At 43.7% G+C, this 71,574-nt stretch overlaps 4 protein-coding genes, 1 long non-coding RNA gene and 1 other non-coding gene across 20 annotated transcripts in view; all 6 read right to left on the bottom strand.

Annotated features, from left to right (window-relative positions):
• Nucleotides 1-29,646: 29,646 nt before the first annotated feature.
• Nucleotides 29,647-33,064, bottom strand: LOC125548937 (uncharacterized). The gene is made up of 3 exons (XR_015599844.1): nt 32,879-33,064; nt 32,499-32,663; nt 29,647-29,864 (listed from the first exon to the last, which is right to left on the bottom strand). It is a non-coding gene; the product is annotated as an uncharacterized LOC125548937 (long non-coding RNA).
• A 3,448-nt stretch (nt 33,065-36,512) lies between these two features.
• LOC125545580 (NAC domain-containing protein 48) lies at nt 36,513-38,872 on the bottom strand. The gene is made up of 3 exons (XM_048709592.2): nt 38,594-38,872; nt 38,237-38,511; nt 36,513-37,522 (listed from the first exon to the last, which is right to left on the bottom strand). Exons 1-3 carry the CDS (start codon nt 38,757-38,759, stop codon nt 37,064-37,066), a joined length of 900 nt encoding a protein of 299 aa, XP_048565549.1. The 5' UTR covers nt 38,760-38,872; the 3' UTR covers nt 36,513-37,063.
• Nucleotides 38,873-44,761: 5,889 nt separating this feature from the next.
• On the bottom strand, nt 44,762-48,082 carry LOC125545581 (uncharacterized). Of its 3 annotated transcripts, XM_087513690.1 has the most exons (6): nt 47,517-48,082; nt 47,154-47,426; nt 46,908-47,054; nt 46,063-46,185; nt 45,105-45,285; nt 44,762-44,988 (listed from the first exon to the last, which is right to left on the bottom strand). In XM_087513690.1, exons 2-5 carry the CDS (start codon nt 47,217-47,219, stop codon nt 45,259-45,261), a joined length of 363 nt encoding a protein of 120 aa, XP_087369816.1. In that variant the 5' UTR covers nt 47,220-47,426; nt 47,517-48,082; the 3' UTR covers nt 44,762-44,988; nt 45,105-45,258. The 3 variants fall into 3 exon arrangements, 1 of the variants encoding a protein (XP_087369816.1); XR_007300098.2 differs by having other exon boundaries at nt 46,063-47,153; nt 47,269-47,426; XR_015598764.1 differs by having other exon boundaries at nt 46,063-47,054; nt 47,269-47,426.
• Nucleotides 48,083-50,475: 2,393 nt separating this feature from the next.
• Nucleotides 50,476-64,382, bottom strand: LOC125545578 (uncharacterized protein At5g08430). 12 transcript variants are annotated; one of them, XM_087513681.1, is made up of 19 exons: nt 63,883-64,382; nt 63,664-63,743; nt 62,834-63,027; nt 61,630-62,515; nt 61,405-61,526; nt 61,227-61,286; nt 60,289-60,339; nt 59,003-59,073; nt 58,674-58,831; nt 58,379-58,495; nt 54,790-54,846; nt 54,634-54,678; nt 53,813-53,878; nt 53,391-53,456; nt 52,978-53,043; nt 52,556-52,621; nt 52,143-52,208; nt 51,721-51,786; nt 50,476-51,372 (listed from the first exon to the last, which is right to left on the bottom strand). In XM_087513681.1, exons 1-19 carry the CDS (start codon nt 64,365-64,367, stop codon nt 50,861-50,863), a joined length of 3,234 nt encoding a protein of 1,077 aa, XP_087369807.1. In that variant the 5' UTR covers nt 64,368-64,382; the 3' UTR covers nt 50,476-50,860. The 12 variants fall into 12 exon arrangements, with proteins under 12 accessions (XP_087369807.1, XP_087369808.1, XP_087369810.1 ...); XM_087513682.1 differs by having other exon boundaries at nt 58,379-58,492; XM_087513688.1 differs by having other exon boundaries at nt 50,915-51,372; nt 51,710-51,786.
• Nucleotides 64,383-70,618: 6,236 nt separating this feature from the next.
• TRNAS-AGA (transfer RNA serine (anticodon AGA)) lies at nt 70,619-70,700 on the bottom strand. The gene has a single exon. It is a non-coding gene; the product is annotated as a tRNA-Ser (tRNA).
• A 325-nt stretch (nt 70,701-71,025) lies between these two features.
• Nucleotides 71,026-71,574, bottom strand: part of LOC125545577 (uncharacterized) — a 1,808-nt gene continuing 1,259 nt past the window's right edge. Inside the window, exon 2 of one of the 2 annotated variants that reach the window (XM_048709579.2) lies at nt 71,026-71,442. In XM_048709579.2, the coding sequence (XP_048565536.1) occupies nt 71,338-71,442 (105 nt within the window). In that variant the 3' untranslated portion in view covers nt 71,026-71,337. Of the gene's footprint in view, nt 71,446-71,574 lie in introns of both variants that reach the window. The other variant, XM_048709578.2, reaches the window with a different exon arrangement.

The following is a 71,574-nucleotide window of genomic DNA, read 5'->3' as shown; positions in this document are numbered from 1 at the left end:
CCGTATGAACTATGGTTTAGAGAAACCTAAGCTGTCATTTCTTAAAAGTTTGGGGCTGCGACGCTTATGTGAAAAAGTTTCAGGCTGATAAGCTCGAACCTAAAGCGGATAAATGCATCTTCATAGGACACCCAAAACAGTTGGGTATACCTCCTGTCTCAGATTCGAAAGCAATAAGGGATTGTTTCTAGGATCGGGTCCTTTCTCGAGGAAAAGTTTCTCTCGAAAGAATTGAGTGGGAGGATGGTGGAGACTTGATGAGGTTATTGAACCATCTCTTCAACTAGTGTGTGACAGGGCACAGGGAGTTGTTCCTGTGGCACCTACACCAATTGAAGTGGAAGCTTATGATAGTGATCATGAAACTTCAGATCAAGTCACTACCAAACCTCGTGGGATGACAAGGATGCGTACTACTTCAGAGTGGTGTGTAATCCTGTCTTGGAAGTCATGTTGCTAGACAACAATGAACCTACGAGCTATGGAGAAGCGGTGGTGGGCCCGGATTCCGACAAATGGCTCGAGGCCATAAAATCCGAGATAGGATCCATGTATGAAAACAAAGTGTAGACTTTGGCAGAACAGCTCGATGGTCGTAAGGCTGTTGAGTACAGATGGATTTTAAAAGGAAGACGGACAATGATGGTAAATGTCACCATTAAGAAAGCTCGACTTGTCATTAAGAAGTTTCCCGACAAGTTCAAGGAGTTGACTACGGTGAGACTTTCTCACTCGTAGCGATGCTAAGAGTCTGTTGGAATTATATTAGCGATTACTACATTATTTATGAAATCTTGCAGATAGGATGTCAAAACATTGTTTCCTCGATGATTTTCTTGAGGAAAGGTTGTATGTGATACAATCGGAAGGTTTTTTCAATCCTGAAAGATGCTAATAAGTATGCAAAGCTCCAGCAATCCTTCTGAGGACTGGAGTAAGCATCTCGGAGTTGGAATGTATGCTTTGATAAGATGATCAAAGATTTTGGGTGTATACAAAGTTTATGAGAAACTTGTATTTCCAAAGAAGTGAGTGGGAGCACTATAGAATTTTTGATGAATATATGTTGTTGACATATTGTTGATCAGAAATGACGTGGAATTTCTGGAAAGCATATAGGGTTATTTGGAAAGTGTTTTTCAATGGAAAGCCTGGATTAAGCTACTTGAACATTGAGCATCAAGATCTATAAGGATAGATCAAAACGCTTAATGGTACTTTCAAATGAGCACATACCTTGACATGATCTTGAAGGTGTTCAAGATGGATCAGTCAAAGAAGGAGTTCTTGCCTGAGTTGTAAGGTATGAAGTTAAGACTTAAAGCTCGACCACGGCAGAATAGAGAGAAAGGACGAAGGTCGTCCCCTATGCTTAAGACATAGGCCCTACAGTATGCTATGCTGTGTGCCGCACCTGAAATGTGCCTTGCCATGAGTTAGTCAAGGGGTACAAGAGTGATCCAAGAATGGATCACAAGACAGCGGTCAAAGTTATCCTTAGTAACTAGTGGACTAAGGAATTTTCTCGATTATGGAGGTGGTAAAAGAGTTCATCGTAAAGGGTTATGCCGATGCAAACTTTGACACTAATCCAGATTATTCTGAGTAGTAAACTGGATTCGTATAGTAGAACAGTTATTTGGAATAGCTCCAAATGTAGCGTAGTAGTTGCATCTACAAGATGACATAGAAATTTGCGAAGTACATACGGATCTGAAAGATTCAGACCCGTTGACTATAACATCTCTCACAAGCATAACATGATCAAACCCAGAACTCATCGAGTGTTAATCACATGGTAATGTGAACTAGATTATTGACTCTAGTAAACTCTTTGGGTGTTAGTCACATGGGGATGTGACCTTGAGTGTTAATCACATATTGATGTGAACTGGATTATTGACTCTAGTGCAAGTGGGAGACTGTTGGAAATATGCCCTAGAGGCAATAATAAATTAGTTATTATTATATTTCCTTGTTCATGATAATCGTGTATTATCCATGCTAGAATTGTATTGATAGGAAACTCAGATACATGTGTGGATACATAGACAACACCATGTCCCTAGTAAGCCTCTAGTTGACTAGCTCGTTGATCAATAGATGGTTACGGTTTCCTGACCATGGACATTGGATGTCGTTGATAACGGGATCACATCATTAGGAGAATGATGTGATGGACAAGACCCAATCCTAAGCCTAGCACAAGATCATGTAGTTCGTATGCTAAAGCTTTTCTAATGTCAAGTATCATTTCCTTAGACCATGAGATTGTGCAACTCCCGGATACCGTAGGAATACTTTGGGTGTGCCAAACGTCACAACGTAACTGGGTGACTATAAAGGTGCACTACGGGTATCTCCGAAAGTGTCTGTTGGGTTGGCACGAATCGAGACTGGGATTTGTCACTCCGTGTGACAGAGAGGTATCTCTGGGCCCACTCGGTAGGACATCATCATAATGTGCACAATGTGATCAAGGAGTTGATCACGGGATGATGTGTTACGGAACGAGTAAAGAGACTTGCCAGTAACGAGATTGAGCAAGGTATCGGGATACCGACGATCGAATCTCGGGCAAGTATCGTACCGCTAGACAAAGGGAATTGTATACGGGATTGATTGAATCCTCGACATCGTGGTTCATCCGATGAGATCATCGTGGAACATGTGGGAGCCAACATGGGTATCCAGATCCCGCTGTTGGTTATTGACCGGAGGACGTCTCGGTCATGTCTGCATGGTTCCCGAACCCGTAGGGTCTACACACTTAAGGTTCGGTGACGCTAGGGTTATAGAGATATTAGTATGCGGTAACCCAAAAGTTGTTCAGAGTCCCGGATGAGATCCCGGACTTCACGAGGAGTTCCGGAATGGTCCGGAGGTAAAGATTTATATATGGGAAGTCTTGTTTTGGTTGCCGGAAAAGTTTCGCGCATTATCGGTATTGTACCGGGAGTGCCGAAAGGGGTCCGGGGGTCCACCAAGGGGGTCCACCTGCCCCGGGGGGCCACATGGGCTGTAGGGGTATGCGCCTTGGCCTATATGGTCCAAGGGAACCAGCCCCAAGAGGCCCATGCGCCAAGAGATAAGGGAAAGGAAGAGTCCTAAAGGGGGAAGGCACCTCCTAGGTGCCTTGGGGAGGATGGACTCCTCCCTGGCCACACCCTTCCTTGGAGGAAGGGCCAAGGCTGCCCCCCCCCCTCTCTCTTGGCCCTATATATAGTGGGGGGAAGGGAGGGCAGCAACACCTAAGCCCTAGCGCCTCCCTCTCCCTCCCATGACACATCTCCCTCCTCCCGCAGCGCTTGGCGAAGCCCTGTTGGAATCCCGCTACTTCCACCACCACGCCGTCGTGCTGCTGGATCTTCATCAACCTCTCCTCCCCCTTGCTGGATCAAGAAGGAGGAGACGTCGCTGCTCCGTACGTGTGTTGAACGCGGAGGTGCCGTCCGTTCGGCGCTAGGATCATCGGTGATTTGGATCACGACGAGTACGACTCCATCAACCCCGTTCTCTTGAACGCTTCCGCGCGCGATCTACAAGGGTATGTAGATCCACTCCTCCCTTGTTGCTAGATGACTCCATAGATTGATCTTGGTGACACGTAGGAAAATTTTGAATTATTGCTACGTTCCCCAACATCGTCATCAATTTGTTGCTAGAAGAAAGTACATATATGTTCATTCTAGTTTTTTTTAGAGAGCCAAAAGCCATGACACAAGCCACTAGATGCAAATAAATTGGAACACCCTCAACACACTTTCACCAACCACCTCTCGTCGTTGCTTCTCTCCAGATGTAAGGTGGAGTTGGCGAATTTCCATGGTGTAGATCTCACAATAGAGATGGATCACGGTGTTCTACCGGATCGCCCCAAAATCCTGAGAGGAAGACAATTCATACGGTACCTTCTTATAAAACCCTATGAAGATCAACAAAATTATGCATTAAAATATATCTCCACATAGTTCTAACACTCAGGCGACTGCATTGTAGGCTAGCCGATATATATACCATAGCACCCTCGTCACTCATTGGTACCCACTTTATAACATCCCAAATTTTCAATTTGGAATGTTATACATAGATCATTCATGAATATCATATTTTATTGCATTTTCGTTCGCAATCCTCGAAATCCTAAGCAACTCAAGGACCCTCGGACAGAGTTGGGGATTTCCCGGTTTTCATATTTGATTCTTATCAAATATGGAAACGAGGATTTTGGTTTTAATTATTTTTCCCTCCGAAAATATTTCATATTAAAGTATATGAGAGGAGATAATATGACTTCTCCAAAATAATTGAAATATTGGAGGAAAAATATTAAAATCAAATAATTGACTTTATTTGAATTTTATTGCAATTTTGTTTTCATTAGAAAAATTTGCACGTTTTCAAAATTGCATTTTAGGGCCCAGAAAATGTTCATCTCGTTCTAAATATTTTATTTAGATGGTGAAAATTTGTTTTGCCATTTTTAGATATTTACTTTATTTTTCTAGGATTTATTTTCTGTTCGGCGGAATAATTTTTCTAAAAAAAAACTTCCAGCGCCTGACTGGGCCAAGGCCCAGCCGAGCCGGCCCGTCTTCCCCGCGCCGCCGTCTCCTGCCAGGACGCCGCGCGCCGCCGTCGCCGACTCGGACCGGAGTCCGAGCCGGACTCCTCCTCCCCGCCGCCTTGCCCCCTCCTCCAAGCCGCCCCCTCCCCCTCCTTAAATACCGCCGCCGCCGCCCCCGCCACCACCACCAAACCCCGCCGCCCCGCAGCCCCGCCTCCCGAGCCAAGCCGCGCCGCCGCCTCCCGCGCCTCGCCGCCGCTGCACCACCGCCGCCGCCGCCCCTCGTCGTGCCGCGCCGCCTCGCCCCGCCGCCTCCCGCGCCTCACCGCCGCTGCACCACCGCCGCCGCCGCCCCTCGTCGTGCCGCGCTGCCTCGCCCCGCTGCCCGAGCCCCGCCTCGCCGGAGCCTCGCCAGAGAGGTAACGCGCCGTTCGCCGCCGCCGTTTAAAAACCGATTCAGTTTCTTTAAGAAAAACCCTAGTTCGTTTTTTTAGATCGGTTCGCCGGTTTTCCCGGTTCTTCTTTTTAGCGAACGTTCGTCCGTACGTTCGTTTTAACAAACGGTTTTTGCTCGATAGTTACAGACAACAAACGCTCGTTTGTTAGCCTGTTCGTCAGTTTTCTTTTATCGGATTTTTCTGCGATTATTTCCAATCGCGATTTCCGATCCAATTTTCGTTTCAGTTTATCTTTTCGCTCGTTTGACGGAATCGGGCGATTCAAGCGCCTAGATCTTTGTCTCAAGACCCTCTTTCTGTTTAATCAACTTAAACATGATTTTGGTACTTTAAAGTTTGGCTTTAGTTCAGATTAGTAAATGGATCTTGTTTCTTTTGCCGTTTGAGTTTCGTTGCTCCGTTCGATTTGATTCTTTTTGCAAACTGGAGTTCTTAAGTTGAACTTTCTGGTCAATTCTTCTTATTTGAGTTTTCCCCGTCCATCTTCGCTTGGTTGCTTATGTATGCTATTGTTTGTTTGTGATAGAACACTAGGAGTGCGAAGCATGCTACTACGAATCCCTAGGTTTTGCGGATCATCAGCAAGGCAAGTAACACATTGATCGTACTCTTTTCATACCCAGTTTTTATGCATTAGTTCCAATCCTCAAACATTGCATGATTAGGATGTCATTAACATGTGGGTTGGGAAGTAGTTGATGAGGTAGAACCTATTGCCCTGTTATATTCAAACCCTTGGGAGTTACTTCTACGTGTTGCTTATATGCTATGCTATGCTCGTAGACGTGGTTTGGGTGAGTGAAATCCATGAAAGATGTGAGATTTTTAATTAATGGTTCAACTTAAGGTGGCAACTTAAATACACATCTAGGTGGATTGAGGCACCTGGGGAATCTAGTGTTGTCTATATTTTTGTAAATCCTGGGGTTCCGTGTGATTTTCCTATGGACCGCCACCCAGGCTCAAAGGGAACTGAGATGATTCATGCTAGAAGCTTCCGTGTGCAGCCACAAGCTATTATGGGCTCTAGCATAGTTGAGTAAGTTACGTGAAGCTCGAGAAGAGGTGGATCAGCAGGTAGTGGGTTGTAGGTTTGGTATGGTCTGCCCGAAGTAGAGAGTTAATGTTTCTGAAAGACTGTGTCTCGGTCATCCGTTTCTTAAACACCATGTAGTGCGATAAATCCAACGGAGGAGATCGGGTCTTGTGGGGAAAAGTGCGCAACCTCTGTAGAGTGTGCAAACTAATCATGGTTAGCCGTGTCCCCGGTTATGGACATCTTGAGTATCTAGTACTTGGCGTATCTCAAGTATCTCATCACTCTTAAATTAATATTGTTGGATTGATAATTACTTTAATTGGGATTGAGTTGGAGGAACCTTCTCAATGATGTTTCAACTACCATTCTAGTTAAATTAAAATCTATTCCTTTGTTGTAGGGAAAAATTGGCTTTTCACAAAACTAGAACCATAGAGCCTTCCACCAGCCAAATATGCATGTAGTGGTAGCATTATTCTGTTCTTGCTCTACTGTGTTACTTTGCCAGCATATTCCATGTGTTGACCCGTTTTCGGGCGGCAATGTGTTATGTTGCAGACTTTTCAGACGAGGAGTAAGGTTTGTTAGGTCGTTGCCGTGCAGCTCAGCTATGCCGTTGGAGTTGATGGACTCACTTTATCTTCCAAGCCTTCCGTTGTTATCGTATTAGATGGCCCTAAGCCATATTTATTGTAATAAGTTCTCTTTTGAGACATTCGATGTAATAAGTGTGTGATTGCTACTCTGTTATAAATCCTCGAGTACTGTGTGTGTCAGCATTACCGATCCAGGGATGACACGGAAACACAAAGACTTGACCGTTTGAGGTTGCGTCGCTACACACTTTCTATGGTCGCGCAATCATCACTAATCGGAGCTCCGGAGGGCCTAAGTAAATCTTGTAGAATAATTCTAATGACGAAAATGATTCATCGTGCCCTACTGGATCGACTAACCACAAGATCAAGGATGAAAAACGAGGTACATAATAAATAAACTCCAAAGAATTTGCAAAATCATGCATTTAAATAATTTTCCCATGGTCTTAATGATGAGGCAATTACATGCCACCAAATATACATATGGAAACACCCTTGGTGCTTATCATTTTGTATATTTGAAATGAACATAGATCGTGATGCCTGACTAGATGGCCTAAAGCAACCCCGAGATAAGTCATGAAAGATCAGGTACCTAGCTACTTATTATATCCCAAAGGCATTTGCAAAATCATGCTTTGAAATATAAAGGACACAATACGGATCATTGGTATGATTAACTATAATGTTGGTTTCAAATCATTTGCAAGTCATGAGCACCTTCATCCGTTATATGGAACTGGAATTCCAAGTTCAGGCAAGTCTTGTATTAGCTTTTTTCACATGAACACCCTTCTGAAACATTTACTTAATGTGTCTGATTGATCAACATCAAGTAACTATCAATCACTCTCCTTAGTCTAGTGTTTACTCACATTTAGTTAACGAAAGGGCATTGTAATTTTTCAAATGATTTCCTGTGGGGATGACTTTAGTTGTGGGGAAATGATTAAGGTAGATTATGCCTAATTTGTATCCTACTAGAGTCTTCTGAAGTTAATCACTTTGGTCTCCTTCTTCACACAAAAAAGACCTTTTTAATTCATGGTAGAATGTTGTAAAAAAATAAGTTTATACATAAAGGAAATGATGAGTCGTTGATAATTTCAGTCGACAAATTAAAATGTACCAGAAATGTATTCCTAACACGTGTGTGTTTTACATGAGTGCTAATCTCTACGTAAGGAGAAACACACAAAGAGAAATATATTTAGGATAAGATGCATCTCGGTGGCGGTGATGAATGAGTTTTTTATGCTTTAGAAAGGAGGTGATAGGCAGTAAGTTCTTCACCATGCCTTGTTGGATTATCGTCAACCATTTTCTCATCTACTCAAGTATCTAGTAAAATGCATTGTTAGTTATATATCTATGTGCCGATCCAGAGACAATGTAATTCCTCTCATTTGGAACTATGTGTTGCCCAAAAATTTCTTCTCGGGTCACTCTCTTGGTGATTCTCATGGGGCAGTTGAACCAAAACTTTCTACTCTGGTTGGAAATTTGTCATGTCTTTATGTTTCGTTGGGAGGGGATAGTGATAGTACTGGAAAATTCTGTTGGAGTTATAGAGGAAGATGGTTGCGTAGCACAACAGGGGGAAGGGAAAGGTGCATTGTTGGACCCATTGTCTGATGATCCAGTACAATCCTCCTATAGGAAGCCCCGGATGCCGGTTTCAGAGACCATGCCCCGAGATGCGCCAGAGCAGCAGGTAAATCCTGATTAGTTTCATTTGGTAGGTAATATGTACTTGTTTTACCTCCTATGATGCAATTATGTATCAATGGATTCTAGGCTATTTTTCCTTGTGATGTGATTCTATATCTGTGGACCCACATAGGACTAGGCTATGTCTTTTTGATGCAATTATGAGGCAGTGTATTCGAGTTGGGCTGAGTCTCTTAGCATGATTGGGCATAGAGGTGTGGAGTGATGTCTACTACGCAACCTTCTTCTTGTAGACTCGTGTCGGGCCACCAAGTGCATAGTTTTGTAGGACAGTAGCAATTTTCCCTCAAGTGGATGACCTAAGGTTTATCAATCCATGGGAGGCATAGGATGAACATGGTCTCTCTCAAACAACCCTGCAACCAAATAACAAAGAGTATCTTGTGTCCTCACACACCTAATACAATGGTAATTGTATAGGTGCACTAGTTCGGCGAAGAGATGGTGATACAAGTGTAATATGGATGGTAGATATAGGTTTTTGTAATCTGAAAATATAAAAACAGCAAGGTAACTAGTAACAAAAGTGAGCAAAAACGATATTGCAATGCTTGAAAACAAGGCCTAGGGTTCATACTTTCACTAGTGCAAATTCTCTCAACAATGATAACATAATTAAATCATATGGCAATCCCTCAACGTGCGACATAGAGTCACTCCAAAGTTCCTATCATGGAGAACATAAGATGAAATTGCTTGTAGGGTACGAAACTGCCTCAAACTTATTCTTTCCGATCAATCCATTGAGCTATTCCTATAAGTGTCACAAACAGCCCTAGAGTTCGTAGTAAAATAACACCATGTGATACACATCAATCAACCCTAATGTCACCTCGGGAATCCGTGAGTTGAGTGCTAATGACCCAAAATTATAGGGGATCTATCATAGTCCTTTCGATTAGTAAGAGTGTCGAACCCAACGAGGAGCAGAAGGAAATGACAAGCGGTTTTCAGCAAGGTATTCTCTGCAAGCACTAAATTATTGGTAACAGATAGTTTTGTGATAAGATAAATCGTAACGGGTAACAAGTAATAAAAGTACACAAGGTGCAGCAAGGTGTCCCAATCCTTTTTGTAGAAAAGGACAAGCCTGGACGAAGTCTTATATAAAGCAAAGCGCTCCCGAGGACACATGGGAATTGTTGTCAAGTTAGTTTTCATCATGCTCTTATGATTCGCGTTCGTTACTTTGATAATTTGATATGTTGGTGGACCAGTGCTTGGGTGCTTCCCTTCCTTGGACAAGCCTCCAACTTATGATTAACCCCTCTCGCAAGCATCTGCAACTATGAAAGAAGAATTAAGGTAAACCTAACCATAGCATGAAACATATGGATACAAATCAGCCCCTTATGAAGCAACGCATAAACTAGGGTTTAAGCTTCTGTCACTCTAGCAACCCATCATCTACTTATTACTTCCCAATGCCTTTGATAACCCACGAGTATAGGGGATCACAACAGTTTTCGAGGGTAGAGTATTTAACCCAAATTTATTGATTCGACACAAGGGGAGCCAAAGAATATTCTCAAGTATTAGCAGTTGAGTTGTCAATTCAACCACACCTGGAAAACTTAATATTTTCAGCAAAGTATTTAGTAGCAAAGTAATATGATAGTAGCGGTAGCGGTAGCAAAAGTAACAGTAGCAGTTTTGTAGTAATTGTAACAGTGGCAACGGAAAAGTAACTAAGCAAAGATCAATATGTGAAAAGCTCGTAGGCAATGGATCGGTGATGGATAATTATGTCGGATGCGATTCCTCATGCAATAGTTATAACATAGGGTGACACAGAACTAGCTCCAGTTCATCAATGTAATGTAGGCATGTATTCCGAATATAGTCATATATGCTTATGGAAAAGAACTTGCATGACATATTTTGTCCTACCCTCCCGTGGCAGCGGGGTCCTATTGGAAACTAAGGGATATTAAGGCCTCCTTTTAATAGAGTACCGGACCAAAGCATTAACACCTTGTGAATACATGAACTCCTCAAACTACGGTCATCACCGGTAAGTATCCCGATTATTGTCACTTCGGGGTTAACGGATCATAACACATAATAGGTGACTATAGACTTGCAAGATAGGATCAAGAACTCACATATATTCATGAAAACATAATAGGTTCAGATCTGAAATCATGGCACTCGGGCCCTAGTGACAAGCATTAAGCATAGCAAAGTCATAGCAACATCAATCTCAGAACATAATGGATACTAGGGATCAAACCCTAACAAAACTAACTCAATTACATGATAAATCTCATCCAACCCATCACCGTCCAGCAAGCCTATGATGGAATTACTCATGCACGGCGGTGAGCATCATGAAATTGGTGATGGAGGAAGGTTGATTATGACGATGGCGACGGATTCCCCTCTCCGGAGCCCCGAACGGACTCCAGATCAGCCCTCCCAAGAGAGATTAGGGCTTGGCGGCTCCGTATCGTAAAACGCAATGAATCCTTCTCCCTGATTTTTTTATCCCCGAACGTGAATATATAGAGTTGGAGTTGAGGTCAGTGGAGCACCAGGGGGCCCACGAGGCAGGGGGCGCGCCCAGGGGGGTAGGCACGCCCCCACCCTCGTGGACAGGGTGTGGGCCCCCTGGCCTTGATTCTTTCGCCAGTATTTTTATATATTCCAAAAATATTCTCTGTTGATTTTCAGGTCATTCCGAGAACTTTTATTTCTGCAAAAAATAACACCATGGCAAGTCTGCTGAAAACAGCGACAGTCCAGGTTAGTTCCATTCAAATCATGCAAGTTAGAGTCCAAAACAAGGGCAGAAGTGTTTGGAAAAGTAGATACGTTGGAGACGTATCAGCCTTCCCCTAGGCTCAAATAATGGTGAAGTGTCATGTAGTCGATATTCACATAACACCACTAGAGGAGAGACAACATACATCTCATCAAAATATCGAACGAATAGCAAATTCACATGATTACTTATAACAAGACTTCTCCCATGTCCTCAGGAACAAACGTAACTACTCACAAAACATATTCATAATCAAGATCAAAGGATTATTAATTATCATTAAGGATCTGAAAATATAATCTTCCACCGGATAAACCAACTAGCATCAACTACAAGGAGTAATCAACACTACTAGCAACCCACAGGTACCACTCTGAGGTTCTGAGGCAGAGATCGGATACAAGAGATGAACTAGAGTTTGAGAGGAGATGGTGCTGGTGAAGATGTTGATGGACATTGACCCCCTCTCGATGAGAGGATCGTTGGTTATGACGATGGCTTCGATTTCCCCCTCTGGGAGGGATGTTTCCCCGACAGAACAGCTCCGCCGGAGCCCTAGATTGGTTCTACCCAGGTTCCGCCTCGAGACGGCGGCGCTTCGTCCCGAAAGCTTCCTTCTGATTTTTTGCAGGTCAAAACACACCATATAGCCAAAGATGGGCACTGGAGGCCTGCTAGGGGGCCCATAAGGTCAGGGGGCGCGCCCTCCACCCTTGTGGTTGACTGGTGGCCCCCTCTGGTTCTTTCTTCACCCAATATTTTTTACATATTCTAAAAACATGCTCCATGAAGTTTCATGACGTTTGGAGTTGCGCAGAATAGGTCTCTAATAGTTGCTCCTTTTCTAGTCCAGAATTCCAGCTGCCGGCATTCTCCCTCTTCATGTAAACCTTATAAAATAAGAGAGAAAAGGCATAAGTATTGTGATATAACGTGTAATAACAGCCCATAATGCAATAAATATTGATATAAAAGCATGATCCAACATGGATGTATCAACTCCCCCAAGCTTAGACCTCGCTTGTCCTCAAGCGAAAGCCGAAATCGAAAAATATGTCCACATGTTTAGAGATAGAGGTGTCGATAAAAATAAAATACGGATATGAGGGCATCATGATCATCTTTAGAACAGCAACATATATTAGTATATACTTTCTTATGCTAAAGTAACAATTCGTTCACAAGATAGAGTATGAATCGGAAACTTCATTGAAAACTAACAAACTATGATCTTAGTCATTGAAGCAATTGCAATTTATCATGACATCAGAAAGAGTCAATTAAAGAGCTTTTCATCAAGTCCACATACTCAACTATCATTTAGTCTTTTACAATTGCTAACACTCACGTGATACTTATGGGTTCAAAGCCTCAATCGGACACAGAGAAAGATAGGGGCTTATAGTTTTGCCTCCCAACCTTTTACCTCAAGGGTAATGTCAACAATAATACTTTATGAAAACCTATATCTGAGTGGATATATATATCCAGATCTCTCCAACATATAGTGATTGTCAAAGGAAAAAGTGTAAAAAGGAAAGGTGATGATCACCATGACTCTTGTATAAGGATGGAAGATAAAAGTAAAAGATAGGCCCTTCGTAGAGGGAACCAGAGGTTGTCATGCACTTTTATGGTTGGATGCACAAAATCTTAATGCAAAAGAACGTCACTTTATATTGCCGCTTGTGATAAGGACCTTTATTATGCAGTCCGTCGCCTTTATTTCTTCCATATCACAAGTTCGTATAAAGCTTATTTTCTCCACATTAATAGATCATACATATTTAGAGATCAATTTTTATTGCTTGCACCGATGGCAACTTACTTCAAGGATCTTACTCAATCCATAGGTAGGTATGGTGGACTCTCATGGCAAAATTGGGTTTAGGGTTGTTTGGAAGCACAAGTAGTATCTCTACTTGGTGCAAAGAATTTGGCTAGCATGAGAGGGAAAGGCAAGCTCAACATGTTGGATGATCCAAGACAATATAACTTCTATTCGGATATAAGAAAACATAACCTGTTATGTTGTCTTCCTTGTCCTAAAGGAAATATGCCCTAGAGGCAATAATAAAGTTGTTATTTATATTTCCTTATATCATGATAAATGTTTATTATTCATGCTAGAATTGTAGTAACCGAAAACTTAGTACATGTGTGAATACATAGACAAACAGAGTGTCCCTAGTATGCCTCTACTTGACTAGCTCGTTAATCAAAGATGGTTAAGTTTCCTAGCCATGGACATGTGTTGTCATTTTATGAACGGGATCACATCATTAGAGAATGATGTGATGGACAAGACCCATCTGTTAGCTTAGCACTATGATCGTTTAGTTTATTGTTATTGCTTTCTTCATGACTTATACATGTTCCTATGACTATGAGATTATGCAATTCCTGAATACCGGAGGAACACCTTGTGTGCTATCAAACGTCACAATGTAACTAGGTGATTATAAAGATGCTCTACAGGTGTCTCTGAAGGTGTTTGTTGGGTTGGCATAGATCGAGATTAGGATTTGTTACTCCAAGTATTGGAGAGGTATCTCTGGGCCCTCTCGGTAATGCACATCACTATAAGCCTTGCAAACAATGTGACTAATGAGTTAGTTGCGGTATGATGCATTACAGAACGAGTAAAGGGACTTTCCGGTAACAAGATTGAACTAGGTATGATGATACCGTCAATCGAATCTCGGGCAACTAACATACCAATGACAAAGGGCATGATGTATGTTGTTATGCGGTTTGACCGATAAAGATCTTAGTAGAATATGTAGGAACCAATATGAGCATCCAGGTTCCGCTATTGTTTATTGACCGGAGATGTGTCTCGGTCATGTCTACATAGTTCTCGAACCCGTAGGGTCCGCACGCTTAACGTTTGATGACGATTTGTATTATGAGTTGTGTGTTTTGGTGACCGAAGTTTGTTCGGAGTCCCGGATGAGATCACGGACATGATGAGGAGTCTAGAAATGGTCGAGAGGTAAAGATTGATACATTAGAAGGTTATATACGGACACCGGAATGGTTCCAAAGAGGTTCGGGGATTTTTCGGAGTACCGGGAGGTTACCGGAACCCCCCGGGAAAGTTAATGGGCCTCATGGGCAATGTGGAGAGAGGGAGGCAGGCCACAAGAGGTGGCGCGCACCTCCCCCCTGCCCAATCCGAATTGGACAAGGGGTGAAGGCCCCCCCCCTTTCCTTCTCCCTCTCCCCTCTTTCCCCTTTCCCCGTCTCCGTTGGAAGGAAGGGGGGCAAATCCTACTAGGAGTGGAGTCCTAGTAGGACTCCCCCCCTTGGCGTGCCTCCTCCTAGCCGGCCACCTCCTCCCCCTCTCCTTTATATATGGGGGCGGGGGCACCCCAAAGGCACATCAATTGTTCTCTTAGCCGTGTGCCATGCCCCCCTCCACAGTTTACTCCTCCGGTCATAGCGTTGTAGTGCATAGGCGAAGCCCTGCGTGGATCACATCGCCGTCTCCGTCACCACGCCGTAGTGCTGACGGAACTCTCCCTCGACCCTCTGCTGGATCAAGAGTTCGAGGGACGTCATTGAGCTGAACGTGTGCTGAACACGAAGGTGCCGTAAATTTGGTACTTGGATTGGATCATGAAGACGTTCGACTACATCAACCGCGTTAACCTAACGCTTCCGCTTTCGGTCTACGAGGGTACGTGGACACACTCTCCCCCTCTCGTTGCTATGCATCTCCTAGATAGATCTTGCGTGATCGTAGGAAATTTTTGAAATTTCATGCTACGTTCCCCAATAATTGCTCTAAATCTGCTGCAGAAACAACTCAAAACAAAACAGGAGATTTTGTCGTGGTACGGTGGTCAAAACCTTCGGGGGATTATATAATGAATTTTTACCGACCATAAGAAGTATCGTGCAAGAAAATAGAGTCTGGAAGGCACACGAGGTGGCCACAAGGACGGGGGGCGTGCCCAGGGGGGTATGGCGCGCCCTCCACCCTTGTGGATGCCTTGTGTCTCTTTTGGACTACTTTTAATTTTCCTAATTTTCTAAATATTCCAAAACGGAGAAAATTTATCATTGGAAATGTTTTGGAGTCGGTTTACTTATCGTACCACATACCTATTCCTTTTCGGAGTCTGAAACATTCTGGAAAGTATCCCTTATGTGAAGGAAATATGCCCTAGAGGCAATAATAAAGTTATTATTTATTTCCTTATATCATGATAAATGTTTATTATTCATGCTAGAATTGTATTAAACCGGAAACATAATACACGTGTGAATACATAAACAAACAGAGTGTCACTAGTATGCCTCTACTTGACTAGCTCGTTAATCAAAGATGGTTATGTTTCCTAACCATGGACAAAGAGTTGTTATTTGATTAACGGGATCACATCATTAGATGAATGATCTGATTGACATGACCCATTCCATTAGCTTAGCACCCGATCGTTTAGTATGTTGCTATTGCTTTCTTCATGACTTATACATGTTCCTATGACTATGAGATTATGCAACTCCCGTTTGCCGGAGGAACACTTTGTGTGCTACCAAACGTCACAACGTAACTGGGTGATTATAAAGGTGCTCTACAGGTGTCTCCAAAGGTACATGTTGGGTTGGCATATTTTGAGATTAGGATTTGTCACTCCGATTGTCGGGGAGGTATCTCTGGGCCCTCTCGGTAATGCACATCACATAAGCCTTGCAAGCATTGCAACTAATGAGTTAGTTGTGAGATGATGTATTATGGAACGAGTAAAGAGACTTGCCGGTAACGAGATTGAACTAGGTATTGAGATACCGACGATCGAATCTCGGGCAAGTAACATACCGATGACAAAGGGAAGAACGTATGTTATTATGCGGTCTGACCGATAAAAGATCTTCGTAGAATATGTAGGAGCCAATATGAGCATCCAGGTTCCGCTATTGGTTATTGACCGGAGACGTGTCTCGGTCATGTCTACATTGTTCTCGAACCCGTAGGGTCCGCACGCTTAAGGTTTCGATGACAGTTATATTATGAGTTTATGCATTTTGATGTACCGAAGTTTTGTTCGGAGTCTCGGATGTGATCACGGACATTACGAGGAGTCTCGAAATGGCCGAGACATAAAGATTGATATATTGGAAGCCTATATTTGGATATCGGAAGTGTTCCGGATGAAATCGGGATTTTACCGGAGTACCGGGAGGTTACCAGAACCCCCCGGGAGGTATATGGGCCTTAGTGGGCTTTAGTGGAAGAGAGGAGAGGTGGCCAGGGCTGGGCCGCGCGCCCCTCCCCCCCTAGTCCGAATAGGACAAGGAGAGGGGGGCGGCGCCCCCCCCCCCTTCCTTCTCTCTCTCCTCTTTCCCCCTCCCGAATCCTATTCCAACTAGGAAAGGGGGGAATCCTACTCCCGGTGGGAGTAGGACTCCTCCTGGCGCGCCCTCCTCCTGGCCGGCCGCACCCCCCCCCTTGATCCTTTATATACGGGGGCAAGGGGGCACCCCTAGACACACAAGTTGATCCACGTGATCATATTCTTAACCGTGTGCGGTGCCCCCTTCCACCATAGTCCTCGATAATATTGTAGCGGTGCTTAGGCGAAGCCCTGCGACGATAGTACATCAAGATCGTCACCACACCGTCGTGCTGACGGAACTCTTCCCCGACACTTTGCTAGATCGGAGTCCGGGGATCGTCATCGAGCTGAACGTGTGCTAGAACTCGGAGGTGCCGTAGTTTTGGTGCTTGATCGGTCGGGCCGTGAAGACGTACGACTACATCAACCGCGTTGTGCTAACGCTTCCGCTGTCGGTCTACAAGGGTACGTAGATCACACTCTCCCCTCTCGTTGCTATGCATCACCATGATCTTGCGTGTGCGTAGGAATTTTTTTGAAATTACTACGTTCCCCAACAGTGGCATCCGAGCCTAGGTTTTATGTGTTGATGTTATATGCACGAGTAGAACACAAGTGAGTTGTGGGCGATATAAGTCATACTACTTACCAGCATGTCATACTTTGGTTCGGCGGTATTGTTGGACGAAGCGGCCCAGACCGACATTACGCCTACGCTTATGCGAGACCGGTTCTCCCGACGTGCTTTGCACAAAGGTGGCTAGCGGGTGACAGTTTCTCCAACTTTAGTTGAACCGAGTGTGGCTACGCCCGGTCCTTGCGAAGGTTAAAACAGCACCAACTTGACAAACTATCGTTGTGGTTTTGATGCGTAGGTAAGATTGGTTCTTGCTTAAGCCCGTAGCAGCTACGTAAAACTTGCAACAACAAAGTAGAGGACGTCTAACTTGTTTTTGCAGGGCATGTTGTGATGTGATATGGTCAAGACATGATGCTAAATTTTATTGTATGAGATGATCATGTTTTGTAACCGAGTTATCGGCAACTGGCAGGAGCCATATGGTTGTCGCTTTATTGTATGCAATGCAATCGCGCTGTAATGCTTTACTTTATCACTAAGCGGTAGCGATAGTCGTGGAAGCATAAGATTGGCGAGACGACAACGATGCTACGATGGAGATCAAGGTGTCGCGCCGGTGACGATAGTGATCACGACGGTGCTTCGAGATGGAGATCACAAGCACAAGATGATGATGGCCATATCATATCACTTATATTGATTGCATGTGATGTTTATCTTTTATGCATCTTATCTTGCTTTGATTGACGGTAGCATTATAAGATGATCTCTCACTAATTATCAAGAAGTGTTCTCCCTGAGTATGCACCGTTGCGAAAGTTCTTCGTGCTGAGACACCATGTGATGATCGGGTGTGATAGGCTCTACGTTCAAATACAACGGGTGCAAAACAGTTGCACACGCAGAATACTCAGGTTATACTTGACGAGCCAAGCATATGCAGATATGGCCTCGGAACATGGAGACCGAAAGGTCGAGCGTGAATCATATAGTAGATATGATCAACATAGTGATGTTCACCAATGAAACTACTCCATCTCACGTGATGATCGGACATGGTTTAGTTGATTTGGATCACGTAATCACTTAGAGGATTAGAGGGATGTCTATCTAAGTTGGAGTTCTTTAAGTAATATGATTAATTGAACCTAAATTTATCATGAACTTAGTACCTGATAGTATCTTGCTTATTTATGTTTGATTGTAGATAGATGGCCCGTGCTGTTGTTCCGTTGAATTTTAATGCGTTCCTTGAGAAAGCAAAGTTGAAAGATGATGGTAGCAATTACACGGACTAGGTCCGTAACTTGAGGATTATCCTCATTGCTGCACAGAAGAATTACGTCCTGGAAGCACCGCTGGGTGCCAGGCCTGCTGCTGGAGCAACACCAGATGTTATGAACGTCTGGCAGAGCAAAGCTGATGACTACTCGATAGTTCAGTGTGCCATGCTTTACGGCTTAGAATCGGGACTTTAGCGACATTTTGAACGTCATGGAGCATATGAGATGTTCCAGGAGTTGAAGTTAATATTTCAAGCAAATGCCCGGATTGAGAGATATGAAGTCTCCAATAAGTTCTATAGCTGCAAGATGGAGGAGAACAGTTCTGTCAGTGAGCATATACTCAAAATGTCTGGGTATAATAATCACTTGATTCAATTGGGAGTTAATCTTCCAGATGATTGCGTCATTGACAGAATTCTCCAATCACTGCCACCAAGCTACAAGAGCTTCGTGATGAACTATAATATGCAAGGGATGAATAAGACTATTCCCGAGCTCTTCGCAATGCTGAAAGCTGCGGAGGTAGAAATCAAGAAGGAGCATCAAGTGTTGATGGTCAACAAGACCACTAGTTTCAAGAAAAAGGGCAAAGGGAAGAAGAAGGGGAACTTCAAAAAGAACAGCAAGCAAGTTTCTACTCAAGAGAAGAAACCCAAACCTGGACCTAAGCCTGAAACTGAGTGTTTCTACTGCAAGCAGACTGGTCACTGGAAGCGGAACTGCCCCAAGTATTTGGCGGATAAGAAGGATGGCAAGGTGAACAAAGGTATATGTGATATACATGTTATTGATGTGTACCTTACTAATGCTCGCAGTAGCACCTGGGTATTTGATACTGGTTCTGTTGCTAATATTTGCAACTCGAAACAGGGACTACGGATTAAGCGAAGATTGGCCAAGGGCGAGGTGACGATGCGCGTGGGAAATGGTTCCAAAGTCGATGTGATCGCAGTTGGCACGCTACCTCTACATCTACCTTCGGGATTAGTATTAGACCTAAATAATTGTTATTTGGTGCCAGCATTAAGCATGAACATTATATCTGGATCTTGTTTGATGCGAGACGGTTATTCATTTAAATCATAGAATAATGGTTGTTCTATTTACATGAGTAATATCTTTTATGGTCATGCACCCTTAAGGAGTGGTCTATTCTTATTAAATCTCGATAGTAGTGACACACATATTCATAGTGTTGAAGCCAAAAGATGCAGAGTTGATAATGATAGTGCAACTTATTGTGGCACTGCCGTTTGAGTCATATCGGTATAAAGCGCATGAAGAAACTCCATACTGATGGGCTTTTGGAACCACTTGATTATGAATCACTTGGTACTTGCGAACCGTGCCTTATGGGTAAGATGACAAAAACACCGTTCTCTAGTACTATGGAGAGAGCAGCAGATTTGTTGGAAATCATACATACAGATGTATGTGGTCCGATGAATGTTGAGGCTCGTGGGGGATATCGTTATTTTCTCACCTTCACAGATGACTTAAGCAGATATGGGTATATCTACATAATGAAACACAAGTCTGAAACGTTTGAAAAGTTCAAAGAATTTCAGAGTGAAGTTGAAAATCATCGTAACAAGAAAATAAAATTCCTACGATCTGATCGTGGAGGAGAATATTTGAGTTACGAGTTTGGTGTACATTTGAAACAATGTGAAATAGTTTCACAACTCACGCCACCCGGAACACCACAGCGTAATGGTGTGTCCGAACGTCGTAATCACACTTTACTAGATATGGTGCGATCTATGATGTCTCTTACTGATTTACCGCTATCGTTTTGGGGATACGCTCTAGAGATGGCCGCATTCACGTTAAATAGGGCACCATCAAAATCCATTGAGACGACGCCTTATGAACTGTGGTTTGGCAAGAAACCAAAGTTGTCATTTCTGAAATTTTGGGGCTGCGATGCTTATGTGAAAAAGCTTCAACCTGATAAGCTCGAACCCAAATCGGAGAAATGTGTCTTCATAGGATATCCAAAGGAAACTATTGGATACACCTTCTATCACAGACCCGAAGGCAAGATTTTTGTTGCTAAATTCGGAAACTTTCTGGAGAAGGAGTTTCTCTCGAAAGAAGTGAGTGGGAGGAAAGTAGAACTTGACGAGGTAACTGTACCTACTCCCTTATTGGAAAGTAGTACATCACAGAAACCTGTTTCTGTGACACCTACACCAATTAATGAGGAAGCTAATGATAATGATCATGAAACTTCAGAACAAGATACTACTGAACCTCGTAGATCAACCAGAGTGAGATCCGCGCCAGAGTGGTACGGTAATCCTGTTCTGGAAGTCATGCTACTAGATCATGATGAACCTAAGAACTATGAAGAAGCGATGGTGAGCCCAGATTCCGCAAAATGGCTTGAAGCCATGAAATCTGAGATGGGATCCATGTATGAGAACAAAGTATGGACTTTGGTTGACTTGCCCAATGATCGGCAAGCAATTGAGAATAAATGGATCTTCAAGAAGAAGACTGACGCTGACGGTAATATTACTGTCTACAAAGCTCGACTTGTCGCAAAAGGTTTTCAGCAAGTTCAAGGGATTGACTACGATGAGACCTTCTCACCCGTAGCGATGCTTAAGTCTGTCCGAATCATGTTAGCAATTGCCGCATTTTATGATTATGAAATTTGGCAGATGGATGTCAAAACTGCATTCCTGAATGGATTTCTGGAAGAAGAGTTGTATATGATGCAACCAGAAGGTTTTGTCGATCCAAAGGGAGCTAACAAAGTGTGCAAGCTCCAGCGATCCATTTATGGACTGGTGCAAGCCTCTCGGAGTTGTAATAAACGCTTTGATAGTGTGATCAAAGCATTTGATTTTATACAGACTTTTGGAGAAACCTGTATTTACAAGAAAGTGAGTGGGAGCTCTGTAGCATTTCTGATATTATATGTGGATGACATATTAGTAATTGGAAATGATATAGAATTTCTGGATAGCATAAAGGGATACTTGAATAAGAGTTTTTCAATGAAAGACCTCGGTGAAGCTGCTTACATATTAGGCATTAAGATCTATAGAGATAGATCAAGACGCTTAATTGGACTTTCACAAAGCACATACCTTGACAAAGTTTTGAAGAAGTTCAAAATGGATCAAGCAAAGAAAGGGTTCTTGCCTGCTTTACAAGGTGTGAAGTTGAGTAAGACTCAATGCCCGACCACTGCAGAAGATAGAGAGAAAATGAAAGATGTTCCCTATGCTTCAGCCATAGGCTCTATCATGTATGCAATGCTGTGTACCAGACCTGATGTGTGCCTTGCTATAAGTCTAGCAGGGAGGTACAAAAGTAATCCAGGAGTGGATCACTGGACAGCGGTCAAGAACATCCTAAAATACCTGAAAAGGACTAAGGATATGTTTCTCGTTTATGGAGGTGCCAAAGAGCTCATCGTAAATGGTTACGTTGATGCGAGCTTTGACACTGATCCGGACGATTCTAAATCGCAAACTGGATACGTGTTTACATTAAACGGTGGAGCTGTCAGTTGGTGCAGTTCTAAACAAAGCGTCGTGGCGGGATCTACGTGTGAAGCGGAATACATAGCTTCTTCGGAAGCAACAAATGAAGGAGTCTGGATGAAGGAGTTCATATCCGATCTAGGTGTCATACCTAGTGCATCGGGTCCAATGAAAATCTTTTGTGACAATATTGGTGCAATTGCCTTGGCAAAGGAATCCAGATTTCACAAGAGAACCAAGCACATCAAGAGACGCTTCAATTCCATCCGGGATCCAGTCCAGGTGGGAGACATAGAGATTTGCAAGATACATACGGATCTGAATGAAGCGGACCCGTTGACTAAGCCTCTTCCACGAGCAAAACATGATCAGCACCAAGGCTCCATGGGTGTTAGAATCATTACTGTGTAATCTAGATTATTGACTCTAGTGCAAGTGGGAGACTGAAGGAAATATGCCCTAGAGGCAATAATAAAGTTATTATTTATTTCCTTATATCATGATAAATGTTTATTATTCATGCTAGAATTGTATTAAACCGGAAACATAATACATGTGTGAATACATAGACAAACAGAGTGTCACTAGTATGCCTCTACTTGACTAGCTCGTTAATCAAAGATGGTTATGTTTCCTAACCATGGACAAAGAGTTGTTATTTGATTAACGGGATCACATCATTAGATGAATGATCTGATTGACATGACCCATTCCATTAGCTTAGCACCCGATCGTTTAGTATGTTGTTATTGCTTTCTTCATGACTTATACATGTTCCTATGACTATGAGATTATGCAACTCCCGTTTGCCGGAGGAACACTTTGTGTGCTACCAAACGTCACAACGTAACTGGGTGATTATAAAGGTGCTCTACAGGTGTCTCCAAAGGTACATGTTGGGTTGGCATATTTCGAGATTAGGATTTGTCACTCCGATTGTCGGGGAGGTATCTCTGGGCCCTCTCGGTAATACACATCACATAAGCCTTGCAAGCATTGCAACTAATGAGTTAGTTGTGAGATGATGTATTACGGAACGAGTAAAGAGACTTGCCGGTAACGAGATTGAACTAGGTATTGAGATACCGACGATCGAATCTCGGGCAAGTAACATACCGATGACAAAGGGAAGAACGTATGTTGTTATGCGGTCTGACCGATAAAAGATCTTCATAGAATATGTAGGAGCCAATATGAGCATCCAGGTTCCGCTATTGGTTATTGACCGGAGACGTGTCTCGGTCATGTCTACATTGTTCTCGAACCCGTAGGGTCCGCACGCTTAAGGTTTCGATGACAGTTATATTATGAGTTTATGCATTTTGATGTACCGAAGTTTGTTCGGAGTCTCGGATGTGATCACGGACATGACGAGGAGTCTCGAAATGGTCGAGACATAAAGATTGATATATTGGAAGCCTATATTTGGATATCGAAAGTGTTCCGGATGAAATCGGGATTTTACCGGAGTACCGGGAGGTTACCGGAACCCCTCGGGAGGTATATGGGCCTTAGTGGGCTTTAGTGGAAGAGAGGAGAGGTGGCCAGGGCTGGGCCGCGCGCCCCTCCCCCCCTAGTCCTAATAGGACAAGGAGAGGGGGGCGGCGCCCCCCCCCCTTCCTTCTCTCTCTCCTCTTTCCCCCTCCCGAATCCTATTCCAACTAGGAAAGGGGGGAATCCTACTCCCGGTGGGAGTAGGACTCTTCCTGGCGCGCCCTCCTCCTGGCCGGCCGCACCCCCCCCCCTTGATCCTTTATATACGGGGGCAAGGGGGCACCCCTAGACACACAAGTTGATCCACGTGATCATATTCTTAACCGTGTGCGGTGCCCCCTTCCACCATAGTCCTCGATAATATTGTAGCGGTGCTTAGGCGAAGCCCTGCGACGGTAGTACATCAAGATCGTCACCACACCGTCGTGCTGACGGAACTCTTCCTCGACACTTTGCTGGATCGGAGTCCGGGGATCGTCATCGAGCTGAACGTGTGCTAGAACTCGGAGGTGCCGTAGTTTCGGTGCTTGATCGGTCGGGCCGTGAAGACGTATGACTACATCAACCGCGTTGTGCTAACGCTTCCGCTGTCGGTCTACAAGGGTACATAGATCACACCCTCCCCTCTCGTTGCTATGCATCACCATGATCTTGCGTGTGCGTAGGAATTTTTTTGAAATTACTACATTCCCCAACATTATGAACTCTTCCGGTGTTACAGTATTAATAATATTGGTCTCAACATATATAGGAGTACCTGAGATATAATGTTTGATTCTTTGACCGTTTACCACCTTCGGCATTGTTGATTGTTATGGCACTGGAACGATAGACCTCCTCGATAATGTAAGGACCTTCCCATCCAGAGAGAATCTTTCCTGCAAAAAATCTTAAATGAGAGTTGTATAGCAAAACATGATCACCTACATTAAACTCACGCTTCTGTATCCTTTTGTCATGCGATATTTTAACTTTTTCTTTAAACAACTTGGCATTCTCATAGGCCTGGGTTCTCCATTCATCGAGTGAGCTAATGTCAAATAACATTTTCTCACCGGCAAGTTTGAAATCATAATTGAGCTCTTTAATAGCCCAATATGCCTTATGCTCTAATTCAAGAGGCAAGTGACATGCTTTTCCATAAACCATTTTATACGGAGACATACCCATAGGGTTCTTATAAGCAGTTCTATAAGCCCACAATGCATCATCAAGTTTCTTAGACCAATTCTTTCTAGGTCTATTAACAGTCTTTTGCAAAATTAATTTAATCTCTCTATTGCTCAATTCTACTTGACCAATAGACAGAGGATGATATGGAGATGCAATTCTATGGTTGACATCATATTTAGCGAGCATTTTACGGAAAGCACCATGAATAAAATGTGAACCGCCATCAGTCATTAAATATCTAGGGACTCCAAACCTCGGAAAAATAACTTCTTTAAGCATCTTAATAGAAGTGTTATGATCAGCACTGCTAGTTGGAATAGCTTCTACCCACTTAGTAATGTAATCAACAGCAACTAAAATATGTTTATAACCATTAGAGGAAGGAAAAGGTCCCATATAATCAAAGCCCCAAACATCAAATGGTTCAATAACAAGTGAATAGTTCGTAGGCATTTCCTGACGTCTACTAATATTACCAATTCTCTGGCATTCATCACAAGACAAGACAAACTTACGAGCATCCTTGAAGAGAGTAGGCCAATAAAAACCAGATTGCAATACCTTATGTGCAGTTCTATCTCCAGCATGGTGTCCTCCGTAAGACTCGGAGTGGCACTTGCGTAGGATCTATTCCTGTTCATGCTCAGGTACACAACATCTAATAACACAATCTACTCCTTCTTTATAAAGGTGTGGGTCATCTCAGAAGTAATGTCTTAGACCATAGAAAAACTTTTTGTTTTGCTGGTATGCGAAACTAGGTGGTATAAATTTAGCAACAATGTAATTAGCATAATCAACATACCATGGAGTATTACAAGAAGCATTTATGACAGCTAATTGTTCATCTGGAAAGCTATCATCAATAGGTAGTGGGTCATCAAGAACATTTTCTAACCTAGACAAGTTGTCTGCAACGGGGTTCTCGGATCCCTTTCTATCAATAATATGCAAATCAAATTATTTTAACAAGAGAACCCATCTAATAATTCTAGGTTTAGCATCTTTATTTTCCATGAGATATTTAATAGCAGCATGATCAGTGTGAACAATTACTTTGGAATCAACAGTATAAGATCTGAACTTATCACAAGCAAATACAACTGCTAAAAATTCTTTTTCAGTAGTAGCATAATTTCTCTAGGCACTGTCTAGAGTTTTACTAGCATAATAGATAACATTTAGTTTCTTATCAACTCTTTGTCCTAGAACAGCACCAACAACATAATCACTAGCATCACACATAATTTCAAAGGGTAAATTCCAATCAGGTGGATGAACAATAGGAGCAGAAATCAAGGCTTTCTCAAGTATTTTAAATGCTTGTACACAATCACCATCAAAAAACAAAAGGAACATTTATTTGTAAGAGATTAGTGAGAGGCCTAGAAATTTTAGAGAAGTCTTTAATAAACCTCCTATAGAAACCAGCATGACCAAGGAAACTTCTTATACCTTTGATATCTTTAGGACACGACATCTTTTCAATAGCATCTACTTTAGCTTTATCAACTTCAATACCTCTTTCAGAAATTTTATGCCCCAAGACAATACCTTCATTAACCATAAAGTGTCACTTCTCCCAGTTCAAGACAAGATTAGTTTCTTCACATCTCTTTAAAACTCGATCAAGGTTGCTTAAGCAATCATCAAAAGAAGTACCGTAAACGGAGAAATCATCCATGAAAACCTCAACAATCTTTTCAAAAAAATCAGAGAATATAGCGGTCATGCATCTTTGAAAGGTAGCAGGTGCATTTCATAAACCAAAAGGCATACGTCTATAAGCAAAGGTACCGAAAGGGCAAGTAAAAGTGGTTTTCTCTTGATCATCTTTTGACACAGATATTCGAGAGAAAACAGAATAACCATCTAGAAAGCAAAAATGTGTATGCTTGGATAATATTTCTAGGATTTAATCAATAAAAGGTAGAGGGTAATGATCTTTTCTAGTAGCTTTATTTAATTTGCGAAAATCAATTACCATTCTATAACCTGTAACAATTCTTTGTGAAATCAATTCGTTCTTATCATTAGGAACGACGGTAATACCTCCTTTATTAGGGACACAATGAACATGACTTACCCGTTGACTATCATCAATAGGATAAATTATACCTGCCTCTAGAAGCTTTAGTATTTCATTTCTTACCACTTCTTTCATCTTGGGGTTTAACCGTCGTTGATGATCAACAACTGGTTTAACATCACATTCCAAATTAATTTTGTGCTGACATTGAGTGGGACTAATGCCCTTAAGATTGTTAAGAGTATATCCAATGGCGGCATGGTGCTTCTTCAGAGTTTTCAATAATTTCTATTCTTCATGCTCTGAAAGGTTAGCACTAATAATAACAGGATATATCTTCTTTTCATCAAGATAAACATATTTCAGAGTATCAAGTAATTGTTTAAGCTCAAACACGGGATCACCCTTGGGTGGAGGAGGATTTCTGAGGATTTCAACAGGCAAATTGTGTTTCAAAATAGGCCCTTGTTTAAAGAATACTTCATCTATTTCCCTTCTTTCATTCATAAACATATCATTTTCATGGTCTAGCAAATATTGTTCTAACGGATCAGTAGGAGGCATGGCAATAGAAGCAAGACCAATAATTTCATCCTTACTAGGTAATTCTTTATCATGGGGTTGTCTACGAAATTTAGAGAAATTAAAATCATGAGACATATCCCCTAAACCGATAGTAAGAATATCTTTCTCGCAGTCTATCTTAGCATTAACAGTGTTCAAGAAAGGTCGACCAAATATAATGGGACAAAAGTTATCTAGTGGGGAACCAAGAACAAGAAAATCAGTAGGGTATTTAATTTTTCCACACAAGACTTCAACATCTCTAACAATCCCAATTGGTGAAATAGTATCTCTATTGGCAAGCTTAATAGTAACATCAATATCTTATATCTCAGCAGGTGCAATATCCTTCATAATTTCTTCATACAAGGTATAAGGAATTGCACTCACACTAGAACCCACATCACATAAGCCATGATAACAATGATCTCCTATTTAAAAAAAACAGGCATGCCAACAACAGGTCTATGTTTATCTTTCATATCGGTTTTAGCAATTCTAGCAGCTTCATCACGGAAATAAAAAACATGCCCATCAATATTATCAACCAAGAGATCTTTAACCATAGCAATACTATGTTCAACTTTAATTTGCTCAGGGGGTGTAGGTGTCCTAGTATAACTCTGACGAACCACTGTTGAAGCCTTAACGTGATCCGTTATTCTAACAGGAAAATGTGGTTTCTCAATATAAACAGTAGGAACAATAGGATCAACATTATAAGTAATAGTTTATTATTCAACTTTAATAGGTTCTGCTACTTCAACTTCAACGGGAGGATGATATTTAAACCACTTCTCCTTAGGGAGATCAACATGAGTAGCAAAAGATTCACAGAAAGAAACTACTATCTCAGAGTCAAGTCCATATTTAGTGCTAAAATCACGAAAAGCATCGGTATCCATAAAAGATTTAACACAATCAAACTTAAGGTTTATACCTGACTCTTTACCTTCATCGAGTTCCCAATCTTCAGAGCTGCGTTTAATTCTTTCTAATAAATCCCATTTGAATTCAATATCCTTTTCATATAGGAACCAGTACAAGAAGTATCGAGCATGGATCGATCATTACGAGAAAGCCGAGCATAAAGTGTCCCTTATGTACGCCTCCAGTGTTACGGTATTAATTATATTGGTCTCAACATTTATGGGATTACCTAAGATATAATGTTTGATTCTTTGACCGTTCACCACCTTCAGATTTGTGCCTTCGGCGTTGTTGATTTTTATGGCACCGGAGCGATAGACCTCCTCGATAATGTAAGGATATTCCCATTTGGAGAAAAGCTTTCCTGCAAAAAATCTTAAACGAGAGTTGTATAGCAAAACATGGTCACCTACATTAAACTCACGCTTTTGTATCCTTTTTGTCATGACATCTTTTAACTTTTTTAAAACAACTTGGCATTCTCATAGGCTTGGGTTCTCCATTCATCAAGTGAGCTAATATCAAATAACCTCTTCTCACCGGCAAGTTTGAAATCATAATTGAGGTCTTTAATAGCCCAATATGCCTTATGTTCTAGTTCAAGAGGTGACATATATGCTTTTCCATAAACCATTTTATATGGAGACATACCCATAGGATTCTTATAAGCAGTTCTATAAGCCCACAAAGCATCATCAAGTTACTTAGACCAATTCTTTCTAGATCTATTAATAGGCTTTTGCAAAATTAATTTAATCTCTCTATTGCTCAGTTCCACTTGACCACTAGACTGAGGATGATATGGAGATGCAATTCTATGGTTAAAATCATACTTAGCAAGCATTTTACGGAAAGCACCATGAAGATCATACTTAGCAATTATATGGAGATCGGTCGGTTTTGACACCAATAGTGGTGTCACAAGTTGACTTAAAACAATACGTGAATCAAGCGTAGAGCTAGATACCAGTTCCTTACCTCCCCTCGTCTTAGAGGGCATGATCTTGGTCTTAGAGTCTTTCACATTCTTCATAGTGAATATAAATTGTAGCAGATAATTAACTCCCAAGTGAACTTAATAAATAGAGCTATGTTCCCCGGCAACAATGCCAAAAAATAGTCTTGATGACCCATAACTACAAGGGTCGCAACATTCTTCAAGGGTAGTATTTCAAGTTTTAGCCAAATTTATTGATTCGACATAAGGGGAGCCAAAGAATATTTATAAGCATTAGCAGTTGAGTTGTCAACTCAAGTACACCTAAGAAGTCACTTCCTTGCAGAAATTAATTAGTGGCACACTAATATGATAGCAATGATAGTAGTAGTAACAGTAGTCACAATAACAGTAGCAGTAATAGCAATTTTGTAGCAACAACATCAGTAATACTAACTTGAGCAAAGACGATATTATAAAAGCATAGGCATAGAGTACTGATGGATATTTGGATGAAATTCATTATGTAACTATCACAACCTAGAGCGATACACAAAAGCTCCAATTTATCGATCATATGTAGGCATGTATTCTGTATATAATCATACGTGCTTGTGATAAGAACTTGCATGACATCTTTTGTCCCACCCTCTCGTGGTTGTGGGGTCTTAATGTAAACCAAGGGTAACTAAGGCGCTCCTTTTAATAGAGAACCGAAACAAAGCATTAGTAAATAGTGAATACATGAACTCCTCAAATTACAGTCGTTTCCGGAGGGTATCCCAATTAATCTCACTTTGTGGTCTACAGTTCAAAACAATAATAGGTGCATATAGCTTGGAGAAGGATCAACGGCTCGAATATATTCCTGAAAAAAAAATAGGTTCATATATGAAAACATGGCACTCGGGCCCCAATAGCAAGCACTAAGCATAGCAAAGTCATAGCAACATCAATCCCAGAACATAGTGGATACTAGAGATCAAGCCCTAACAAATTTACATGATTACATAAGAAATCTCATCCATCTCCAGCACCATCCAGTATGCCTACAGAGGAATTACTCACTCCCTAAGGTGAGCATCATGAGATTGTCGATGAAGAAGGGTTGGTGAAGATGACAGCGGCAAATCCCCCTCTCTGGAGCCCCGAACGGACTCCGGATCAGGCCCCCTGATGAAGAAAATGAGGTGGCGGCGGCTCCATATCGTAAAACGCAATGTTCCTTTCTCTCTGATTTTTCTCTCGAAAAGACGATATATGTAGGCTTGGAATTAGGTCAGGAGGCCGCCCGTGGGACCTACAAGGAAGCATGGCGTGCCCTGGGGGTGGGCACGCACCCCTGCCTTGTGGGCTGCCGATGGCCCCCTCCGGTAAATTGCACCAGTATTTTTTATATATTCCACCAAAAAATCTACGTGCGGTTTTTTCCAATTCCGAGAACTTTTATTTTTGCAAAAAATAACACCAAGGTAGTTCTGCTGAAAACAACGCCGGTCAGGATTAGTTTCATTCAAATCATGCAAGTTAGAGTCCAAAATAAGAGCAAAAGTATTTGGAAAAGTATATACGTTCAAGATGTATCAGTTCTCTCGGAGGAAGTACATCTCCTCTTAAGTTGGTAGAAAGGATAGTGAATGGTTACATATGTCCACAAGGGGGGTTTATATTGACTATGGGTTCTTGAAAAATAAGGGCCCAAAATGGACATGCCCGGACACTGACTGGGCGTGTCCGCGGATATTTAATGGGGTAAATTTGCTAAGTTTGGTTGTAGATGCATTAAGTACATTAAAAACCTTAGCAACTAATCTTCCCAATGCATAGTTTCTTAGCTTTTGATGCTATGCTTCCCTCGTATAATTTTTTAACAATTAAATTCCTTCATGCATTGATTGGTAGGCATTTTGCTTACGCCCGACTAGTCATGGTGGGGAGTAATTTAGAGTAGTATCATATGTATGACACTAGTCTATGTTACACCTTCACAATGTGTAGTAACATATGTGTAGTATCATGTAAGTCTTCATTTGTAGATGTAGACTCGATTTGCCTTCAGATTTGTTATGTTACTCAACATGGCAATGGGTACCCGCTACCTGCGAACCAGACGGGTAAAAACCTTATTAGGGTAAGTGTTTTGTGGAAGTTAAATATGCATGAGTTTGTAAATGGGAAAAAAAATATCGATCTGGTAAGCCGAGTACGGATACGGTCTACCCACATATTAATACATCCTACACGTAGGTCCCCTATGCCATTCACTAAAAGGGTAAAACCTAGCCTAATCCAGCCACAGCTCGCACACAACATCCTCCCCTCCCTCACCCATCACGCCATCACACTTACAGTACACAAAACCCTAAATATAGATGCTAAAATGTTATATTTTACATACTGAAATAATGAAATTATATGGTAAAATGTAAATTGAAAGGTGGCAAAGATGGGTATTTTTACGCGTGGATGGTACGGTATAGGAACAATATAAAACCCAAGGCGCGGGTACGGATATGGGTTTGGGCAAAAAATATTGGGACAGATGCGGGTATGGGCGAGTATTACCCGCACCCGAACCTTGTGGGTGCCATGTTGATATGTTACGGTAACATATTATGTTACCACGAACATCTCTCTCATCATTAATTACTTGCTACATAAGCAAATTTGCATTGGGGTGCATTATGTTACTAGCTAAGTTGCTTCCAGTATGGTTAGTTGTCTCTCCTCTTCAATTGCTCTGTCACATCACTTTTTTGCTCATGTGACATCCTTAGCACCTATACACTTTGGAGCACTGGAAAGGGCCTTACAGTGGCCGATAGGTTTCTCTTTCCTTTTTTAGAAAGTTCTACTTCCTCTGTTTCAGTTTGAACTAAAACCACAACACTTATTTTAAAACAAAGTGGGTACATTCTTACTATTACTCCAGTAGACTTTACATGCTTATCTAATTTGGATCGATATAAACCGAATGAAATATTTCTAGACAAATTCACATCTTCATTTCTTTCCTCATGAACGGTTCCAAAAAACTTGATTTAGAGCATCTCAATAGACGATGTAGGTGTAAAAATAATCACTTTTATATCATGAATGCACGTAAACAGTGCTCCAACAGATGATGTAGATGACAAAAATTACTCTTTTTTCTCCGTGTCTTAAAATAGGGCAGTTGGTGATGCAAATTTGCATCACCCATGCGGCTCGAGTAAAACCCAAACCAGTCGCACGAACACCCAAAGACCCCTGAACTTACAATTTTTTTCCACCCACACGCAACTACCGTGTCGCCGCCGAAACCCACTCGCAGGGCCGGCCCTGTGTTTTGGAAGGCCCTAGGCGAACTCGGTGACATGGGCCCCTATATAAATTTCAACCAAATTTGACTATAATAATTCAACTGACTCCATCGACAACAATAATAACTAAATTCGAACCGATTCCATCGACAAAATAATACTAAAAAGATGGCAAAATAAAACTAACATGCCATGATTACCTCAAATAAGAACCAAATTCAACTGACTCCATCGACAACAATAATACTTCAGTGCTTCAAAAAAAGTTTCTTCGGACGTTTCTTGATGCAATAATACTTTCTTTTTTTCTTCTCCTTTTTTCAGCACCAACATCTTCTTCTTAGGCAACATGGCAGGATAATGTCCTAAAATCATAAAGAAAAGAGGGTACAAAGAATTAAGAATTTATAACCGGATGATTGGAACCCTAAACATACATGTGGATAGTTGAATACGTACATACTACTGAAATTGTAAAATTGGGATCTGGGGGGATGGATTAGGTCATCAGGAACATGGATGGATCATGGATACATATACGGGCTGAAGAAACTGGCGGATGGAATGGATCATGGATTACCTCGTTGGCTCGCTGCAGACTTTGGGTTACCGGACTGCTATGCGGCGCGCGCAGCGGCAAGCCGGCGGCGGCCGAGACGGCAAGGCGCCGAGCGCCGAGCGGCAGGCAGGACGAAGAGATTAGAGACCAACCGTCCAGACTCCAGACGAAGGAAAAGAAAATGAGCAGCCGGTACCGATTGCTGGCTAGCGCTAGCGTAACGCTTCGTAATCAATCGCATGGGCCTCGCGCCCTAGCCCATCTCGTTTCTTTTACCATTTTTTTGCTGGGCATTAGTATGTATATGTACTACATCATGGGCCCCCCTCCCGCCTGGGCCCTGGGCCGCCGCCCCGCCGCCCATGCCCCAGGGCCGGCCCTGCCCACTCGCCGCACCCCTGTCGCCGGATCTGCACCTACCCCACCGTCGCACGACCCCAAATCGACTAAATCGACCGCCACACAACCGCACCGCCCGATTCCGACGCCGCACTACCTCCACGGTACCCTGCCGCACTCTGTCTACACCACTGCCTGCGTCGACGCCACACCTGCGCAGTCGTCATGTCGTTGAAGCCATTGAAGGGCAAGGCGGCCTTCATGGGGTGTGGCGGTTCCCCTCCGGCAAGTTTGATGTTGAGTTTTGATGTGACGGTCGCCGCTACTGGCTCAGCACCTTCGACTCCGTGGACATCTCAGCGTGTGCGTACAACATTGTCATGTGGCATTTTAGCCGGCCAATTCATGAGATGAATTTTCAGAAGATCAAAATTTTGGAGCAAGCAGAATTTGTTGGGCCGAAGAATGTGAGCATTCGGCCAATCAATAACGAGAAGAAGAAGACTGTGACCCACATTGCTCCTGGCAAGAGTGATGAAGTGGCAATGGCAAGGTTTGCCGGAGAATCGACGGTATGTTCCCAATGAGTTGGAGTTCTACTGTAAGTGTGCAGAAGAGAAGAAGAAGAAGCATATGAAGCAGGAGGATGAGGCTAGCCCCTCGACGGTGATCCCTAACGAGTCCGACGAGGAGGAGGACTCTATTCCGACACGTTCTGGAACTTGTTCCTGAGCGACACCGAGTCCGACAAGTAGTTTATATTTAGGGTGATGTAGTTCAAGTAGAATTGGTATGAAGTAAACCCGGGAAAACGTGGGGTCGGGCCGGGCTTGTAAAAGCCCGACCTTCATTTCTCAAGCCCGACACGAAGCTTGAAATACTCACCGTTTTCAAGCCCGAGCCCGCCTCGAAATCAAGCCTGAAGACCAAAGCCCGACTGAACGCTGGTTTTTAGTGCACGCCCGGCTCGAAATACAGAAAAAGTGAAGCCCGACCGCGGCCCGATCTATCTTCCGGGCTACAAAATATGGCCCGAGCCCGGCCTGAAATCAAGCCCCATAGCCCGGCCCGTACGCTGGTTTTTAGTGCACGCCCGTGCGTGCCCGGCCTGAAGCCCGAAAGCCCGGCCAAAAATACAAAAAAAAGTGAAGCCCGAATGCGGCCCGAACTATCTTCCGGGCTGCAAAACGTGGCCCGAGCCCAGCCCGAACGCCAAGCCCGGTCGGCCTAGCCTTGTTTTTTCAGGCCAAGCTCGGGTCGGGCTGTTCTGCCCGGGTTTAGTATAAAGTAGTGGTTGCAATGATTGTAGTATGAACTATGTTTGTTTGAAATGAATTTGGTATGTTGCATCTTTATTTATTTATCTGAATGTCTTATTTTACATCACTTAATCAAGCACTAGGGCCCTGTTTTACATTATGCGTTGGAGTTAGAGCTTTTTGATAATGTAAAAAGCCAGATGGTTTATATTACTCCGACCACAATTTGATAATGTAAGATAATCATCTATTGACTATTGGAGATGCTCTTGGTCACTCGCTTGAACTTAATATACATGCCCAAAGCGTCTAGTTGTTGCAAATTCGCGAAGTGGGTATCGATCGCCGGATCGCCCCACCTACTAGCGCCACCTTCCGCTCAAACCGGTGAACACAACCAGCACACGAACAGCAAACCGCTGCCGCTCAACCCCAGAAAGCGGAGCAGCAATTCTCCCGGCCCAGTGGACGACGAAGGTGTCAAGACGAAAGTTCGAGGAAGGCGACGCCGCCGCCGCTTGGTTTTATATGCCAGATTAACCTCATCCCAGCCGTAGCAGTCAGCCGTTTCGTCCTCGGCATAAAGCAGTGTGCACACATCCATCCATAGCAGGACCAGTTCAGGGCGGTGGTCTCCGCGGAACAACGGCGGCGGCCGCCGCCGCTCTGGCCATTCCGGGGTGCGGAGTACCTGGACTCCCTCCCCAATTAATATCCCAGCGATCCAGCCGGAGTCATCGCAGTCGTGAGTTGGACTGCTAAAATAAAATGCTAGCCACCGAATCCCTGCATTCAGCACCAACTTGTATTAATTCGTTGAAACAACGACGCATTAGAGCAAGAGACGGGGAGAGAAATTTTAGCGAGCAGCCTCCTCCCCAAAGAAAAGCTTAGGGTTACTTTGCCTCCCGCTGGCGCCGTTGTCGGTCCGCCTCATTTTCGGTGGCCTTAGGACCATGACGGCGCAGTAGATCCCGGTCTTTGCCGACGGGAGGCCTTCATTTTTAGATGTTTCTTCAAATTTTGTTAGGGTTTGTGTCCTGCTTAAAAAGACGAGACGATGGCGGCTTCCTGAAGATGGAATAAGGTCTTCCACGCCTAGCCACCGTTTCGGCGATGTGTCTGGCATCATCGATGGACGTGTGAAGTTGTGTCTCCGACCAATCTATCTTTGATGAATTTGCTCGGATCTGATTGTAGTTCGTCTATGTTTGTGTTTCTTTGGGTTGGATCCTTCCGATCTATAGTACTTCTCATCGGCGGCGGTTTCTGTTCTGCTGTGCTGGTCCTATGAGGTCTTAGCACGACGACTTCCCGACTGTCTACTACAACAACTTTTGCCCGGCTCTGACGAGAAAGGGGCGATGACGGCGGCGCGCCTTCGGCTTGATTCGGTGCTTGTAGTTGTCGCTAGATGGTCCACGGACCTGGATATAACTTTTATTATTTCTGTTGTTCGTTGTATTCCCATGGCTGAAGAGGAATAGATTAGAAGTTTTCTAAAAATAAAGCACCAACTTGTATTTATTTTTCGCTGGAATCCTGTGGCGTGCTTCAACGAAAACGCACTCGTGTAGATTTGTTCGGGTGTCTGTCTGAGAATAGTGTGGTGGACCGGATCGGAGGCGATAAGCACGAGGTTTTCCAACGTGATCTATCCATTCCATGTGTGAACGTGGAGATCAGTCGGTCCAGGCGCACGTACGGCGCCGTGAGTTCTCGGGGTCCACCCGCCCGCACACACGTGCACATGGTCTTCCCCGATAAGCATCAGCCGTACGTGCGTCCAAGGTTAAAAGTCTGCCGCTGATTACCGTCACGTTTTCCCCTCCTCTTTCCTGGAAGGCGCGGCCACAAACACGTTTCCTCCGTACGGAAGCTTATCTCCCCCACAGCTGGAGCGCATGCAGCTTGCTACCGTCGGTGAACCGCTCTTTTGGCAGTAGGTAAATACGCAAGAAAATCACTGTTTACACCCACAATTTCTCTCCGGAGATCACCAACCGCAGCCCGCCTAATTCAGCGAGGAAGAATTTTTCTCGAGACATCTGAGCAAGTGGAGGGGCAAGAACAATATATTATTCAGTTTCATTTGATGAATGGCTTACACTACCATCGGACTACAGCTAGCCAGCACCATGCACGGCTGCCAGCACTGGTATGGTACTACTATATATCAATTTATCAATATAAAACCCTTGCAACTAACCAATCAAGAAACAGCAACCCCGCACCGAACCAATCATGTTTCATGTTCTCCATGTATGTACACCCATACACACACACACATGCATGCTTGCTTGCTAGCGCACGACCGCCCGCCCGATGATGCAATGCGGCGAACGCTTCGAAGCATCTTGGGCGTCGTCGGTCACACGTCACGCTGGTGAGAGGCCGGGGACCCACGGTATCATCGCCGCCACCTTCCGATCTTCGCCGTCGTCGTCGTCGTCATCAAGCACCTGATTTTGTCTTATCTCCCGTCTAATATCTTCTTAAATTTATCTCCCCTTCATCAGGTCAACAATGGCGGCTCGCCCGTTTCATCGCCCCAAACGCCAAGGATAGGAGGTACTCGCTTCGACCGACCGATCGGTTTCTTCGCTGCCTAGAACGGCTTGCCCCAGTACATGAGGATGTCCTGGAGGAGCGGGTCGCCGCCGAAGCCGCCGTTGGGCTCGAGCATGGAGCCGGCCGCCGGGTTCACGGGGTCACCGCCGGAGGCGAACGAGCGCTCCCACTCGCTGATCTTGGGCTGGCTCTGCACCTCCCCGGCCGGGAACTCCGGCGACAGAACCTGCTCCGAGCAGCTCGAGTCCGCGTGCAGCCGCGGCATCGAGTCGGACGGCCGGTCGTAGTACGCCGCGAGGTCCGGGAACGGCTGCACGCCGCCGCCGCCGCCGTTCGCGTTCATCCCCATGTCGGGCTTCTGCTCCTGCGGGGAGCTCACCATGGCCCCAGGGCCACCCCCGTAGCCGCCCATGGCCGCCGGCTTGCGGTCCACGGACGCCGGCTTCTCCATGCCGCCCTTCTTGTTGTAGATGCGGCACAGCACCCAATCATCCAACTGCATGGAACAAAACGTCAGACAAACGATCACAGATCACACATGACGAACTATACCAGTCGAATCATTTTAGAAAGGGTGTGTCATGTGCCCTAGTCATTGCACATCTAAGTGAGTGTATCAAGCATAAAGAGAAAAAAAATATTCACATGAATCTCACCGTAAGATCAATGACATAGGACTTAGATGTGCAATACTTATAGCACATCTAGATGTGCTTTAGCAAAACTGTTTTAGAAAAGCTTCATTATTTTAGCATTATCGAGTCGGCCAGTTGCCGAGATGCTCTCTACCAGTACAGCGCCGTTCCCGTCGGCGCCGTCGCCGTCGCCGTCGCATGGGCTCCCATGGCCGGACGAGTCATGGGCCCTCAAACTGAAAGGGATGAGGTGATGGCATCGAACGCATTCACACGGCGCGAATCATCGAGCAAGTTGCACGGGGTGCGGCCCCCCTGGCCCATCCGCCGCTAAATCCCGCGGCCCAAACCCACGGGCGCCGCCTATCCGCCCATTCATCTCGAAAGCAACAATCCACTGTGCCGTCGTAATTGGCATATCGTGGGAATATCGCGCTAAAATATCTCCCGTCGATCTAATCTATCTACGGCGATTTCATTTTAATTAATACAGTATTAATAAGGTGATTTATTAGTACAAGATACTGGAATTAGTGCTGCGATCGATGCTGGCATGGATGGTCTGGTGTGCTTACCCTGAGGCTGTTCTTCTTGCGGGCGGAGCGGTCGACGTCGGCGAGGCGGTACTCGTGCATGATCCAGTTGGTCTTCTCGCCCTTGGGGGCCTTGCCGGCGTAGAAGACGAGCGCCTTCTTGATGGCGAGCGGCTTGGGGGTGCCCACGGGCTTGTCGGCCCCGGTGGCCTTCCAGTAGCCGGACCCGGCGGCCCGGTTGGGCCTGGACCCGTTGGGGTACTTGCGGTCCCGCGGGGAGAAGAAGTACCACTCCTTCTCGCCGTACAGCGCCATCTCTGCACAACAGATCACGAGAACATGCTTAGTAATTCCAAAGATTGAAACATATAGCGCGTGGAGGATTGGTGAAGAACGTACTTGGGAGCTGCCAGGGGTCGAACTTGTAGAGGTCGATCTCGGTGATGATGGGGACGGCGATGGGCGCGCCGGCGCAGCGGCGGCAGAGGTAGTGCGTCACCAGCTCCTCGTCCGTCGGGTGGAACCGGAAGCCCGGCGGCAGATTCAGCTCCTGCCCGCCGCTCATCTCCGGTCGATCGCTGCTGCTCTGAATTCTACTGCTGCTGAATTCTTCTTCGCTGCGCTGCTGCTGCTGCTGCTCTGGGGGGAGGGAGGAGAGGAGGCCTGAAACTTGTTCCGGGCGAGGCGGGGGGGATTTATAGGGGGCGAGGGGCGCGACACGTGTGGTGCGGGCGGGGCAGGGCACACGTGGTGCGGGCGCTGACCGGCTGACCGGGACACGTGGAGCCCCGATCGGCGGCGCCGCTTCTGTCATGGCTTACGTCAGGCCGCTTGGACGGGGGCGGCTGACGCGGACGGACGGGCGTTCCGTTTCGGGAAGGGGACCGCGCGCGTGGCCCGTGCCGTCGCGACACGTCTGGGTCGGGACCGGCGGCGTGGTGGTACGGGTGCGGTGCGGGGTGTTCGTTCGTGCGCGCGAGCTGAGCCTGAGCCTGAGCGTTGGGGACGTGGTGGATAAGGATGAGTCGTGTCGTGCCGATCCACGGATCGACGATGAGGACGATGATGAGACGACGACGATGAGTTATGTGCGTGTGTGTTAGGCGTACGTACGTGTTGTTGGGGGTTGGTAGGTCTTGGGTGGAGAAGACTAAGTAAGCCATAGGCAAGTGCAGTGCTAGGGTACGTGTCCTGTTGAAGAGCTGCCTACAGCTTCGGATCCATCAGATATTCAGATGGCATGGCATGGCACAGGTGATGTGGAAATGCGCGCGGATCGATGGACGGAATGGATAGGATAGATAGATAGATTCCAGCGAGCTCGATCGGTGTTGGTTCGTCCCCGGGCGTCAGAAAACCGACACGAGAAGACAGACCATCCAGGCCTATCCAGATCCGGTCATGGCCCATGGGCTGAGAAAAAGAAAGTGCGCCCACTGTCCAGCCAGCCACGCGCGGGGGCAAGGAATATGCCCCGGATACAACTGTTCCGGATCTCGCCCGTGAGCCGCGCGGCGCTGCAGTCAGTGGCAGCGCCGCCAGCGTGCTCCTACCCCTGTGCGCGCCGGCTGCACGAGCGTGAGCGTGCGCGAGGTCCCCGGAAGCAGAAGAGATGGCGTGCTGACCCGTCGACCGCGCGTTCGTTTCCTTTTCGTCTCCGATTTTCTTGGTGCGACTGCGATTCGATTTGATCGTCGGGGCTTCGGTCCACGTGCAGGTGGATCCGTGACGTCCAATCATGCACGCGCGCACGTAGCCGTAGCCGTGCAGGGTTGTTTCGTGCTGGAACGGGACGCGCGTGCCCGCTCAAGATGCCATGAAAAATATACAACCCTGATCCGTTGGTTGACACCTGTGCGTGGATCGGTCAGAACTACAGAGGGTATAAAGAAATAATATTCCTCAGCGTCGGCAACGACGGTAGGCATCGATCATCGATCATCGATCACGCGAGACGCTTATCTATCTATCCCCTCTGCCGATCTTTCCTTCCTCCCTCCCTGCCATCCAGGAGTAGGCGGAAAGCTGGAGCTGGACGCGCGTGCAGATAAAGATCGAACGTGCTGACTGTCAAAATTACGGAAAGGATCTAGCCTACTGTGAGAAGATGCTGCTACGTACTGCCGACTAGTGAATGCTTTTTACTACTCCCTCTATCATAAAATTCTTGTCTTAGATTTGTCTAGATATGGATGTATCAAAGTCACGTTTTAGTATTAGATACATCCGTATCTAGACAAATATAAGACAAGAATTTTGGGACGGAGGGAGTACTTGATTGGTTTGCTGATTTAAAGAAGCATCAATGTTAGAAGGGAGAGAGGGGATTGGTGGAATATTTGTTGTATTGCTTGAGCCTCGTGGACATATATATAGGAGTACAATGACTAACTTGAAGTACACGACAAGGCATGACAAATCCTAGTCTATCTTATGTTTCCTAATAATGAATCAATATACTCAACATCCCCGGCGGCGGCGGTACTCGAAGTAGGCGAAGAACCCTGACAGCGTGACAAAGACCGGCGCGGATGGTGACATTCCCGCGCCAAGGGAGACGTCGCGGCGCATACCACGGGAGGTCGACGCGCGGTGACGGCGGAGTGGACCGCAGGCCGCGACGCTACGGCCCGAAGGGGCGACGCAACAGGGGCGAGCAGGTCGGGGCGATGGCAGGAAGACCTCGGGGCGGCGGCAGGGACCGCAGGCCGCGGCGCTACGGCCCAAAAGTGGCGGTGCAGCGGCAGAGCGTGGGTCGGTGCAACCGCGGGGATGGCCTCAGGGCCGCGGCTGGGACCGCGTATCGCGGCGACGCACGAGTCAGCCGCGAGGAGAACCACGGGGTGACGGCGCTGCGGCCCGACGGGGCGACGCCGCGCCAGCCCGTTGCTCGATCGGCGGAGGGGCGCGGAGAACTGGAGGGCAATCTTCATGAGACCTGTGGAGGCACATGCAACCGACGGGCTAGGTCGGTCTCACGGCGTAGATGAGACGGATCGCGGCGGCGGGCTGGTGATCAATCCGATAGCGCGCAAGGTCGGGGACGCCGCTCGATGAAAGCGGGATGGTGGCAGAGTCCAAGATGAAGCTGGCGACGATGAACGACGTGCGAACGAGCGCGTCAGCACCGGCACCCGGCCGCCAAAGCAACGCCGGCGCTCGGGCAGTGAGACTCGAGCGACCAACGGAGCAGTGACGCCCGAGCTCGAGGCAGCCGAAGAGCCTGGCGCAGCCGACCTGACGCAGCAGGGACGAGGCTAGCGAGGCAACCCGCAGGGCCGCCATACAGACGCGGCGGAGGCAGGTGGCGTGGATCGATTGGCGGGCCGGCGCGCGAGCGGCGGCTATGATTGGCCGCCGCATGGCGCGAGGCCGCCGGTGGAGACGATGCAGGTGTTCCCGTCGGAAAGGGTGGTGACGGTCGACATAGATCGACGGACGGGCCGGCGCGCGAGCGGCGGCTATGATTGACCGCCGCATGGCGCGAGGCCGCCGGTGGAGACGATGCAGGTGTTCCCGTCGGAAAGGGCGATGACGGTCGGCATAGATCGACGAACGGGCCGGTGCGCAGACGAGGGCCGTGAGAGGCCACATGTCGCGCGAGGCCACCGGGTCGGGAAGGAGCCGGCCGGTCGCCATGGTGTCGGAATAGACGCACGGGAGTCGACGGCGGCGGCTGACGATGCAAAGCAATCAAGCATAGATCGAAAAACCAAAAAAAAAACTCCGATTAAGATGACTGGCGGGAGTGAGAAAAATCTAGAGTAAGGGCTCGGAAAAAAGACTCTCGGTCAACATGACCGGCGGCGCGGCCCAAGGCGACGGTCATGGAGGCTGACCATCCTGGGGCAGCGCGCAATGGAAGCAGCGGGCGACGGATAGGGTTGGATCGGTTAGGCTGATATCATGTTAGAAGGGAGAGAGCGGATTAATGAAATATTGTTGTATTGCTTGAGCCTATATAGAAGTACAATAATTAACTTGAAGTACAACACAAGATCTATTTTATGTTTCCTAATGAATCAATATACTCAACAATCAGGGGCAAGTTGATTCCAGAACAAGTGCACAGTTTCATTAACTACACTCTGAATTCCTTCCTTTTCCTATCGGGAAAGAATTAGTTCCTTCTTCTTCCTCTTGTTCGGGACAAAATAAGTTTCTTCTCTAAACTGTATTGCTTGTTCCTCGCAAAAAGTAAACTGTATTGCTTGTTTTCACTTAATTATCATTCCTCTGTAGTATAGTGATCTAAAAGTATATTAGTTTAGGGGGGAGTAGTAAACATCTTTAAAAATGCAGGGAAAATGGTGAGTGGACAAACATTAGCCGATTGACATGATGGCCCATATATGCAGCCACGATTCATGATTGAACCCTTTCCTCCACACTGACAGACGGCATGTTCACGTCCGCATGGCAGAGAACGAACCAATTCTTTACATGCCGCTTCTCTGATTGACGTGACTTCATGGATCCCGGGTGTGATCCTCACTACTCTGGATAAACTAGTATAAACCTCCAATCTGCTTACAGATGCAGAGATGCACTTTTTTTAATCCTGATCCTGAGCAGATCGCTGGATGCTTCCAAAGAGGATAGCAATGCTGCCGATGCAAGCATTATTTCACTGACTAGTTTATTACAAACACCCAGGCTGTCTCTGGATCAGTCGGCACCACTGATCGAACCAAACTAATGGCGCCTGCCTGATTCCGTTTATAATTCAGCGGCGAAAGCGGTCGCTGACCTAACTCCGTGACCTCAGTCCTCCATTATTGTACTCCGTTGGCGATGTGGAGCTCCCGAAGCCTCCATCCATGGCTTATTTAGTCTGTTTATCTGCGCCTGCTTGCTTGGCTGGATGAGCACGTCGGATTAGTATAATCGGGCTCGATTAGTGGTTCATAAACAATGCGCGTGTGTACGTGGTATGTGACAGTCTGACAGAGCTGGAGGGTATATATAAACCGTGTCTCCTGATTCCTGACACGCAGACAGGATCCGGCATGATCCGTGTGCGCCTTTTGATTGGGGGTGTGTTTTTTCTAGGGTTTTTTATCTGGAGGGTGATCGACACTGGTTGCCCGCTGCTTCTGCAATTTGAGATGGTAATAATCTTAGCTTATGCCTCTGGAGAGTTGTCCAGACATTTATTCAGAAGGATGGGCATCACTGTGATGTGTGATCACAGTATTCAGATAACAGTGACACAAGTAGACAATATTCATATCCGCACAAGATTAGAATGGACCCTCTGCGATGCAACGCGTTCGGTGGACAAAATTAGTTGGAAAAGGCGTGGTTGATTGAAGTCCAGAAAACTGCATTTTATTGTTGTAAATTTAATATATATGTCGTGCTTGACTCCGAGAGTGGACTTTATCCTCTCGGGCTCTATGGATCTCCAAATTTTGAGCAATTCAAAAACCACATTTCAAATTTTCGAAAAAAACTGGAAAGAAATGCGTGTGTACATAGGGGTGGTGGCTACAAGTGTGTACACTTTCATTATGAAATACATTGCTATGTGCTCTACACAAAAGTAACAAAATCATGAACTTTTTATGGTGAATGGTACATGTGCTAAAAATACATGATTTTTTAATCTAAAAAATACTTTTTTGTGTGTACCTCACATCATAATGTATCTCATCATGCAACTTTGCACATTGTGGAAAACATGCCTATGTACAGGTGTAAAAAAAATCATAACTAGCATGACGCACGTGCGTTGCCACGAGACCATTGGCTTATAGAATTTCATAACTAGCATGCCACTGCTTGATTTACGACTAGAAAAGATTGCAAAAATACAGTGAGAAATATGCAGTGTCAGAGAATTTTAAATGACCATAATAGGTAGGAAAGAGAATTAAAACCAAGATCGATTTTGGGTTGAAGTCACATTTTTATCTTTTTTATTTGTTCCTTTTACAAAGAAGTTAGTCTCACATGAAAGTAGTGTATTTGTTTATTTATGATTGATCTCACATGTGAGTAAAATACATTTGTTTATACGTCTCTTCGAAAGTTGCTAGTTTCACATGCAGGATGTGTGTATTTGTTTATTTGGAAAGGGTGTTGGACTTAAATGTGAACTCACCACCAACCCCAATCTTTATGAGTAGAAAAGATTTTTTGAAACTCTAAAATTAAATTTTTGAATTTATCAAATTCCAGGCTCCATGGAGCTCGATCCCCATTAGAAATTTTCGCTTGACTACTCGAAAACACTGATATGACCACCAACCATCACAGTTGTATTGGACACCATATCCGATACTAATTCGTTGTTGATACGTCCCGATACGTATCAACAGAGTATCGATAAATATAGACAATAAATTTAATGTGGATACATTTTTTATACTGTACTTCCTTGATATGGCTAGCGCACTCAAAGCCCTAAGGGGCATATGTTAACCATGGATTGTCCCGATCCTGATGTCTAAACTCCAACTCCCGATCCTATTTCTCTCTTTTGTACTCACTAGTTGGCATGCACGTGCAACGCACGTATTTCTTAAGAAAATACATGTTCATCTAGTGATAAAACAATTCTAGTGATGCAGCAGAAATAAATTTACTGAATCTGAAACCTCACACATTATTTGCCATACAATAAGCTTGCGAGACACCTACTGCATAAGGGGAAAATACTACAACAACACAAGATCGTAATAAGCTGCATTAGCATTAGTGATCTATTCTTATAGAAGAAGAGGTAAGATAACTAAAAATCTATCAATATATGCGGGCAATAAGCTGCATCAGCAATCGTCTTTTTTGACCTGCAGCAAAACAAGCACCAAGATGAGCAGTAACAAAAACAAATCGCCAGATGCACCAAATCTTGATGGAGTGGAAAATGAAAATCTTTGAGAGTACATATACTTTTGCTTTGTACCTTGTAGGCATGAACATTTTCTATAGGTTTACTCATGCTTTAGCATAAACCTCGATTGCGGGTGAGTAGCAGTTCCTTTTTTCTCGAAGAATAGTAATCATGCATGTGTAGAAAGAACTTGAGCCGCCATCTTCCATGATGGTGCGTTTCTTTATTATACCGTGAGAAAAGTGCATGAAATCTGGCAATTGAGAAAAAAGAAAAGTGTTTACACTGAAGATTATCAACAAAAAATGCAGTTATAACTCATATATATTGTCTTCATCATCAATATATTTGTAAAAATAATAGATTGAACTTGGGATTTCCACACATTTTGGTGTCAAATGTATATTTACTCACTTAACATGAACTATACAAATATTGGGTATATGACATACTGTACTCAGGCATGTAAATATGAGAACTTTGTCATGCATCATTCATACGAAGCTATATGTACACATAGAACAGAACAGTTACTTTGGTGTCATGGTTAGCTCATCTCTACAAGTAATGGGTTGGTCCCAACTTCAATTCACAGCTTAGACATTAATGTTGGAATTCTAGCAAAAGAGAATGTTCATGGTAGAACAATTAGCATCAAAGCCATGATTCAAAATGGCCAATAATTAAGTGCAGTCCTCTGATTTTGGGTCGACAGTGTTCATATATTTCTAGTGCATCAAAAGAAATCATATAACTTTCTAGATTTAGTGTTTTACCAGTTGATTGACCACAAAATTGATACATGACAAGTAACATCAAAAACATGAGATAAAATGGCCAATAATTTAATGCAGCACTCTGATTTTGGGCCAACAGTTTTCATATATTTCTAGTGCATCAAAAAAACTCATATCACTTTCTAGTTTACCATATTACGGTTGATTGACCACGAAATTGTTACATCTAACATCTAGAGTGCATTCCCCAGCATCAAGAAATAAGGAGACTGAGGAAGGGTGAAGGATTAGACCTGGGCAGATATAAGGTAAAGCATGCATAACCAGCTGTGAGCTGGAGAGAGCAGTGGAAATGCAGCTCCAGCCCTGACCTCATCCCCATTAAAGTCGTTGACAAAGAGATCCAGCTGGTTCACCTGCTTTCAAAGAGAGTACACATGTTGTGTCTCAGTGCTGACTATATATAGAAAAATGATTGCAACACACTGTTTGTTGCGCATATCCTTATATAAAAATGATATGTTTGATGCAAGTATGTCTTAGTATCGACTGTGACAAACATAAAATTCCACTAACAAAAATTGTAGGTTTGGTCGTTTGGAGTGAATGGACATTATTTTGTTTCAGGCCAAATATAACTATAAGACGACTCTATATATGTCACACAAAGAAAATCAGAGAGAAAAGCAAGCACTTCAATGATTTAATAAGAAATGATCATACATTCACTTCTGGGGTTCATAGTTAGATCTGTAGGAAAACAGCATATGAATGTTCTCTTATGTATTTAAACATCGTTAGTCAATGTGAAGATCTTTTGCCATACATAATGGGAAGTTGGGAACCATGTAACTAAGGAACCTGTGCAGGTAATATACTCCAAGCAGCTAAATGTATGGCCATGGCCAAACAGTTTTCAAATCTGAATGTCTGGTCTACCTACATAACATGTTACACTACACACAGGTAAATTTCATCTTACCTTCGCTAAATAATAAAGAAAGGGCAGAATGGTTAGATATACCATGCAAATTATCAGAGATGTAACATTTACATATTCAAAAGGACACGTCCATATATTTAAACATGAGTTTAACCATGAAAGCAAACTGGAAGGCAAGAGGTAACACTGCTGTACGAATTCCTTGAATATGGTGCTGCTGGAGGCGATGCAGAACCCCCTCTGCCCCCTCCCATGCATGTTTTCCTCTTCCATAAATCCTCCTGCATGTGGAGAGCGCCGCGTCCGGCAACTTACATGCCTGCAGATGCTCCCTTTTGGAGACTGACCTCAAAAGCACAACACCATTGTTATTTCGTCGAACACGTTGTGAGCACAGAGACTTTCACTGGTCCAATATATGGCAGAAGCTAGCGATGTTACCTGCACGGAAAGGTAGAACTTGGAAGGCATGTGATTTCTCTTATCAGAAAACCAACGAAATACCATGATTTTTGTCCAAAACAAGTAACATCATGCATATATCTGATATCCTGACCTCCGTTGCATATCATCCCACTGGGGAACCTGATGCTGCATGGTTGCTATTATCCGCGCCGACTGCTCACCCGCCGCAGGCATCTGCCACGGGCCCCGCCGGCTTGCTCCCAGCCACGCGCCTACTCCCCTGTCACCACCCTTCATTGTGTTGCTCCGCTGAAGGTCGGCCATGGCGACTACGTGTGTTAGATGTGGGGAATCAGTTGCTGCTGATGTAAAAAGATTGGGGTAATGGATATGGCGTACCAGATTCAACCTATCTGCAACTATCCCGGCAACGACATCAGACCGGCAACAGCAGCACCAGCATACCTAGCAGCTATCCACGTCCCTGGCAACGGAAGTGTGTATCGCGTACCCAGCTTTTGCGGCGTGTCCAGCGTACCTAGCAGCTCGCCCCTCCGTTCTACGCCTCCCCACGTGCACTACCGACGGCCCTTGTCATCGCCCTGTCCGCTAATGGTGGGGACTTGGGACACGCCGCCAAAGCTCAAAGCCGGGGTGGCCATGCGCTGGCGGAGCAGCGGGGGCTCGGGCGCGGCCAGGAAGTGGTGGAGCAGTGGAGGCGGAGTGCCGCTAGGCGCTGGAGGCAGCCGGGGCGGCCAGGTGCTCGCAGAGGAGCGGGGTTGGCCGGGAAGATCCGACGATAATGCCCGCCGTTCGGCGCCGTCCTCAGCCGCGCGCTTTTGTGGCCGCCATCTGCGCCCGTCACACTCCACCTCTGGCGGGATAGAGGGTTCGGGAGGAGGTGTGGAAGAGACGTGGAGGAGAGAAATCCCGCAGGTCCAGGAGGGAATCGTGAGAAAGATATCGTGGACTGCAGGAGCGTGGGGAGGGAGATCCGAACTTGTCGGGATCCGATCGCGGGCAGACCACGGCAGAACATTTATCATCAGCCGTTAGATCGGGAGGCAGACCATCAAAGTAATATTGGCTCTTAGATTTCGTTAGGGAATGTACAATGATAAAGTGGACGAGAGAGAACTCATAAGAGAAGGCTTGTCTTCTCTTATTTAAGATAAGACAAGAGATGATCTCTTAGTACTATATGTCTCACCATATTTTTAGGAATTGCTAGTTATTGAAGATAAGGCTAAAAGATGATCCATTGTAGACATTTTTCTTTGCCATTTCTAAATTACATGCAAAACTTAAGATAAGACTATCTTATCAACTATTGTACATGCCCTTAGATGATCAGATGGGAGGATCTTGATTATTCCGTGTACACTTTTGTGGTGTGGCTTTAGGAGAATTCATGTTTACTTTTTTAATAATAATATAGATATAGACTATTGGCAAAGCCACCAAATTTTGTGGCTGGTGTAAGTTGGCGGTGGGCTATTCACCTCCCCCTCACAAGCTCCAGCGGTGCCATCGGTAAGCCGGTGGTGGGCTTCTTTCTCCGGTGCTCCTGCTCCCTCTTCCCACCACTCTCCTATAGATTTCTATCTAATGGCAGACTGATGATTTCCTCCTCCCTTTTTCTCACTAATTGAACTTTTTTGAAAGAACTCTAATGGAACTTTTACGTTTGTTTGGCCGTTGGTTGGCTTTTGTTGGAATCATGGATAAGAAGATAGAAGAGAATGGACTGAATACATGCTAAATAGCTCGATGATATGCTTAATTGTTAACTTGTTCATCAATATTGTTTTTCATGCGCCTCCCAGATGGGAGCCAAGTTCCATTATACTCCCTCCGTCCCATGACAAGTGTATCAAACTTATTTTGGAATGGAGAAAGTATGAAATAACAGAACAAACATTTATTGTTGTTGTTATTATTATTATTATTATTATTAAACAGTCGAACATATCCCCATATTGATGTTTTTTTTAGCATCAGTACAGACACAAGCGCTCATATACATGCGCATACACTCACCCCTATGAACGCACACACGCACACTCTACCCCTATGAGCACCTCCGAGAGACTGAGCCGGCATATCATCTTGAGATTTACGAAGTCACCGTAGGCGCCTCGTCGTCGACGGGAACATCTCCTCTCACTAAAAGCGCATCGCCGGCAATCCTGAAATAAATCCAGGAATAATGTGAGCACCAGGATTTGAACCCTGATGGATTGGGGATACCACTGTCCACCTAACCAACTCAACTACAGGTTGATTCGCTCCCCATATTGATGTTTAAAAAAATGATGCATGTACATATTCATATCGCCCCGGTGCAGCAGTTATCCGTATCGGTGTAAAATTTAGACTCTACACAAGGTGCATGATTTGAGATGTTTCCTACTTTATGCATGATATAAGCTTGCTAGACTGGTACTATACCTAGCCATCCCTCGGGTCGGGCTTTGGTTCGGGCCTGACCAAGCCCGACGTAGAAATCCCAGGCCCGGCCCGGCCCGGGCGTCGGGCCTAAAAATCAGGCTCAAGCCCAGCCCATCAATGTAAAAGCCCACCAGGCCTCGGGCCTTGGGCCAGGCCTCTTCGTTAACTCGCAAATATGATGGGCCCGGGCCTGGCCCAGACTTCGGGCTCAATATCTAGGCTTAGGCCCAGCCCATGAGGAGCGTCGGGCCAGGGTTTTTTGGGTCGGGCCAACCGGGCCGGGCTGCCCATGGCCAGGTATAACTGGTACTGACTCTATTTCTAATTTAAAGTCTTTTTAGAGATTCCAATATGAACTATATACGAAGCAAAATGAGTGAATCTACATTCTGAATTATATAGCTCATATTGAAATATCCAAAAGTGCTTATATTTAGGAATGGATGAGTGGTAGATAAAAGAGTAAATCATGTGAGGCTTTGTGCTGAGTGTTTTATCCCACATCAATTCCCATCATATGCCAAACAAGGAAATGGGAGTAAAAATCTACTTTTCATGCCTATTCCCTTCATAAACACCCTTGTGCAAACTCCCATTCCCTTGCCCAAGTGTTTACCAAACAGACTGTAAAGATGCATCTTAGCTCGTCGGGTGCTTATCGGATGGGAAAGAGATGCTACGTCGCTTTAAGGCCCTCCTGCATTGATGACTGGAGATCAGCGGGTGTCAACGCAAGCATGGGCAGAACCAGCAGCTCATTATTTATCTATACTATCTGATCACATTTCGAAGCGCAATCGAGGAATTCTCCGCCGTATGGCATAGGAAAATTACGCTGCGATGTGTTCACCTGGTCATAACTAACTTCAACAAAAGATATGTAAGCCATAATAGTTTGTTGGGAATGTGGCTAAAAAACAGATCATAGATTTACAAGAACAGTGATAAACAAAACATTTGCCATGAAAAGTCAAAAGTTTACCAGCCCAAACTATTGCTGTCAAGATCCAATCTACACTGACAACACAAAACAAATCTGAACTTCTATGCTATGGGAATTAACTGCATCAGAATTCGCTAAAAATGACTATGTTGCTAGAATAGAGAGGAGCAAGGAGTTGACTGTACAGCAAGAGAGTTTTCTACTCTGACCATCTCCTACCCAAACCAAATATCCACAATAACATATCAACTATAATGGTGCCCAGCTCAGTTACAATTGAGCAAAGGAACAAACAAAATTGTACTCCCAAGGCTTTCCAAGCAGAATGCAACGCAAAAAGGCCACTGCACTAATGCAGCCGCATGGCATCTATCAGCAACATGGAGGCTCTCCCCCGCCTTGATCTCCCTGCTCTCCACACGCGGAAGCCCTCAGGGAAGTACCCACTTTGCTGCCACTCCCGCATTTGAGCCATTGGGTATGGCCCATGCTCTCGCCCCTGAGGATCTATGTACATCCACCCTTGATCTGACTTGCCTGTCCCATTCACAGTTACAGGATCACGCACCATGGCTTGTGACGTACTGCATGCAGGCCCCGTGTTTCCATCCAGACCATTGGAAGCATGGACTGTAGGTACGGTGACCCCATTGACAGCTTCCGGTCCGTCATGTGCATGCGCAGCGATCCCATTAACGGCTACTGGTCCATCACATTTTGCCCGTTCTGGCTCACGCTGCTCCATGTGAACATCCTCGTCGTCATCACTGACCAGATCGATGACATATTCCTTGTCACCACCAGTGTGATGACTAGGACCATTTCCATCATCCTCGTTGTCGATATCAATGACTCCAGTAACTGCAGTAACTTCACAAGATTATTTTTTACTAGGGAAGGGAAACAGGCAGAAAAGCAGTTACTATCACATGGCTTAGGAATAGTATTTCAATGCATTTTATATTGTGGGATTGATCAAACCTCCCTCCATACAACCAGAATAGTAAACCATGTATGTACAAATGGGTAAAATGCAAGCTAAATGCTAAACATCTTTTTCACAGTCCACTGCGTTCTAATTATACTTGCGTTATTAATAGGACCAAACTCATAAATTGATGGAAAATGGAGCTCAATATGCAGCGTAAAAAAATTCCGGCAAGTTAAAATGTTCATAACTATCGAAAGGGTGGAGTACCAAAATTTGACCTTCGTTCAATGGAGTGTGCAATCCAGGAACAGGAGTGCCACCATTACAGAGGGTTTTGCCGGCAGCTGCAAGGATTAACATGGATACATAAAGATCCAACTCTAACAATAGCAATTGCATGCAATCAATAAATCAGGAGACATGGAAGAAGATAGATAAGAGTAAAATACTAAAATAAGAGGACAGCTCATAGCAGACACAATCACCAATCCTCGGAAACAGGTAAACTATGCTCATATGTGAATGTTCTTATTTACAGACATTATATCAGCATGTTAGACACAAGAAAGTGGAACTCTTCATAGGGATCACACATAGTGCTAACTCCTCACAAGACCAGTAGCTCAATATGCAGCATAAAAAACCTCCGGCAAGTAAACATGTTTATAACTATCGAAAGGGTCGAGTAGCAAAATTTGACCTGTGTTCAATTGAGTGTGCAATCCAGGACCAGGAGTGCCACCATTACAGAGGGCTTTGCCGGCAGCTGCAAGGATTAACATGGATACATAAAGATCCAACTCTAACAATAGCAATTGCATGCAATCAATAAATCAGGATACATGGAAGCAGATAGATGAGAGTAAAATAAGAGGACAGTTCATAGCAGACACAATCACCAATCCTCGAAAACAGATAAACTATGCTCATATGTGAATATTCTTATTTACATACATTATATCAGCATGTTAGACACAAGAAAGTAGAACTCTTCATAGGGATCACACATAGTGCTAACTCCTCACAAGACCAGTAGCTCAATATGCAGCATAAAAAACCTCCGGCAAGTTAACATGTTCATAACTATCAAAAGGGTCGAGTAGCAAATTTCACCTGTGTTCAATGGTGTGTGCAATCCAGGACCAGGAGTGCCACCACTACAGAGGGCTTTGCCGGCAGCTGCAAGGATTAACATGGATACATAAAGATCCAACTCAAACAATAGCAATTGCATGCAATCAATAAATCAGGAGCCATGGAAGAAGATAGATAAGAGTAAAATACTAAAATAAGAGGACAGCTCATAGCAGACACAATCACCAATCCTCGGAAACAGATAAACTATGCTCATATGTGAATATTCTTATTTACAGACATTATATCAGCATGTTAGACACAAGAAAGTAGAACTCTTTGTAGGGATCAGACATAGTGCTAACTCCTCACAAGAACAGTAGCTCAATATGCAGCATAAAAAACCTCCGGCAAGTTAACATGTTCAGAACTATCGAATGGGTCGAGTAGCGAAATTTGACCTTTGTTCAGTTGAGTGTGCAATCCAGGACCAGGAGTGCCACCATTACAGAGGGCTTTGCCGGCAGCTGCAAGGATTAACATGGATACATAAAGATCCAACTCTAACAATAGCAATTGCATGCAATCAATAAATCAGGATACATGGAAGCAGATAGATGAGAGTAAAATAAGAGGACAGTTCATAGCAGACACAATCACCAATCCTCGAAAACAGATAAACTATGCTCATATGTGAATATTCTTATTTACATACATTATATCAGCATGTTAGACACAAGAAAGTAGAACTCTTCATAGGGATCACACATAGTGCTAACTCCTCACAAGACCAGTAGCTCAATATGCAGCATAAAAAACCTCCGGCAAGTTAACATGTTCATAACTATCAAAAGGGTCGAGTAGCAAATTTCACCTGTGTTCAATGGTGTGTGCAATCCAGGACCAGGAGTGCCACCACTACAGAGGGCTTTGCCGGCAGCTGCAAGGATTAACATGGATACATAAAGATCCAACTCAAACAATAGCAATTGCATGCAATCAATAAATCAGGAGCCATGGAAGAAGATAGATAAGAGTATAATACTAAAATAAGAGGACAGCTCATAGCAGACACAATCACCAATCCTCGGAAACAGATAAACTATGCTCATATGTGAATATTCTTATTTACAGACATTATATCAGCATGTTAGACACAAGAAAGTAGAACTCTTTGTAGGGATCAGACATAGTGCTAACTCCTCACAAGAACAGTAACTCAATATGCAGCATAAAAAACCTCCGGCAAGTTAACATGTTCAGAACTATCGAATGGGTCGAGTAGCGAAATTTGACCTTTGTTCAGTTGAGTGTGCAATCCAGGACCAGGAGTGCCACCATTACAGAGGGCTTTGCCGGCAGCTGCAAGGATTAACATGGATACATAAAGATCCAACTCTAACAATAGCAATTGCATGCAATCAATAAATCAGGAGCCCTGGAAGAAGATAGATGAGAGTAAAATACTAAAATAAGAGGACAGCTCATAGCAGACACAATCACCAATCCTCAGAAACAGATAAACTATGCTCATATGTGAATATTCTTATTTACAGACATTATATCAGCATGTTAGACACAAGAAAGTAGAACTCTTCATAGTGATCACACATAGTGCTAACTCCTCACAAGGATCGTATATATGCTCATATGTGAATATTCTTATTTACAGACATTATATCAGCATGTTAGACACAAGAAAGTAGAACTCTTCATAGGGATCACACATAGTGCTAACTCCTCACAAGGATCGTACTGAACTTTACTGGGGCAACAGCCGCGCGAGGGGGATAGCGTACGTTGCAAGTCAAATGTTAATAGTGGCTACAAAAGTGGAATGTGTAGCATTAGTTCCTTGCAATTTGTCTGATATTTAAGTAGTTTTTTCTCTAAGCACCAAACGAGTGCTGATTTGCTATTCCATTTTCAGGTAGCAGTATAGAGAGGGCATGCAGATTTCATTTTATTTGCAGTCTACTACATAAGAATAGCTGGGCGACCGGCTGGATAGTTGCGATCAGCTGCCGCTGCAATCAGGACGTCCACTCTCTACTTGGCAACAGCTACTAACAATGCAAAAGATGCAAATAAGGAAAGAAAGAATTGCTGTAGAGTACCTTCAAAAACAACTTCACAGGCAGCGTCATGTCGCAGAGATGCACCTGGAGACAGAGAGAAGATTGCCAGTACGTTAATTAAAGAAAAGATGGGTATAATAGTCTCTTCAAACATAAGCTTTCAGAAAAAACCATATCCGGTTACCAAATACAAACCTTCTAGCGATTCATCTATACCAACTTCCAAAGGGTCAGCTACTGTCTGTATCACACCTGAGAAAAGAAAGGAGAGTAGATCTTTATATTGAAAAGTTTGATCTAATAGTAAGAAGTAAAGGCTTAAGCAGTGAAACTTGTTGTTAGGTAGAAAATTAGAGGTGACGAATAGAAAATATACATGGAATGGAACCCTAAGGGAGAAAACATGGTGAAAATAAACTCAACTCCAAAAATATTAATCGACTCATGACATGCACCTCAAAAATAAAACGCCAGATTATAATAGAAAATATACATGGAATGGAACCCTAAGGGAGAAAACATGGTGAAAATAAACTCAACTCCAAAAATATTAATCGACTCATGACATGCACCTCAAAAATAAAACGCCAGATTATAACAGTGCAGTTCTGAATACAAACAAATTTACACTCAACACTTTAAAGTTTGCACACTAGGTATCTAACCTAAAAAAGGAAAGCATAAGCAAATATGAAACTGGGAAGAAATATGAACCATAATTTATGTTGGATCCAGATTATACATTGAAGTAATATTGCATCACTACAGAAATAGTCAAGTACTTTCCGGTAAGAAAATCTAGTATTTGTTATGAAAATATATAAGGCATCTAAACAAAACAAAGAGAGGAAAGACCCAGTGCTAGAAGGTCCCACACCAGGTGGGATCTAGGGAAGGATTATACGAGGCATGCCTTCACCCTGCACAGTGCAATGCAGAGGGGCTGCGTCGAACCCGGGACCTCTTGGCACAAGTAGGGAGTACTTCACCGCTGTGCCAGGTCGGTCTTTAAAAAAAGCATCAACAACACAAAATTTTAAAGCAATCTGGCGACAAATTTGTTCATGCAATACCTATTCGCTTAAAATTAGGACCCACTGCTTTATTTTAATATACCTATATATGCACAACCCTGTGTTTAATACGGAGCATGTGATCTGAGTCATTGGTGGTAATATGCTGAGAATACAAGGTGCAAAGGCATGCCTTGACCCTGCACAGTGCAATGCAGAAGGGCTGCGTCGAACCCGGGACCTCTTGGCACAAGTGGGGAGTACTTCACCACTGCGCCAGGTCGGTCTTTAAAAAAAGCATCAGCAAACACAATTTAAACACAATTTGGCGACAAATTTGTTCACACAATACCTATTCGCTTAAAATTAGGGCCCACTGCTTTATTTTAATATACCTATATATGCACAACCCGGTGTTTAATACGGAGCATGTGATCTGAGTCATTGGTGGTAATATGGTGAGAATACAAGCTGCAAAACATTGAAGGCGTATTATGCTAAATCCACCCGAACCTACCTATCTAATAGCAGGTTATACCATCGCTTAAGTTAAACTTGCTAGAATATCATCAGGGTTTGACTAGTTGCTCCAGTCAAATTCCAGCAGAAATTGCGAGCTGGGGTTATAGTACAGTTTGTTTCCTTATTTAACGAAGCTTGAGACTATGAAAATCGGACGATGCTTTAGTTTGATCACTAGGATGTAGCTAAGGTACTGATTGAGCAAATAATTTAGGCTTCAACAGCTAAATTTAGATGAACCGAGATTGAATCGGGATAGTTGCTAAATATTGCTCGACCTAACCATATAGACCTCACCAGCTAAAGTGATCAAGCAGTTTAGGCCTTATTGCCACTTGCACGCATTGGTGCAGTATTGCTCAAATTATCCACACTTGTCGTGTCAGGAATTCAGTAACCACGTGTACATACTACCAATTTGTGTTGGCCACTCCTCCATGCGCTAGTTTCAAGTGCAGGTGCTCCAGAAGTTTTACAGGGAGCGCCTCCTAATGCAGATGCCTCCTAGTGCAGATGCAACTAACGCACTGGTTTCAATGGGCTACTGAACGATGGAGGTGGCCGAAAACTTATCTCAGCTTTCTTCTAGGACTACAAATGTCTCTTGATAGCACACACGGTGCATCGATAATTGTTATTAAATGGAGTTGTTTCAGAAGGTAACATTCATGTTTTAAATATATAAGATAAGCGTTATAACATTTAGGCATGCAATTGAAAAGGCCAGTCTATTACTATCTATGTCAAAAATTGGTGGGCGTCGCAGGAGTTTGGCTTCTCCCTGACATTGGCAGTTAAATGGTTTTCTGTGTTTATGGAGGGATGGCCTATCCCTAGGCATGTACATGTACATAAACCTTGCTGTTTTGGCAATTTTTACCAATGCATCGAGACATCAATCTTTGATGTTTTCTCGAAATAGAAAAAAAACTTGGGTGCAAAAAGGAAGTGGCCAATGTAAACATAATGTTCAATCAATTGACTCCACAATGTTTGGTAAACAGGTCACAAAGTCAATATTTATAGTTTATACAACAAAAGCAAAAAAAATCCAAAACGTTTACTTTTTCAAATGAGCATAACTTCTGAAACACAAGACCTGTGTTGACTCGTACTTCTAACACACATGCACATGTTCTGCATCGACCATGTTACAAAATAGGTGACGGCTCCTTTTTCACATAAAGGATTAGTATTTCAAAAGGATCATAAAAGAACTGATGTAAGGCGTCTTCATGGGGATCTCTGAACACCTCTGCACAGGTAAGTTACTTGACAGTTGAACCTAAATAAGATGGCAATTTAAGGACCAAGACTATAAATATATTGAAAGGAGAAGCAGTTCAGGAATAGTTTAAAACACGACCAAATTTAATGGTAAATAACTCCAGATCAACTAATAGATGAGTCATCCAAGATAAAGTACACTACTGCATTTAAGTTCTGGATGATGTGGAAATCTGGATGTAAACAGCCTATGTTTTAGAGGAGTTGATGTTTGGCATTCCCTTGTAGTCATATTATGTTATGTCAACTGAATGTTTACAGTGGGTTTTCATAGTCTGATGTCTACTCTTATACTCCCTCCGTTCCTAAATATTTGACTTTCTAGAGATTTCAACAAGTAACCACATACGGAGCAAAATAAGTGAATCTACACTCTAAAATATGTCTATATACATCCGTATGGGGTAGTCCATTTGAAATCTCTAAAAAGACAAATATTTAGGAACGGAGGGAGTACATCGTACCAACTCCTAAGCATACATACTATATGCATTCACAGCCACATGCATAAATTCAGATACTTAGGCGGTATTAGTCATATTCACTCAAAATTCGTTCACCTCCGCACTATATTTCATTTACTTGCCTGCTTGTAAATACTAAATCACAATCTTCCCTGACAAACAATTCCCATGTAAAACTTCTACAAGGGTAAATACAATCAAATGCTGGACTTAGAAAAAATGATATGGAAAACTTATGCAGCAACTTCACACAAGAATTGTGCAGTGACAAAATCAAATGGTTGGTGACAGTATAATTAACAACTAAAAGTTCTCCAAAGAATCAGCAAAGAAATAACTTCTGTAATGTTGTTTTCCATAATGGGAACCAATGGGGAGATATTGGATGGAGGATGCAATGTTTTGAACATATTTGGCAGCATAAGAATATACAGCTTATAGAATGAAAGATAAAAGAATATCTATATAATTAAGAACAGAAATTTCAAGCGTTTGTACCTCGACTCCCTTGAAAAGGGCTCCTTGCTGCTGATTCAATCTCAGTTTCTTTACTCCCTTCTTCTGCATCTGGAATAACTTCGGGGATCACCTCAAGACGTTGCTGTCTTTCTCCTGCTTTGAACATATTTGGCAGCATTATGAATATAAAGCTTTTAGAATGAAAGAGAAAAACAACTACTCCCTCCATCCCAAAATAAGTGACTCAACTTTGTAATAACTTTAGTCCAAAGTCAGTACAAAGTTGAGTCACTTATTTTGGGACGGAAGGAGTATTATATATTTACATTTGTACCTCGATTCCCTTGAAAAGGAATGTTCACTGCTGATTCAATCCCAGTTTCTTTACTCTCCCCTTCAGCATCTGGAATAACTTCCGGGGTCGCCTCAAGACGGCGCTGTCTTTCTTCTGGTGTGCTTAGAAGCATTTTCTGACAACTTATGTCATGGATAGTAAGAATTGGTCAAGGAAAAAAGAACCACACAAAGTTTCTTTCCTGTGCATTAAGTCGTAGGCTGGCAATACACGATAGTAAAATAATATGAAAAATTATACACAACTACAAATCACAAGCATGGCAAGTTACTGCTGCATGATCAATACAGTCAATCTGGAAAGGATATTCCTGACGCCACCCCTTCTCACGCGCTCGTTCCAACTCCATTTCCAATTTTCGAAGCTCCTTATCAAACCACTAAAGGAAAAAAAAAGGCAACTTTGCCAATTATTGCGTAGAAGCATATGGATATCGAGAAAGAAACGATATGTATTAGTAGGGAGCACTACTATTCAGTTTCATGAGAACCCAGATTTTCTCTTTCAAGCTCCATATGGTATCTATATAACAAACATAAGCAAGCATGCAATCAAGGTAGCATTCTACTAAAAACATCTAAAAAGTTTCCTTTTGAAGAATGGTTGGGAAAATCTAATAACCCATGAGTACGCCATTAAATCCAGCCAACTTAGGAAAAATGATATCCAACCACCTAGCTAGAGGTCATTCCAGCGCCGGACCTAAAGCCTGATCTTAAAAGGTCATGTCCACACTAAAAACATTGGTTGATTTTCAGGGAAGAATATTGCATTCATAATCTTCTTAATACAATATCTGTCTATTACATTTTACCTTTATCAGGATATGGAGAAGGCCGAAACTGTTCAGGTGTCAAAAAAACAGTCCAGACCGACTCAGCTGAGCATGAACAAGTCTACCCTAAACTTCTAATACTACTTCCTCCGCCCGGGTTTATTAGGCCTAGACCAAATCAGCAGGACCAAGGTAGCAAGTAATTATGTGTGGCTTTTTTAAGGCATTAATACCTCCTGCTGCTAGTTAGTGCCTCGTTTGGCATGTCAATTACTGCTGACTAGGCATGCAGCTACGAGCCCACCAACTCTCCTCCAATGATGCGGATGGATGCATGCTCACGCACGCGCAGCTACGCATGTGTAGCGCAGACTCCGGCCTTTGGCATCCTTCTTTATGCCTCGGCAATTAATTCAAAGCAGAAATTTGTACACAATCACCAATGGGGCCTAGTAAAAACGGACGGGGTTCTTGTGCTCAAGGGCCCAATAAACCCGGACAGAGGGAGTAGAAGACTTCAAATATCAAACTAAGGACAAAGACAAAACAACTACTGGTAAATATATACAAGTTCTAACACAGGCCAAGGTTGAAAGTGTGATACTCCTTTATGCAGTTAAAGTTAAGACTTAAAAGAGTACATAAGAATCTTTTGCTGAGTCATGCACTATCTTACTCAAAAAGATTTATAATCAGCTGGCCTCTTTCTATATTGCTTCAGATAACAAATTAGTTATAAAAAATTTCCCATTTATATGTATTTTCATTCAATATTTACCACAATAAAGTTCCAAATTGAAGTGATCAGAGTGCACTTACATGATTTACTATGTCTGCATGTACACTTGCCGCTTTTTCCTCTAACTCAGCCTGTCAAAAAGGAAAAAGCACAAACCTGAGCATTAAGAGAAGCACACGAATGTTTTAAAAGGCTAAAGTAAAACAGGAGACTGAATGACACTAAAAAGGGATAAAGAATAAGCCCTTCAAACATTTTCAATATATCAGAAACTAAAAAGCACAAAATTAACAAGCTGGCTTGTACGGTACCAAAATATTTGCTGTCTGATCTCATGTGCACTTTCTACATTACCCCCTCCAATCAAAGAGTGACAACTTGGGACATGTGGAGTCTAAATTTTGGCCAAGAATGTAGTCGTGAATATTAAAATACTTACATTGATTTCATTTCAGGAAAATCATATGGGCAGATCTATCTCAAGAATACTTCATAATTTGTATTTTAATCTGGTTCTACAATTGTTACAGGAGAAGCTGCTAATCCAAAGTGTATTTGGAGAACTTACTGCCCAGAATGACATTTATTTTATAACCAAAAGGAGTAGACTAAATACATCAATGATTAGGTATTAACAAACACAGGAGTTTCCTGACGAGACACTCAACATTTTCTATCCTACATAATCTCAGTTACAGAAATACTCCCTCTGTCTCAAAATGTAACTATGTTAGGCGTTTTTTGATACAAAGGGAGTATCAGAAAATGTCTTACATATTGAGACGGAGGGAGCAGTATCCAAAAGGACTACCGACAGTCAATTCCTTGAAAACAAATCCCTACCTTATGAGTTATGACTAAATAATGTAGGCCTGATCTTCCTCCTCAAGTATTATTTGTTAGTCATGGAAGCATCAAATGGGAACAGAGAAGAAAGAGAGATAAATGCCTAGACCAATTTGACTACAGACGCATAGCACAAGGAGCGCAAACATTGCAGTTAAAAAAGAAAACTTACAACAGTAGGCCTTTTGAAGAGCTCTTTCTTGGCCGACTTCAGAAGATCATTGCACTCATCCTGTTATCAAGAATAAAAGAGAATTATTTGACCAGGCCAGTTCAAAAAGAAGGCTGTATTTGGAGTAGGTGACCAGGCCAATGCTAAAATAAATCCTACTGGAGTGAACAAAACATACCTCCTCAAAGTCCTCTTCTGATAGCATCGAGATCTTGACATCATCCCACATACCGGAAACACATAAAAGAACATCTGTAAATGTATTCTTAATCTTGTATTCTTCTGAAGATTTCTTAATGCCTGTTATGGATGTTTTCATGGGGTGAGAAAATTAAGGCCTCCCTTAGAATGGGAAAAAATTAGCAGGATCATCAGAAGACGAGTGGATTCAACTGGACATTACCTGTAACTAGTCCAATCTGGTAATATTTCTTAGTCATCATATAAGTATAACTCTTGAGATCATTCTTCACTCTGACCAAACAACCAATAACCTTCTGTTCAAATGTGTCTAGCTCAGTCAGAAGTTTTACAACTAAGGTTCTTCTCAGATAAATCAGATTCAGGTTATTCGGATTGAGAGCGGCAAGACAATTCTTGTTTGTTCCTGAAACACTCTTAGGAATTATTGGGTCTATTCCTGAAACACTCTTAGGAATTTTTGGCTCCAAACTATTCCGAGGCTTCTTTTTCACCGTGTAACCAGTATCATCCACAGATCCATCACTTTCATCCTCTGAAATTGCATTTGCAGAAAGATGCATTTCCACCAGGCTATGGATCATGTTGTACTTAATTTTCTTTTTGTTAAATAAAGAATGCAGGTTCTCATCACACATGACAGATTTCTTCTTCTTATCATGTAGATGTAGATTTTTCTGTCGAACATACTCCCTAACAACTTCAGCAACTTTGAAATGGTCAAGAGGCGTGCTTGTATCCTTACCAATACATGATAGGAATTCTGTTAGCTCTTTTGAAGCCCACCCAACATATGTTTTCTTCTCCAGCTTCTTTCTCTTCAGAGTAGCTTGCACTTCATTTGGTTTGTCCATTGTGTCAAGAAGAGATGATGGCCCAGCACCATCATTGTCACCCAATGGCTTTCCATCTGTCTTGTGATACTCATTCGAATCATTCCCTTCTTTACACTGTAGGCTTCTTTTATGACGAATACTTGCGATTTGCAAGTCGAGCAATGTAAAACGCTCCTTGTCATTAAGTACTGACCAGTAATCTTTAAACAATATTTCATAGTTCTCCGGGGTACCTCCGAAAGCAACCTTTGCCTGGAGATGCACATGAACTCTTGTCACAAAAAGACAAAAGGAAAAAAAACATATTGGATGAGTAAACTGGCGTTTTTATTTAAACCAGCCTGACTTCTATCTACTAAGAAATCCAACACAAGTGCAGGTGGGCAACTTGCAGGTAAATATATGGTGAATAGCTTTATGGTAAGCAACAAGGCTGTTAATTTTTGGGGGGATGGGGGAGGGGGGTGACAACTAATGGAATAGCATGCGTGCTAATTGGAACTTGAGTACCACTTTGAAATGGAAGCTCGTTACTGTAATTCAAAAATGGGCCTGGGGCATGCATATTACCTCTTCACGGTCATCTTTCTCAGTCGCTACTGCCATATTAAAACAGCTGCGGCAGAATCCCATGCTGAATTCGTTGCTCTGCTTCACTGGGATGAAATCAATTTTTCCAAAGCAGTCTCCACAAGTAGAGGAACTTGGACAGCACAAGCATAAATAGAGTGCATCACTTCCGCATTTAGCACATTTGTGCCAATCTGAAAATGGTTAAAATTAGGCGAAAGCACCAATGTCATTATTTTACAGGACAGAAGTAAAAGAAGCATTTGATAAATTCAAGCTATATATGGTAACAATCAAGACTGTAAAGTGGACACCAAGAATATGAGCTTCCGTTGTAACATGATCTGCTTATGCCTGCAAAGTTTCCAGTTGGAGATATTGCATTGCTGGAACGCAGTTTGCCTTGCCATCATGCTGCATGATGCTGGAACAATGATAAAGCATATGTTCTAAAAGGATGAGCATCCAACAGTATTTTCTTTTTCATGGAAGGAAAGGACAGGGACATGAACAACAGGGATTTCACACACATGCACGATATATGATATAGGATCCTCCGCCGTGACCAAGGAACGAGTAACTGAATTTGAGCACGCAGAAAACAGGTGCACGATGTAGCGTCAATTCCAGTAGCAGGCATGCATGGTAAAACAGCTAGGTATGAGTAAGCATAAACGCCCACCACGAATGTATATGTATTGGTCCTTGGAGTCAAGGAATGAGTAATTGGATACGAGCACGCAGCATAACAACTGCACAGATGCAGTGCCGATTCCCACGGCAGTCACGCATGATGAAACAACTGGGAATCATTATGCGTAAGCGCTTACCACAAACGTATTGCTCACTGGAATCAATGAAGTCGTCCTCCTTCCCCACGCAGCACGGGTGGTAGCTCTTGAGGCAGTTCCTGAAAGGCGGCACGGCAGGGCAATTAATATTCAGCGACGATTATGACCGGGCGATTCGCCGGCCGCCGACGCGGCGCGGGTCTCCCGCGGAACAGAGGATGGAGAAAACCCTGGGGCGCGGCGAGGGGCGGCGCTCACCTGGAGTCGCAGACGCGGACGTCGCCGGCGTCCTTGCAGACGAAGCACTGGAACTCGGCCATGTCGCCGAGCTTCATCCCCCACCGGCCCATCTTCTCCTCCTCCCTGCCTCCCTGCCCCCGCGCGGCGGGCGGGCGGGCGGCGGCGGTCAGCGGGCGGCGCGACGGCGGGTAGGGTTTGGGGATGATTGGAGGGGGCGGAAATGGATTGGAACGCGGCGCGGATTGGTGCGGGGATGCGAAGGGGAAACTGATTAGGAAGGTGTTAATGCGCCCCGGGAGGTGAAGGGGAGGAGTCGAGCGAGCGAGAGCCGCGGGGTTGAGTGGGGCGGAGGAGCGTCGGGGTTCAGGTGGGGAGCGGCCGTTTCCGGTCGAGGCCGCGCGGGGCGGCAGAGCCAAGTGTCGCCTGGCCCGTCGCCGCGTGGCGGGCGGGTCGGGTCGCGTCGCGGTCGTTCGCGTGACGTCTGACGGCTTCCGGCGCCGCATGTGCGCGCTGGCGCGCTGCGGTGTACAGGCCCGACGACAGCCCGTTCCGTGCAGTGCGACCACGCGATCTGCGTTACTGCGTATCACCTGCCTGCCCCGATGGGGAAACGGGGCTCCGCGAGGCCTGGGACCAGGAACTGCCTAGCGTTGATCGGGCAACCTAGTCCAGCGGAACCGGGCACGCTTCTATGCTCTGCCGTGCCCCCATTCCCATACTGCCATGCGTCCGGAGCTCCCTGTCCTCTCGCAACAAAGAAACATGCTAGTACATGCTGATCATCCCTTTGTTGAAGGAAATTAGAGCATCCACGGGCGCCCTATATCCGACTCAAACGCCCGGTCAGAAGGTCCGGTCACTAACTGGTCATGAAAATACGACCCAGACAAGCGCCTTAACGAGTCTCAAATGGCAGGGCTGACTAGTACCCCTCATATCTTCTATATCTAAATAGCTAGCCTCCACTAACATATTTCTCTCAACATGCAAGTATGCCACCTCACCATTCAACATGCATAAAAAAATGCCCACCTCAACATGCAACTATGCATAGTAAAAATCCACTTCAACATGCATGCATGTCAAATTCCATTCTATTATGCTATTTACATTTAATTCTTATATACTTTAAAAAAACAATTGTTTCAAGTATTGATGTTCGATATAACCAAATCTCATTGAAACATTGCAAAAGATTCCTGCAACAATGTGCGGGGCATCATCTAGTTCAACTTAAATATGAGGCGGATATAGGGACGCCCGGGCGTGCCCGCCCCCACCTGGAAAAGCACCAAATCCACCCATTACTTACCGGGTCCATTTGCTATCTCCTCTCTTCTTCCTCCTCATCGACGTTCGTCTCGCCACTCCGCCGCCGCACGTGCTCCTCAACCGTTCCTAGCCTCCGCGCCTCCAGCACTGGCACGGTTGTCCTCTCGGCCCCACCTTACGCTCTGTGTGTCTAACATATTCTTTGACCGGGTTTTTTGTGATTTTAGTAGGGAAAACGATGAATTCCGATGTTTCATCGGACGAGAAGTATGGACCGACAGAGCTTGATCAAATGATTCAAGATGAGGTCTTCGATTCCTCGGGTTCGGACGAATAAGTGGACATGATCATGCTCATGAGCATGCAAGAAGAAATGGACTGGCGGGTGGAGCACATTCTCAACTTCAAGGGCTCAATCAAAGGGAGACGAGTGATCAATCGGGATAGGGTGTCCAGAGCATGGCTATTGCAGAAGGACTATTTTGCTCTGAACCCAACTTTCACGGATGATCCATGGTTTCATCGTTGTTTCCTCATGCGGCAACCATTGTTCTTGCGCATTATGGAGGGAGTGGAGGCACACGATGACTACTTTAAGCTCAAAAGGGATTGTTGTGGCCAAATTTCTTCCTCTGCTAAGCAGAAGTGCACGGCTACTCTGAGAATGCTTGCACTTGGTACTGTCGCAGATGTCGTTGGTGAGATGGTCAGGATGGGGAGAGCACATGCCTGAAGACTACTATCAAGTTTGCCCGCGCCGTGGTGCGCAGGTGGTGTTTGGAGCGGAGTATCTGAGAGAACCAAATGTGCAAGCAACAGTAAGGTTGTTGGCTATTGGAGAGGCCAGAAGGTTTCTAGAAATGCTCGGGTCAATTGATTGCATGCATTACCAATGAAAGAACTACCCCAAAGGTTTATGGGGAATGTATCAAGCTCGCACCAAAGAGGACCGCCATCATACTAGAAGCGGTGGCGTCACATGACTTTATAGATTTGGCATGCTTTCTTTGGAATGGCAAGATCTCACAACGGCATCAATGTGCTTCAACGATCTATGATTTTCAGGAGGCTTTGCAATGGGGAATCGGCGCCTTGCAACTATACTGCCAACGGCTGTGAGTACAAACATGGGAGCATCTGTCCTTACTGGGGGCGTTTGTGAAGATCATATTCAAACTATAGGGAAACAAACAAAGCCACTTTGCGTTAATGCAAGAAGCGGCTAGGAAGGATGTAGAGAGGGGCATTCGGAGTGCTTCAAGCTCGTTGAGGAATTGTTCATGGAGCCGCAATGATGTGAGAATCGAAAACTCTGTGGCAACTCATGACATGTGTTATTTTACACAATATGATTTGTCGAGAATGAGGATGATGGTGTAGCGCAAACCAATGATTTTGAAGCACTTGAAGAACAACTTTAAATCCCGGGAGATCAAGATGCACCTCAGCTTATGAACTCCCTGCAGATGCATCAAAATCTTCGAGATCATCAGGTGAATGCGCAACTACTCAATGATCTTGTGGAGCATATGCGGACCCACAATGGAAATCAATGAGCTACCATTTGAGTTGTGCACTTGAAAAAATTATGTCAACCTATGTACTTTCGGTACCAACATTTATTATTTACGTCTGACATTGACGTGTATGATGAATGTGCATGAATTTACATGGATTCGAGAGTCCAGCTTTATAATGTGTGGATGTCGGGCATAAGATATGAGAGGCTGGCGGGTGCTATCCGCGAACGCACCTGCGGGCGTATAGGGGGTCAGATTAGCCAAGACTCTTAATGAGAAAAAATGTTTACCTTGAACTATGTCATTCAGCTAAAAAGACTGTGTGTCGGAGCTGCATGAGTGTGTGTTTCTTGTAATCACAACAAAAAAACACAATATATGACGTTTATTCCTCCGTTGTGGGAAAGTAAAGAGAAAAAATGCTTGCCCAACTATCTCTTATAAGTTTACCCTCTTAAAAAACGTGATGAGCAGGATTCGAACGAGTTATGTTCATTCAAACCATGTATCGGGGTTTCTTGTAATCACAACAAAGAAACACAATATATTTTTTATTTTCGTTTTGAGAAAAGAGAGCTCCCTCTTTGATTATCATTTATCAGAAACCATAACATCTTCCCTAAAAAAACTACCAGCAACAGAAAACTAAAAAAGGTAAATGATGCATGGTTTGAAGATGGCTTCAGCCAGCCTATCCCCAACTATCCATCGAAACCACAAAAAGGCTAAAACAGCAAACTGCCACAAAGCCTAGAGCAAGCTAATAAGGTTTTAGTGCCAACATAACAAATCCATCCTAGGACAACCACATGTCGGAATCTCCAGGACGATCATACTTTATTTATAGACCAGCTAACACCAGCCAAAAGTTCTTACACAGATAGTTCTAAATGCAAAGCAAAAAACTGGGAGAGATCAACCAAAGCTCCATCTGGGTAGAACAGACCCCCCCTTCAGCCAGCCGTGATCCGAAGTGAGGTCCTCCATCAGTGCGCAACTTTGAAAACTTTCCCCAACGATCATTTCAACCCTTCTTACGCCCCACTTTAACACCATTCGTCTTTCTGGGTTTGTCTGCAAAACAAACCAATCATGGAGCATTTTAACTGCCAGATTAACAGGAACACAAAAGTCAGCAACCTTGTTTTTTTAAATCACCCCATTTCTTAACTTCTATATTGCTGAAAATACCAAAGATATCACAGTAACTGCGAAATTTCTACCATTTTTACTAAATTGCTTCTGCCACACATCAAACGTGTTTTGAATACTAATAGGTAAATCAAAAGCACATTTCATAATATTCTGTAGCAGTCTGTCTGCAGAACAATCAAAAAGCAGATGAGTAGTGTTCTCATCTCGGTCACAAAAAGGACATTTCTTGTCCCTAGACCATCCTGTTCTAAACAGATTGTCTTTTATAAGGATACTATTTCGAAGAACTAGCCAAAGAAACACTTTAACTCTAGGGGGTATTTCGATTTCCACAAAAAATCATGTGGATATCTCATTCCATTCTCAATCAAGTGTTTGTAATATGATTTAATAGTGTCTATACCATTTTTGGTTAAGGTCCATTGGATCCTATCTTTTTGATCCGCTAAAGTCACTACAACACACACCTCTTCCAAAGTTCAAGAGAATCCCCATAATGTGTTCTTCTAAACTGTACATCATCAAGCCCTTTACCCAATATCTCACCAATAGACTTACTTTTGTCAAAACACATGTTACAAAGTCTAGGGAAATTCTCCTTAAGGGATTTCCCCCCAACCCATCTATCCTCATTGAATCTTACATTTTTGCCACCCCCCCCAACTACAAATTTGCAGAAAGACAGAAAATGACCCTGATGCTTAATCAGCTCACACCAAAACTGTGAATCCCCCTGCTTTTTCTTAATTCTAGCAAGACATTTATTATTTTGATATTTATTTATTAGCATTTGCTGCCCTAAAGCCCCTCAATGTTAAACAGTTTCCACCACCGTTTACACAACAAAGCTTTATTCATCAAAGCTAGGTTTTGAATTCCTAGTCCCCACTGTCATGTATTTAGCTCTGCACACCTCAGACCATTTTACAGGATGATTTTTTTTCTTATCCTCTTTCTCCAGGCCATAGCAGTCTGGTCGTATAAAAAACATCCTCTTATTGACCCCGATTAGGAGTCCATAAAAGAACATGAAATAAGGTATATGAGTTGATGATGACTGGATAAGTGATCCTCCCAGCACCGGATAATAACCTGCTTTGCCAATTACTACATTTTGTGAAACACGATATATGGTGTTTATTTCTCTGTTGCGGAGAAGTAAAGAGGGGGGAAATGCTTGCACATCTACTATAATTTGACCCTCCTGGAAAAAACGTGGTCAGCAGGATTCAAACAAGCTATGTCATTCAAATTATGTTACCGGGGTTCTTGTAATCACCATCATTCAAATCTACTATACTTTGACCCTCTAGAGAAATAGAAACACGATATATGGTGATCATTTCTTTTTTATTTTTTTGAGACGACGGTGATCATTTCTTTGTTGCAGGAAAGTAAAGTGAAAAAATGCTTACGATTCCACTATAACTTGACACTACAGAAAAATGGCAAAAAAAATTGTGGCCACCATATATGATTTACATTTCTTTATTGCAAGAAAGTAAAGGGAAAAAATGCTTGCAAATCTACTATACTTTGACCCTCTAGACAAATGGCAAAAAATCATGGTCGAGAGGATTCGAACTTTATATGGTGATCATTTCTTTTTTTCTTTTTTCGAGATGACGGCGGTCATTTCTTTTTTCTTCTTTCGAGATGATGGTGATCATTTCTTTGTTGCAGGAAAGTAAAGTGGAAACATGCTTACCATTCTACTATAACTTGACCCTACAGAAAAATGGCAAAAAAATCGTGAAGTAAAGGGAAAAAATGCTTGCAAAACTACTATACTTTGACCCTCTAGAGAAATGGCAAAAAATCATGGTCGACAGGATTCGAACTTTATATGGTGATCATTTCTTTTTTCTTTTGTCGAGATGATGGTGGTCATTTCTTTGTTGCAGGAAAGTAAAGTGGAAAAATGCTTACAATTCTACACCCTACAGAAAAATGGCAAAAAAAATTAAATCATGGCCACGATATATGATATACATTTCTTTATTGCAAGAAAGCAAAGGGGAAAAATGCTTGCAAATCTACTATACTTTGACCCTACAGAAAAATGGCAAAAAAATTTAAATCATGGCCACGATATATGATATACATTTCTTTATTGCAAGAAAGCAAAGGGGAAAAATGCTTGCAAATCTACTATACTTTGACCCTCTAGACAAATGGCAAAAAATCATGGTCGACAGGATTCGAACTTTATATGGTGATCATTTCTTTTTTTCTTTTTTCGAGATGACGGCGGTCATTTCTTTTTTCTTCTTTCGAGATGATGGTGATCATTTCTTTGTTGCAGGAAAGTAAAGTGGAAACATGCTTACCATTCTACTATAACTTGACCCTACAGAAAAATGGCAAAAAAATCGTGAAGTAAAGGGAAAAAATGCTCGCAAAACTACTATACTTTGACCCTCTAGAGAAATGGCAAAAAATCATGGTCGACAGGATTCGAACTTTATATGGTGATCATTTCTTTTTTCTTTTGTCGAGATGATGGTGGTCATTTCTTTGTTGCAGGAAAGTAAAGTGGAAAAATGCTTACAATTCTACACCCTACAGAAAAATGGCAAAAAAAATTAAATCATGGCCACGATATATGATATACATTTCTTTATTGCAAGAAAGCAAAGGGGAAAAATGCTTGCAAATCTACTATACTTTGACCCTACAGAAAAATGGCAAAAAAATTTAAATCATGGCCACGATATATGATATACATTTCTTTATTGCAAGAAAGCAAAGGGGAAAAATGCTTGCAAATCTACTATACTTTGACCCTTTAGATATGGCAAAAACATCGTGGTCGGCAGGATTCGAACCTGCGCGGGCAAAGCCCACATGATTTCTAGTCATGCCCGATAACCACTCCGGCACGACCACTTCGATGAAAAATGTGCCCATAAGCTCCTCTAATAATAATTAATCTGGAAGCACGATCGGCCCTGCCAATATGTCTGCGGCAGTTCCATGTTGACTCTGCTGTTCTCTTTCCCTGAGTCGTGTCTCATCAGATGAGGCCATATTATCATCGAAATTACTCTGCACACGACAATTTGAAAGACGATCTGCCGACGACCTTGTGATCGATGGCTATTATCATTCAGAAACATCGGCTGATTTCGTAGATAATGCTACCCTTTCTAGGTGTGCTGAATTCACCGCCAACACCATTTTGCAGGGAGAAAAGAAAACAAGAAGACGAATGTGGTGCTGCAAGTAAGCTCGCCGCAGTTTCAAACTGCCATTCTACAACCATATTCAGATACTTTGTGTCATAATATACACAGCCACATTGTTCAGGCACATAGGTAAAACAGGGCTACAGAAGAAAAATATACACACAGGTGCATTACAAGCATCAAGCAGAAAAGATGTACTAAATGAGTCACTTAAGCATCATTTTGTCTTTCACAAGTACGCACTTCAAGTAGGGTATGATAAATCTGCAGGGGACTGCATAGTATGCTCACAAGCCAACTGTATTTCTAGCTCTATGTCGATCTCACATCTCACAGACTCACAGGTGCCCCAGCACAGGCCATGGGGTCACTCCATTGCCGGGAAGCATAGGCTTTATCATCGGAGCTCGCCGTAACATCGGCTGGGCCTTGAATTGAGATGCCTTCTGCAGGGATGATGAAACATAAATGCTCAGCAAGAACGAAGATGGCAACACAAATATGCAATTTTGCAGATTCAGACATTGATAAGCAATGGTGAGGTATATAGTAGTGTCAACTGCCAATAACAACAT

This window comes from Triticum urartu, chromosome 3A (genome assembly GCF_056163025.1).
Source record: "Triticum urartu cultivar PI428250 chromosome 3A, HENAU_Tu73, whole genome shotgun sequence".
NCBI lineage: Eukaryota > Viridiplantae > Streptophyta > Magnoliopsida > Poales > Poaceae > Triticum > Triticum urartu.
Note: the sequence above shows the minus strand (reverse complement) of the source record. Positions and strands in the feature narration are given on the sequence as shown.

Bases quoted from the DNA above. Each gene is read 5' to 3' on its own strand.
- LOC125545580 (XM_048709592.2), bottom strand. From the start codon at position 38,759: ATGAGCGGCGGGCAGGAGCTGAATCTGCCGCCGGGCTTCCGGTTCCAC. The intron at 38,512-38,593 runs GTACGTTCTTCA...TCTGTTGTGCAG, and splicing joins CGACCCCTGGCAGCTCCCAA to AGATGGCGCTGTACGGCGAG. The intron at 37,523-38,236 runs GTAAGCACACCA...TGTTCCATGCAG, and splicing joins GCAAGAAGAACAGCCTCAGG to TTGGATGATTGGGTGCTGTG.
- LOC125545581 (XM_087513690.1), bottom strand. From the start codon at position 47,219: ATGGTATTTCGTTGGTTTTCTGATAAGAGAAATCACATGCCTTCCAAG. The intron at 46,186-46,907 runs GTACAGCAGTGT...CTTTGAAAGCAG, and splicing joins GCACCATATTCAAGGAATTC to GTGAACCAGCTGGATCTCTT. The intron at 45,286-46,062 runs GTCTAATCCTTC...CTCAATTGCCAG, and splicing joins TTTACCTTATATCTGCCCAG to ATTTCATGCACTTTTCTCAC.
- LOC125545578 (XM_087513681.1), bottom strand. From the start codon at position 64,367: ATGCGGCGCCGGAAGCCGTCAGACGTCACGCGAACGACCGCGACGCGA. The intron at 53,879-54,633 runs GTACTCTACAGC...TAATCCTTGCAG, and splicing joins CTGTGAAGTTGTTTTTGAAG to CTGCCGGCAAAGCCCTCTGT. The intron at 52,209-52,555 runs GTGAAATTTGCT...TAATCCTTGCAG, and splicing joins GCACACACCATTGAACACAG to CTGCCGGCAAAGCCCTCTGT.